General features: G+C 35.1%; 3 protein-coding genes, 1 long non-coding RNA gene and 1 pseudogene across 9 annotated transcripts; 2 read left to right on the top strand and 3 right to left on the bottom strand.

The window, feature by feature from the left end:
• Positions 1-17,496: 17,496 nt before the first annotated feature.
• CDSP32 (chloroplastic drought-induced stress protein of 32 kD) lies at positions 17,497-18,695 on the bottom strand. Its single transcript, XM_085754118.1, has one exon. It carries the CDS (start codon positions 18,625-18,627, stop codon positions 17,713-17,715), a length of 915 nt encoding a protein of 304 aa, XP_085610244.1. The 5' UTR covers positions 18,628-18,695; the 3' UTR covers positions 17,497-17,712.
• A 4,621-nt stretch (positions 18,696-23,316) lies between these two features.
• On the bottom strand, positions 23,317-24,492 carry LOC146951680 (glutathione S-transferase-like). Its single transcript, XM_085754127.1, has 3 exons — positions 24,302-24,492; positions 24,165-24,213; positions 23,317-24,074 (listed from the first exon to the last, which is right to left on the bottom strand). Exons 1-3 carry the CDS (start codon positions 24,452-24,454, stop codon positions 23,608-23,610), a joined length of 669 nt encoding a protein of 222 aa, XP_085610253.1. The 5' UTR covers positions 24,455-24,492; the 3' UTR covers positions 23,317-23,607.
• Positions 24,493-25,404: 912 nt separating this feature from the next.
• LOC146951679 (serine/threonine-protein kinase STY46-like) lies at positions 25,405-31,056 on the bottom strand (annotated as a pseudogene). The gene is made up of 17 exons (XR_015032016.1): positions 30,826-31,056; positions 30,628-30,745; positions 29,966-30,063; positions 29,377-29,431; positions 29,124-29,234; positions 28,830-28,880; positions 28,713-28,748; positions 28,287-28,352; positions 27,780-27,943; positions 27,591-27,698; positions 27,320-27,390; positions 27,033-27,208; positions 26,565-26,660; positions 26,361-26,441; positions 26,173-26,226; positions 25,733-25,867; positions 25,405-25,636 (listed from the first exon to the last, which is right to left on the bottom strand). The product of XR_015032016.1 is annotated as a serine/threonine-protein kinase STY46-like (transcript).
• A 3,884-nt stretch (positions 31,057-34,940) lies between these two features.
• AMY2 (alpha-amylase-like 2) lies at positions 34,941-38,654 on the top strand. 3 transcript variants are annotated; one of them, XM_085754109.1, is made up of 12 exons: positions 34,941-35,005; positions 35,115-35,169; positions 35,394-35,461; positions 35,772-35,898; positions 36,019-36,245; positions 36,338-36,483; positions 36,590-36,702; positions 36,838-36,926; positions 37,101-37,223; positions 37,605-37,640; positions 38,012-38,110; positions 38,220-38,654. In XM_085754109.1, the coding sequence occupies exons 1-12, from the start codon at positions 34,949-34,951 to the stop codon at positions 38,409-38,411; spliced, it is 1,332 nt and encodes a 443-aa protein (XP_085610235.1). In that variant the 5' UTR covers positions 34,941-34,948; the 3' UTR covers positions 38,412-38,654. The 3 variants fall into 3 exon arrangements, with proteins under 3 accessions (XP_085610235.1, XP_085610230.1, XP_085610222.1); XM_085754104.1 differs by having other exon boundaries at positions 34,941-35,028; positions 35,124-35,169; XM_085754096.1 differs by having other exon boundaries at positions 34,941-35,028.
• A 6,333-nt stretch (positions 38,655-44,987) lies between these two features.
• On the top strand, positions 44,988-49,876 carry LOC146951677 (uncharacterized). 3 transcript variants are annotated; one of them, XR_015031993.1, is made up of 4 exons: positions 45,000-45,985; positions 46,181-46,402; positions 46,509-46,536; positions 49,159-49,876. It is a non-coding gene; the product is annotated as an uncharacterized LOC146951677 (long non-coding RNA). The 3 variants fall into 3 exon arrangements; XR_015031992.1 differs by lacking the exon at positions 49,159-49,876 and having other exon boundaries at positions 45,005-45,985; positions 46,509-48,623; XR_015031988.1 differs by lacking the exon at positions 49,159-49,876 and having other exon boundaries at positions 44,988-45,985; positions 46,181-48,623.
• Positions 49,877-59,554: the final 9,678 nt, after the last annotated feature.

Below are 59,554 nucleotides of genomic sequence, written 5' to 3'. Positions count from 1 at the left end.
TATATTAACTAAATTATAAAAAGACATCTAATCTCAACAAATCATATATCCCTCGTATACATCATATAAATATATTCTAAAACTAATTAAATAAAAAGGAGGGCGTTACATTAGCCCCCTAAGAAAAAAAAACTACAAAACTTCCCCCTAAGTTTTGCAACTATGGCAGTTTTGGCCCCCAAGGCCAATTTTGACTCGGTCTACGCTGACGTGGCACCGTAAGTGAGGTGCCACGTGTCTTTTTTTAATTTTTTTTTTTGCCTCGGGGGGCCAAAACTGCTACAGTTGCAAAACTTTGGGGGCGATTTTGTAGTTTTTTGTCTTAGGGGGACAAAATCACAACTTTGGAAAAGTTAAGGGGCCAAAACTGCAATTAAGCTTTTTTTTTACTCGGTCGTCTGATTCAATTCAATTTAATACATATACATTTATTTATAGAAGTTGAGTCATTTAATTCAATCATGAGGTTCAATCGATGATCTAGTTTGTCCTCGTGAGCTTAGCTCAGTTGGTATGGACAATGCATAAAATATGCAAGGTCCGGGGTTCAAACCCCGGCCACCACCAAAAAAATCGATGATCTAGTTTTTCGATCAATGATCTTGTACTTTGTTCGAGTTGATAATCGGTTCAGATTTAAAAATACTGGTTTGAACTATATTCAACAAATAACAAGCCTATAGTCATTCGAACTAACCAATGATAAAATATACAGATAAGAAAATATATATTTTCATACACTAATCAAATCGACCGTCCACAAAAAACTTCCATCACTATTAATGGCCCACCCAAGATTTATTTCCTGGCTCCGCCACTGATTAGATTTGTATCGGGAATACCACAGAAAATATTCGGTCTCCGCCCATTTGTTGGGGGCCCCGTTCTAAGCCAGAGCTTTTGGACTTGCCCACCAAAATTGACACCGGAGGGAATTGAACCTAAGAACTTGAGAGGAGCTGTAACATCCCAGACTGCTTACAGGATTGCCGACTAACCCCACAAACCAACACGAGTCTTTTCAGCATGCTTTGTCCTCACTCACATGCTTACCGGGAAACTTCCCGGTAGGTCACCCATCCTAGCACTACTCCAAGCCAAGCACGTTTAACTGTGGAGTTCCTATGGATTGAGCTCCCGAAAAGAAGATGCATCTTGTTGATATGAGTAGTACCTAACAATTCTTATAAGCCTTCCTTCAACCATGTAGTCCCATACCTACACGGCCTCCGGATCCCTCTCATTCCGATGTGATTCGGTTCCTCATATCAACGTGGGGTCATCCTGTAACAGCCCGACTTCCCTGGGCTACCCGGCCTTGGCCTACTTCCACTATGGGCTACCCGGCACTGTTACTGGGCCATGTTGTGGGTGTTACATGCCCACCAGCTTCCGCCTGGTTCGTCCCCGAACCACACCGTACTAGGAGAGGTCTGCTCTGATACCAAGTGTAACATCCCAGACTGCTTACAGGATTGCCGACTAACCCCACAAACCAACACGAGTCTTTTCAACTCACTCACATGCTTACCGGGAAACTTCCCGGTAGGTCACCCATCCTAGCACTACTCCAAGCCAAGCACGTTTAACTGTGGAGTTCCTATGGATTGAGCTCCCGAAAAGAAGATGCATCTTGTTGATATGAGTAGTACCTAACAATTCTTATAAGCCTTCCTTCAACCATGTAGTCCCATACCTACACGGCCTCCGGATCCCTCTCATTCCGATGTGATTCGGTTCCTCATATCAACGTGGGGTCATCCTGTAACAGCCCGACTTCCCTGGGCTACCCGGCCTTGGCCTACTTCCACTATGGGCTACCCGGCACTGTTACTGGGCCATGTTGTGGGTGTTACATGCCCACCAGCTTCCGCCTGGTTCGTCCCCGAACCACACCGTACTAGGAGAGGTCTGCTCTGATACCAAGTGTAACATCCCAGACTGCTTACAGGATTGCCGACTAACCCCACAAACCAACACGAGTCTTTTCAACTCACTCACATGCTTACCGGGAAACTTCCCGGTAGGTCACCCATCCTAGCACTACTCCAAGCCAAGCACGTTTAACTGTGGAGTTCCTATGGATTGAGCTCCCGAAAAGAAGATGCATCTTGTTGATATGAGTAGTACCTAACAATTCTTATAAGCCTTCCTTCAACCATGTAGTCCCATACCTACACGGCCTCCGGATCCCTCTCATTCCGATGTGATTCGGTTCCTCATATCAACGTGGGGTCATCCTGTAACAGCCCGACTTCCCTGGGCTACCCGGCCTTGGCCTACTTCCACTATGGGCTACCCGGCACTGTTACTGGGCCATGTTGTGGGTGTTACATGCCCACCAGCTTCCGCCTGGTTCGTCCCCGAACCACACCGTACTAGGAGAGGTCTGCTCTGATACCAAGTGTAACATCCCAGACTGCTTACAGGATTGCCGACTAACCCCACAAACCAACACGAGTCTTTTCAACTCACTCACATGCTTACCGGGAAACTTCCCGGTAGGTCACCCATCCTAGCACTACTCCAAGCCAAGCACGTTTAACTGTGGAGTTCCTATGGATTGAGCTCCCGAAAAGAAGATGCATCTTGTTGATATGAGTAGTACCTAACAATTCTTATAAGCCTTCCTTCAACCATGTAGTCCCATACCTACACGGCCTCCGGATCCCTCTCATTCCGATGTGATTCGGTTCCTCATATCAACGTGGGGTCATCCTGTAACAGCCCGACTTCCCTGGGCTACCCGGCCTTGGCCTACTTCCACTATGGGCTACCCGGCACTGTTACTGGGCCATGTTGTGGGTGTTACATGCCCACCAGCTTCCGCCTGGTTCGTCCCCGAACCACACCGTACTAGGAGAGGTCTGCTCTGATACCAAGTGTAACATCCCAGACTGCTTACAGGATTGCCGACTAACCCCACAAACCAACACGAGTCTTTTCAACATGCTTTGTCCTCACTCACATGCTTACCGGGAAACTTCCCGGTAGGTCACCCATCCTAGTACTACTCCAAGCCAAGCACGCTTAACTGTGGAGTTCCTATGGATTGAGCTCCCGAAAAGAAGATGCATCTTGTTGATATGGGTAGTACCTAACAATTCTTATAAGCCTTCCTTCAACCATGTAGTCCCATACCTACACGGCCTCCGGATCCCTCTCATTCCGATGTGATTCGGTTCCTCATATCAACGTGGGGTCATCCTGTAACAGTCCGACTTCCCTGGGCTACCCGGCCTTGGCCGACTTCCACTATGGGCTACCCGGCACTGTTACTGGGCCACGTTGTGGGTGTTACAGGAGCACACTCCAGGATCCCAAGTCAACCACTAGACCAACCCCAAATGAGTTAATATTGTTGGAACACATGGAGTGTTATGGTGTGAATTTTTTTTTTAAAAAAATCTCATGTGGACTTTCTCAATTAGTGCTCATTTATGAGGTGAGATATGTCATTGATTTTCTAACGGTCAACTAATTCTAGCCATTGAATTTGTAACTTATCTTTGGCACTTCACCTATAAATTGAGCTCCTCTCCCTCACTTCTACTCACCCCAAAAGTTCTCTTGAGTTGTCAAAGAACTTTTATCTCTTCTTCCTCCTTTAGCTCGTGTTGACGAGCTATTCTTTTCTTCTCCCTCTTTTTCTGTCCCTTCGGATTTAAAGAATGTTCTTAAGGCCATAGTCCCTTCGGTTTAAAATGTCCCTTCGGAATTAAGAATGGTCTTAAGAACATAGTCCCTTCGGTAAAATTCGTCCCTTAAAAAATAAGAGTATTCGCAAGATCATAGTCCCTTTCGAGATAAAGTGTCCATTTGAAAAGTAAGAATGATCTTAAGAATCGTTCATCTTTTTATGTTTTATGCCCTTGGAGAAGTTAGAGGTTAGAGTGGTGGAAACAACATATTAGAGTGGTCCTAGTACCATATAAGAGTGGTATTAATGCCACATTAGAGTGGTCTTAGCACCATATTTGAAGGTGTATTTCTAGAACGGATCCTACAGTGCAGTAGGACTCCGAAACAATTATAGCTGGGCTGTTTTATTCTGGGGGCGTCGTGGTTGATAGTCTGCTTACACAATCTTGAGCAGTGCCACGAAACGTCTTAAAGAGAGCGACCTAGTCCGCGACTCAGTCTAGTAATCTCTTCGGTGATAATTTTTTTTTAAACTAATTTTGCTATTGTTCCAACAAATATTGACATTTATTTTGAACTATAATATTAACATTATTAGTTACGCTATAGACAATATTTGTATTTCTAATTTAATAGAAGTAAAAAACAATCAAATTGGTCTTTCACTTTCCGAGATATGTTTAAAGAGTTTCTTGAGATTATGAATATATTTAAAAGGTCTCCGATTCTATTATATTGTCTAATTGATCTTCCAATTTAATCATTTACTATTAGCTAGATCTTTATATTTTAAAAACTTACTATCAATTGGTCTATGTCTTTAACAGTTTACTATCAATTTATCAAAAAGTTTAATGAGTAAATTTTGACGGAGTTAGAGACTAAATGTAACAGTTTGATCAAGTTTGGACTAAACTATCCATAATCTAATGACCTTATTTAAGTGTGTCTTGCTTGACAATTTACGCCTTAGATGTATGGACAAATTAAGATGAGAGAAGTGCAACATATATATATATATATATATATATATATATATATATATATATATATATATATATATGGGTCATGTTAACTTGTGCCCTTAGGGCACAAGTTAAGGATCTAAAAAAAGAAATAAAACATAAGTTTTGTATTGAAAAAATAAGTTTTTAAACTTTCAAAGCATTGAATGTACAATTTCCAAAAATTCTTTTCTACAATTGGCTTTTAAACTTGTGCCTTAAGGGCACAAGTTAACATTTCCCTATATATATATATGGGTTTTGCTAGAAAACACCTTTTATAAAGGTGTCTTTTAGCAATCTACATCTCAATTAAAAAAAAGTAAGGCCGATAATAAAATATAACTAAATGATAGTATAAAATAGTTTTGTAGTCATCGTAGAATAAAATAAAAATCTTAAGAAAAGACATTGTCACTTAGCCATTGACCAACTTCACACCCCGTTTACAATCCACATATCTACCGAAGAGGGTTTGAGTCTTAGCTTTTTGCATTATACTACTAACAAAATTAATTCTGAAATAAATACATAAACAACCTTTAATAGATTTGAATCCTTGATATGTCACTCGCAAACTTCTGCAGTTGGACAACTATGCAGAACAATGAATACTTGGTTGCAAAACATAGATATATATATTCGTATTTGATGCTAGAATATGTGTATTTACCAAGAAAAATGATATTTGTACAACTTTTTTTGACAACTTTTAGATAACTTTCTCTCTCATATTCACATTATATTCTTACTCTCTTTTTCTTTTTCTTTTTCTCTCTCCATTGATTTTGACCAATGAGAAGAGAAAATTATGAGGTTGTCATAAAAGTTTTTAGCAAATGATTGTTCAAAAATATCATTGCTCATTTACCAATTATATTCGGAACATGTGTAGGGGCCATGTCCACCCAATGTACCTTAAGGCTTTGTTTGAGAGTTTGGAGAGGAGGGGAGGGTTTTGGAAAAAAGGAAGGAGCAAGTGGAAGAAATAGAAGACATTTGGGAGGAGAGGACTTTAGAGGTTAATTTTTTACTCATAATAAAAAATCCCCCTCATTTGAGGAACTCAAAAATTGTATTGGGGGAGGGTTTTGGGGGGTTATGGAGGGTTTATATAAATTTTTCAAATCCAATCTATGTTGTTATTATATTCTTAAAATTAAAAGTATATTAATCATAAGTATTAGTTTATCATTCTCTAAAAAACTGTTCTTTCAAAAAATATGAATTTTTTATCCACTTTTTTTATATATTTCCAACCTCCCAAAACCCTCCCCTCCCTTCCCCTCCAAACTCCCAAACAAAGCCTAAAAGCTCTCTTCAACTTCCGGTGGGACATAGTGAGGAGGGATTATATAAAGGATTGCTGCAATCACGCTTATTTTCTTTAGGGAAAATGATTCGTAAACACCCCTTTTCATACCACTTCTCCATACACCTCCTAGCTGGCAGGTATTTTTGTAATTTCGAAAGAAAGAATTTTTTGTAAATCTGTTCTTACAAAAACTGGCTTAAAAAGTCCAAAATAATTAAATGCAAAAACATTGGTATCTTCGGAACCCAAAAGGAAAAATTATCCTTCAACCTTGGTATTTATGTCCAAATTACCAAGATATCCCAATAGTAAAGGCACAAATTAGATGGTGTCATGAAACTGTTAGATATTATCATAAAGAAAATTTTAATTATTTTCTTTTTAAATATTATGTAGAGATGTATTGTGAATTAGAAAAAGAACTCAAAAGAATAGCTAGATAAAATGGATGGTCTTATAAATCCATTTGGAAAAATAATACCACAACCATTTATATTAGAACCTAATTATAATAATATAATTAGAATGAAAAATCAAATTAGATGGTTAAGAGAAACGACATTCTGGTTCCTTATAATGGAAAATAATTATTCTCTATACTGGGAGTATGAAAATTTTGCAAATCTTTTAAGTATAAAGATACAAGAATTTCTACATGGCTAATAAAGGACTTGGAGAAAAAATACAAGATATTTATGAAAAAATAGTTGTTTTACAAGAACGACTGGAGAAAATAGTTTCTTTTATAGAAACTTCAACAGAGTACTGGATAGATAAAGAGTTCAAAGAAAAACTCGATGAAAGACTATTTAATATAGAAAATATTCAAAAAGGGTTAGATGAAAAACTCTGCATAAAAATAGACGATCTAATTGATCTAATAAGCCTTTTACCTAAGAAAGATAAAAGTTTAACTTTAGAGGATCTCCAACTTCTTTTTAAGGAGGGGGAAGATGAGGTAAAAGAAAAACCCTCGCAACAAATACAATTCTTTGCCCCTAAATACTAAAATGGACGAAACAGAGGAAGAGATAGCTAACCAGCTACAAGAATTACAAACCCTAATGGCTACTTTAGACATTAGTGAAAAGAATAAAAATATTGAAGAACTAGAAGATGAAAATAAATTCGTCTATGATTTTGATTCGGATAGTTCAGTGGAAAGTTTTGATGAAAATCCACAAGTAGGACTTGTTAAAGCTAATGACGCAGAATCATCAGAACAAGGACGAAAAAGAGGACGTCGTGAAGGTAGAGAAGAATTTATTGACCAACAAATAATACAGGAAAAAATAAATGAAAGAAAATATAAAAGTATACCACCAAAATATATTCCAATTGTAAATTCACAAAAAGAGGATTAGGAATAAAAATGCAAGAAATTTTTGATGAAAAAACAAATAACGAAATGGGGGTAGAAAATACCCTAGGAGCTAGAATAACTACATTAAAACAATGGGTATCTGAACAATGTATGAATAAAATTGCTAAAAGAGATGCAAAAATAAATCTTTGTTGTGATAAACTACGAAATAAAGTAGGAAATTATGGTTGTAAAAAACCTAGAAAAAGAAAAAGAAAGGTCTTTAGAAAGATTGACCGATCAGAATATAGAAGGAAAAAGAAATTTCCTAAGAAATTTAATAAACAAAAATATTTTAGGAGAAAAAAGAAATATCCTAAAAAGACTTCATGCCCCAAAGGCAAGAAAACATGTACATGTTGGTTATGCCATGAAGAAGGACATTATGCAAATGAATGTCCCAAGAAGAAAGAATCTAAAAAAGAAACCTTAAAATTAATCTGGCATGTAGGTTTCGAACCAATAGAGTCAGACATAGATTCTGATGAAAGTAGTATTTTTGAATATACTACTGAAGAAGAGTTTGAAGAATGAGTAGGAAGATCCTAAAAGACGGGAATCCGAATTCAACATTTATTCAAATTATCTTGAATAAGAAGAAAATCATGGGTTACATTGACACGGGTGCAACTCTATGTTTTGGAAGAAAATCCATATCCAAGGACTGGTTTGAATTAAAAAAACCAAAAGAAATAATTATTGCTGATAAAACAAAACATAAGATATGGTTTGTTTTGAAAGATACTTTCATAAAAATTGAAGATAAATATTTTTATATAAGATCAATTTATGAACATGATTCTGGAATAGGCTTGATAATAGGAAATAACTTTTTAAAGTTATATAGTCCTTTTATTCAAGAGCTTGATACTATATTAAAATGGTTTAATGTAAATAACCCAGAAGAAAGTGAACTTGTTACGACAAACATTATAACAAAAAACGAAATTTTAAGGGCAATAAAAGAAAATCTCAATGTACTTAGATGTATGTGGGATAAAAGAAAGTTTTACTTAACAACTGAACAAAATCTAGGATATCATCTAGATCAAGTTTGTTCTGAAAATCCATTAGACTCTATAGTAAATAAAATACAGGATTTAGTTGTTATAAAACTTAAAGATCCTAAAAAGGAAGTCAAGGTTCTATACAAAATTCCTTACTCAACAGAAGATAAGGAAGAATTTAAAAAAGAAATAGCAGAATTATTAGAAAAAGGTCTGATAAGTGCTTCTATCAGTCCACATTCAGCACCAGCTTTTTATGTCAGAAAACACAATGAGATAAAAAGAGGAAAAGCTCGGATGGTAATCAATTATAAAAAAACTTAATGAGGCAACGATAAGTGACTCCTATAAGTTACCAAGAAAAGATTACATTTTTGAAAAAATAAGAGGATGTAATTGGTTTTCATCTTTAGATGCAAAATCTGGATACTGGCAGTTAAGGTTATCGGAAGAAACAAAACCATTAACAACTTTTAGTTGTCCGGAAGGACATTTTGAATGGAAAGTTTTACCATTTGGTTTAAAACAAGCACCGTCAATATATCAAAGATTTATGGACAATACTCTTAAAGGTCTTGACCATATTTGCTTTGTATATATCGATGATATTTTAATTTTTACTAAAGGAAGTAAAGAACAACATGTTAAAGATGTTATGACTGTCTTAAACAGAATAAAAAATAGAGGAATTGTTCTATCTAGAAAAAAGTCAATACTTTTGAAACAAGAAATTGAATTCCTTGGTCTTATTATAAGAGAAGGAGGAAAACTCGATTTATCACCGCATGTTCAAGAATTTTTTTTACTTTTTCCTGATCAATTAGTGGATAGAAAACAAATCCAAAGATTTTTGGGATGTTTAAATTATATTGCTAATGAAGGATTTCTTCAAGATTTAGCAAATAATAGAAATTTTTTACAGAAGAAGATATCTGAAAAAGTGCCATGGTCATGGACACAAAAAGATACTGAGGCTGTAAAATCATTAAAAGAAAAATGAAAAGTTTTACCACAACTATACAACCCAACAGAAAATGATTTTTTGGTTGTAAACGTTGATGCAAATCAGTTTACTTGGGCTGGAGTTATGAGAGCTCTACCTAATGGTAAACAAAAATTGGGATTAAATCTCAATGGATATGTTGAGGATGAAACCCCACAACAATCCTATACCATTGTGGGCGCAACCCCACAGTTAAAATCAGATATCCCTAATGGGCGATCAGATAAAACATCAGTTTCAACTGATACAAAACTTGATTATTCAAGTAATAACATCTGAATCAAGGATAAAGATCTCGTTTTATGCAAATATGTTTCAGGTTCTTTTAAAGATGCTGAAACAAGATATCATATCAATGAGAAAGAAACTCTTTCTTGTTTAAATGTTTTAGAAAAATGGAGAATAGATTTAATTCCATCAAGTTTTTTACTAAGAACTGATTCAACTTATGCTAGCAGATTTTGGCGCTACAATTTAAAAGTTGATCATAAACAAGGAAGACTTGTCAGATGGCAAATGCGCATCCAACAATTCTATCCTTATATTCAACTAATAAAATCAGAAAACAATTGTTTTGCAGATACTCTAACAAGAGAATGGAGCAAGCTCTAAAAGTTCTCCACAATAGCTTAAAGCAAAAGGATGAACAGATTGAAATCCATAGCCAAAAGCTAAAACAGCTCTCTTCAGAGAGGGGGGAGATGATTAAAATGATTGAAAGTCTAACCAAGATCATAAATGTTGAAACTCCAACAACAACAAAAGAAGAATCAACAAAAAAGACTTTAAATGAACAACAAAGTTTTTCATCAATATCTTCAGCAGGTTCTATGCCAGAGGAAGATACGAAAAAGTCATGGGCTGACAAAGTTGAACAAGAGGATGAAGAGCCAAAAAATGGTTTAGACCAAACAAGCGATGCTGTAGATCCACAACCAGCAAAGAAGGTATATGTCATCTTTGATGGTCCAATGAAAGGCATCTACAATAATTGGGCAATTGCAAGCCTCCACATCAATGGCAAAAATGTCAGCCATAAATCCTATCCAACAATGGAGGAAGCAAAAGAGGCTTACAAAGCCTCCTATAAAGAAATGACCATTGCTAAAGAAATTGGCCAACCATCAAAAATGGAGTCAAAGAAAAAGATCTCAGTAGGATCTATAATAAGTCTCCAAAAAGAAAAAAGTAACCCAAAAACCCTTGATGATTTCATGGGAAAGTGGAGATGGCTAGCAGACTTCAAAGAAGAGTTAGCACTTGAATGTTTTTACCCAGTTAACACCATATATGGGGTAAAAGCTAATACAGTTCCAGGAATATCCAAGGAATTGCTCAAAGAATTCTATGATTATGGAATGCTTAAGACCGTGTATCTTGAAGAAGGAGAAGGTCGTAGATTCCAAGAATTGGCTGATCTTCCAAAAGAAATTCGTGATACAACAAAGAGATTTAATGATTTCCTTGCTAAAGGAAGAGAAATATATCTCCAGTTTGAACAAACCTATCCATGGTTTTTTGAAGAAAATAATTTTATGGCTGTAAGACCAAGAACAGTCATCAAAATAGGAATTTCAAATAAAACTTATCTACCTCCAAATTCAGAAAGCATTGGATGGACAGTAGATTCGTTCATTTATCAAATGAAATGTTTTTATGATAACCTTATTAGATATGGTTCTACCATTATTAATTATAAGGTCCTCTACACCACAGAAACCTGTCTTATGGTCTGTGATTCGAAGAAGAAGGTTTCAGACGAACACCTCAAGCAGACACTTCATTATGAAGAACTATTCTCAAGATTTGAGAATTCTCTTTACCAAATTCCAGATGAAGTGCAACAGGAGTGTTGCCAATACTTTTCGAAATACAAAGGGCACTCATGTAAATGGTGTGCAAAGAAGAAAGTGTCGGTAGAAGAAGACAAAATACCGACAATCACAGTACCTGAAAATAAGGCAAAAGGAAAAGTCTAAACACGCGTCATGTAGATGACCGTAGAAATAAAGTTGTAATAATGGAACCTTATCATCTGAGTCAGATGGGGTCCATCTAGATAAGAATCTTATCACCTTATGTGATAATGCTTTTACTTTTTCCTTTGCGTGTTTTGTTTGTTTTTCTTTTTAGCTGGAAGGAAAGTGACATGTGACCTACTCTGTAAGTCATTTCCTTCTATAAATAAGAGCCTCGATGCTCACTTGTAAATTACAACTAAAATCAATGAAGTAAGTACCTTTAGTTTAAAACATTGTGGGAAAGGACTTCGCAGGATTTGAGGTTGTCATAACCAAATCGAAAGATTTTAAAGTCTTCAATATCAATAATCGAAAGATTATTTCAAATCTAAATGATCGAAAGATCAGAATTATCAAAAATCCAAGACAAAGTCAGGTATGCTTTTAAATATTTTAAATAATTTAAATAATTTAAATATTTTATAATTTTTACATTTCATAATGGAATTTAGCATGAAGAAAGAAGATTCATATGGTTTTATGGCAGATGTATTAATAGATCATATAGAAAAGGTAGATTTTACCTTAAAACCAGAAGAAAATTTCAGACAGAAAAATATTTTTTCTTTAATAAAAGAAAAACTATCTAGAGAAAATATTCTAAAATATGGAATGATGATAGGAGAAGTCCCTGTACCAATGGAATCAACAGATGGATCTGTTGTAATATCTATAATAGACGAAGAACAAATTAATAATAGATTAAAACATCTATCGTTAGAAAAAAGACAGAAGATATGATATATTCATGTATCAACTATCCTGATAATCATAAAGAGTACTTTTATGAAAGGAGTAAATTCAGAACTAGAACTTCTCATAGAAGATGCTAGAATGAATGAAAAACATTCACTAATAGCCAAAGGTGAAGGAAATTTAATAGGTGGAAAAATAAAATTTGATATAAATCTACAAATAGGTTTGAGTCTAAATGATATAGATCTAGATAGATCTTTAGTAATTCATTATAAACTCAAAGATCAAGATCTCATGAGACCAGGAAACCATCCTTTTAGTATAAGTTATAAGATGAATTATGCACTAAGTAACTCTCATTATAGTGTAGAATTTAGTGGAAAAGAAAAAATACAAATAGATGAACTATTTGCACCATTAGTAAAATTAGAATCACCAATTCTAAAACCACTAAAAAGATCAAAATCTATTATGACCATAGAAAGAACACCTCTTCTAAAACAAGAAGAAAGTACTAGTGAACCAAAGTTTCTACCAGCAAGAACTTCATTAGATAGTAATGAAAAAAGAAAGCTTAACAGAGCCCTGTCAGAAATAAAAACTGAACTCTTAGGCATTAATAAAAAATTATAATGCCAGGAATCACAATAAAAAATGAATTAAAGTTATTCAGAATAAAACTAGATAGCCTAGTTAACAGAATAGAAGAAAATTTCTTAAGAATAGAAATGAAGAACACACTTTGGGGAATTCATGATTTAATGATTTTACAGATTTCATATATAGATGAAATGATAGAAGAATTAGAAGAAACAGAAAATATTTCTGTTACACAAAAAGAAAGAGCCACAACCCTGTTATGGCCATCTCAAAAATTAATTAAATTTGAACAGTCATTAGAAAAAATTCAAGAAAGTTCCTCAAATATATAATGCCTGGTTTAGACCTAATAACAGAATTAAAACTTTTTAAAAAAAGATTAGAGAACATAGTCTCTGATATAAAATTTTATCACATAAGAGTTGTCTTAAGACAAATTCTATTTCATTCTAAAGAATTTGTAATTTATCATATAGAATATATTGACGATTTCCTAAGAGAAATAGAAGATTTAGAAAATCTTACAAATACACAAAGAGAAAGAGCAAAAATGCTCTTAAAACCATTTCAAGGATTAATTAAAATCGAACAAATGCTAGATCAGGTTCGAGAAAATTCCGCTGGCGATTCTGCCACAACCAACCTGGTATCAGAGCCAATATTACAATCTTAAGGGATGAAAATAAAAATAAAAGTAAAAATCTTTTATTTTCAAAAAAGACAAAAGTCTTTTAAAATCGCTTTTTTAATCAACCGACTTAAAAAGCTAAGAGGTGTACAAGGTGGTATGCCACCTAAGGTGGTTCACCACCTAAGGTGGTTCACCTATCACCACTCTTTCTTTAGTAAGTTCCATAAGCCATTGTCACGTCTTTTGCGAAGAATTTTGCCATTGTCACGTCTTTTGCGAAGAACTTCGTATCTATGAAGTTTGGGTATGAGATTTGGACTAGGTTCCTGAGGCAATGTTTTGCGATATAATTAGTAAGATTGAAATGATCTGTTTAAACAGGATCCTTTATCAAATGCAGAACGGATAAGTCCAATAAGTTTGTCGGCATGATCAGTTTTAGTTGATGGAGATGAACCTTGTTTTGAACCTGCATGAATGACAATCCTTCTGTTGTCACGTTTTGAACTCTTCCGTTTAGTACACTTACCTTTTGAAAACCACTTAAAATGACCAGAGTTTACGGTGGGAATTAAGATGAATAGAGAGACAAATATGAACAAAATAGATCTTATCCCATTTATTCTCAAGCCAAACCAAACCATGGTAACTTCAATGACTTGTTAGCAACAACTGGCCCCTTCAAGTTCAAGATGAATACTGCACATAATCAATATCTCAAAAAAATGTATAATGCAAATAACAACATCTATTATACGTACAAAGTAAATATTAAAATCTTCCAATTTGATTTATCAGAAATATTAATACACAGTAAAAAAAAAATGCTCTTGTCTTTATTATGAGAGCAAAGCAACAAAGTCATGCTAATGTATGTCGCGTTGCCAAAATAATCAAATTAAAAGCCGACTCAAATTCAAAAGACAAAAATGTGATTAAGAAAAGAGAAATGATATTTTGACAATCACTTTTTGACAACTTTTGGACAACTTTCTCTCTCATACTCACATGATGTTGTTATCCTCTCTCTTCCTTTTTCTCTCTCCATTGTTTTTGACCAATAAGAAGTGAGAAAAACAAGGTTGTCAACAAAGTTGTCATCAAATGGATGTCAAAATATCATTACTATTAAGAAAAATATGAAGGCGGCTCTTGTCCATTTTTTTCTTATTATATTCTAATGCTTACTTTTAAGAACTAACAAGTGTATAATTGAGAGCCGAAATAAAGGTTACCCATCAAAACAAAGTTCACAATTGTTATTAACTTATAGCGAGCAACTAAATAAGGACTCATCTAGACGGGAAAAAAAAAAAGATTCTTGTTAACATGAAAAGGACAACGGTGGTAGGAGAGTGAGACCCCGTGAATGGTGCGATGACGGAGCAAACATGAAAAGGAAGCACTTGGTGGTAACACGACGCTATATGTTACTTGGCCTAGAAGTTTGACCCGGTTTGCAACCAAAATTGGAAACCCTAATAAATCCACATTTATCTTGTTTTTGGAATATAAATAAATATAAATTAAACACTATTTGATCGACATGCCCTACATTATTTACATTAAAAAACACACTATAAGAATGAATTTGGGTCATTGAATCAAATATAAAAGGATTATGTCCATTAACCCACTATTCAAATTTGTTGAATTTCATAATTTAAAACATATATGAATGAAAACCAATAAATTTTCAATAGTGAGACGATCAACATGAACCCTTATGTTAAACATAAATCCATGAAGATAGACAAAATTACACGAGAAAGCAACAAAGACTAACGATAAATAGCTAGACAGATAAGTAACACACTTTTTTTTAGTAAAGGCAAACTTAGGCCATTTCATTAATGATTAAAGAGTACAAGTAATCGGGTACATCATATAAAAAATTGGGGCTAGGATGAGATAAGGAAGCTCTTGCAAATGAATGAGCAACCTTATTTCCTTGCCGCCTTACATGATTCACAACAAAACCAGTGTGAGATGATAATAAATTCTTACAATTAGAAATAATGTCTCCAATCTCATTTTGAGGCACTTGATGGGAGTTCACTAAGTCAACAATAACTTTGCAGTCGGACTCAAAAATGACAGAGGACATGTCGTTAGCTAAGGCAAATTTCATGGCCTCAAATAAGCCCCAAGCTTCGGCTTCAGCAGGGAGTAAAGTGCAGTGAGAAAAATTCGACATACCGGACACAAAATGGCCAGCTGAATTGCGGAAGCAAAAGCTGTAACCTGCTACTGAGTTGTTGTTGAACAGCGCACAATCCACATTGCATTTCAAGTGCGAGGGTGGAGGCTTGGACCATAAAATCGTGTGCTGCAAAATCTGAACACGGTGCTTGTGTTGTTGCATATACCGCCATTCGTTGAGGGAGTCTTTCGCTCTTTGAACAATGGTTGAGGGGGCGAGTCAGAATTCTCCCATAGCTTAGAGTTACGATTCTTCCACAAACTCCAAAGAATCATTGACGCCATAGAACGTTGGGCGGTGGACAGCCTGTCAAAGAAATGGAATAGGATTTCCATATCTCGAAATCCAAGACCACCACGACTTTTATGTAATGATAATTTATCCCACCTCATCCAATTTATACCCCGGCTGCCATTCCTTTTTGAACCCCAGTAAAAGGAATTCATGGTTCTTTCTATTTCTTCACATAAAGAGGTGGGAATGAGAAAGACTCCCATACAATAAGAAGGAATTTCTTGAGCAACAGATTTGATGAGCACCTCTTTACCTGCTCTAGAAAGATATTTTGCACTCCAAGATTGACATTTTTTCCATATTCGATCTTTGAGATAATTAAAAATGGCTTTCTTGTTTCAACCGACCATTGAGGGGAGTCCCAAATAATTTCCACTCCCTATGTTCTTCGTCACACCAAGGTACACAGAGATGCTATTAATAATATCAGGTGGTGTGTTTTGGCTGAAGGCTATGGCAGATAAGTAACACACTTAGTAAGATATTTAAACAATTATGGACTGTATTTGCCATGGATCAAGCTGCCAACGCGTGACGGTAAGTGGGTATGGTTTCGAGATGAAGGCAAGTTGAGTTACGGTTCTTCTAGGCCTACCTAGTGTCCGCGGCGAGCAAGTTAACGAGGAGGTTAGACACGCCATTTTAAGCTATCTAATACAATCTTGAGTTGATAAAATTTAGAATTGGAAAATCTAAGATTTAACTAAAGGTTTCTAGATTGGTTGCAATCTCAGATACACTGGAGGAAGGATTCATCTTCAGAAATGCAATGTGTCCACAAAGCAGATATATGCATACGGAGATGGTGAAGCATGGATAGAGGGGGACTGAGTTATGACAAACAAGTCAAAACATAAACATATTTTTTTCCCTGGAATATAGAGGTTCCAAATCCAAGAAAATATTGGATATTAGTTGAGTGAGAGTCTATTTCATCATCATTTTTATTTTTTAGGATCCACAAGCAACCACTTCTGGCTGTGTAATTATAATTAGTATGATCAGACTAACTATAAACGTCTTTGATGCTAGCATTGAAGTAAAGATGATTATGGTAAGAAGGGTTGGATGAACATACAACTTTAATAGTTAAATTGAGGTCATTGATTTGCACATAAGGAATAAGAGCGACGGGGGAGCCAAGAGAATTCCAATGGCTAACCAGAAGGATGAAGAACCAGATCGTGCACGATAATCAAAACCATCTCTGAAAATGTTCTCAGCTTTTATTTATAATGGAATTTCAAGTTGGATAACCTATAGTGGCAGAATGAGACAGAATGCGGGCACCAAACACATTTGTTAGAAGGGATGTTAACCCATAGCTTATCGAGACTTGGATAATGTCCCAAACATTACGAAGAAGAGAGATATTGGAATCTCTATTGGCAGGGAGGTGTGGTCTATTATTTGATGTGTATACTTGGATTCCTAACTTGATCCCTATTAAAGAAAGGTGAAGCTCTTAACCTTGTTACAGCTATCAGCTATGTAATGGGTTCACCACAGAGGTTTGTCAAATGCCATAATATAAGATTATATGACAAGTAATATTAAACAATTCTAGTTAAGTTTGATCTTGTGAAAATGAAAATATATTTATAATAAGCAAAAAATCACTTTTTACATTAGTTATAACTTAGTGAAGTGTGTGGAGGGCGTATGCTGAAACGTGTAAGTTAATCCAAAATGATAAATGCTATTTGTAACAGTTTAGTTTAGTTCTCAAGGAAATATATTGCCAAATGACATACAATTAAGGATAAGGATACAATTAAGGATATATCTTTCGAAAAATGAAAGCAGTGAGACAAATCCTTAACTATATAATGCTTATGATCATAACACCATTAACTAGTATTGTTCAATTAACTTGATCAATATGAATACACACATGAACAAGGTAGGTGTATAGAAGAATAATTGATTTGATTTAATAAGTAACACGAACTCCTTGGTACCTGAGAATTTCACCAATGAGTTCACCTTTCCCTGAACCAACATACCTACCACAAATCTTACCATCTCTAATGAACAAAAAAGTAGGAACCTGAACAACTTCCATATCCCTCAAAAACTGCATACAACTATCATTCTCATCACCATTCATCCTTGCAAAAATAACAGTATCATTCATTTGTCTTGACAGCTTAATCACTGTCGGATAAACCTTAACACATGGCCCACAATGTTTAAGACCAACATCAAGAACAATAAGCTTATGATCAATCTTATGATCCTCAATAAGTTTCTCAACATCTTCTCTGTTGTGAAGTTGCACTACACCTGAATGGTTATCACCGTAGTATAACACATCACCAACAAGCATGTCTGGACCAATAGCTTCTTCTTCATGAATCTTCTCTTTGCTCTTGTAGAAAGTGAAGTGTGGTACTTTATCAACCTTTTCTCTTTTGCAGAGTTCTTTTGTTTTCTCTGATTCATCTCCCATAACAAGAAGAAACTCAACGTCGTTACATGTTCGGCTTAGGTCAACCAAGAAAGGGTATATCTCAATGCTTTCTGAGTCGTCGCTTGTAGCGTACTCAACAACAACGAGTTTGTCTTTTGCAGATTGAAGTGCTGCATCGAACTCTTCTATGCTGTGAACTCTTTGAACTCTTTCATCTTTTTTCTTCTTAGCATCTGAAGCTGCTGTGCCTGTTGCTTTGGTGATAACAACACGTCTCTGCAGTCCTACCCGAGAAGTAGAATGAATTTTTGGTAAAGAAGAAGAAGAAGAAGAACGAAGAGAATGAAGGGTAAGGAAGTTAGGATGAGTTGAAATTGAAGGAGGGATTGAGGGTTTGCATATGAAATTGGTGCAGTGAGTGATTGTAGTAGCCATGGGAGAAGAGAAACGAAAGGAAAGAAAACAGAGAACAAGAGTTGGAGATTGAGAAAGAAGAGAGAAGTAAGTAGGAAAGAAGAGAGAATGAGATAATAGAAAATCATATCTTATTTGCTTAATTCATATGTGGTACATATTCACCACACGTGTCTTTTCATTTTTCTTTTTCCACTTCATTTTCATTTATAATCAAGAAAATAGTAAAAGATATATCATGTACAATAATCTGCATCACACAATTCCTTCAAAAATCACTAGTCGCCTTTCACTCTCTTTTATCTTTCTCTGTCTTCTTGTTCATAAACTACTATTGAGTTCCAAATTAAATAAGTGTTTTAACTAAACAATGTTGTTTAAGTGTTAAATGAGTTTCATCAAATAATGAATCATTTGAAGAAGTCCAAATTCAATTTTTATATAGAATATTTTTTTGTTAGATTTTACCTATTTCTTGACCCAACTCCAAATTATCAGGCCTTATTCTACTTTGAGGACTAAAAAGTTACCACCAAAAATTAATTGAATAAGCGTTTTACCAAAAATCAAAGGTGTATAAGTGCATAAAAGGGGGAAGGTCTCATTTAATTTTCTTACATACTTCAATTTTTTTTTGTCTAAAAAAAGATCAATTATGTACACTTATATAGACTACTTACTAGAATACTTTCTTGGTATACTTCCATAAAGAAAGTGCAAGTTGTAATTTTCTATTTTTACAAAAACAGGGCGTTCTTATGTGAAAGTGGCAACTTGGAACAATGATATGTCTTCAAGCCTCGTGCCAGATGAAGGGTGTTAGAATGCTAGACTTTGAACAAAGAAGATGTTGAAGAAAATTGCACTTGAAGAAATTCAAAGTGTGTGAATGATGAGCAAATGGGGTGCACAACGAATTATCTTCATGATACTTTGAATACCTTGATGCATGTATTACCACTAAAAAAAATCTCAATTTCTCCATAGCCGAGTAACAAATAACACATTCTAATTTTGTCAAAATAAAAAAGTAACACATTCTAACCGTCGCACTTCCCATTTCTGGCCTTCCATCTGTACATACATGACTGAAACTCAATTTTACCACTTCTCATTTCCTTCATCTTTCATTATTCTTCTCCCCATTTGACAAATCTCCATCGCTATTGGCATTTCTGTAGTGGGAGAGGCGGATCTCTTGTTGATTTATGGGCTCTAGATCCTTTATTTAGTTGTTCAATCTCTTGCGTTTTATCGTTCTCCTTCCTGAATCTCTCAATTTTTTCTCTCTTTTGAAGACGCTCTAACGCTTCAATGAGGATGTGATCCAGTAAATTATTATGTTTCTTGCAACTTAGATACATAGAACAGGTAAATTGTTCTTAAATTCCCTTATCTTTTGCTTTCTTTAGTAGAGTAATAATAAATAGCAAACTAGATTGTTGACCTGTGCGTCGCTTGTTAATAAAATGCAGCAATAGTAGTTTAATTTGGTATATTTATGGAGACTATTTACTTATTTATCCCTAATATTTATAGATTGAGGTATGCCCTTTTTAAAAAACAATAGAATAAAGTGTGTTTTTTTGGATGATTGGTTTAAAAAACAAAATATTAGGGATATAAACAAAATATTTGGTCTCTACAGTGTGTTTGGTGTAGGTCTCTACACGAGCTGACTTCAGAGAACAGCGCAGGCACAGAAAAAAAAAACTAAATCTTTCAATGCACAGTGTGTCTGGTGTATGCACAGTGTGTCTGGTGTAGGTCTCTACACGAGCTGACTTCAGAGAACAGCGCAAGCACGGAAAAAAAAAACTAAATCTTTCAATGCACAGTGTGTCTGGTGTAGGTCTCTACACGAGCTGACTTCAGAGAATAGCGCAGGCACAATTTTAAGCTTGGGGACCTCACTAGTAGAGGGGCACACCCAATCTCCAACCAACACCTTTTTATTTTATTGCTAAAAAAACTAAACAAAAAGAATACTAAAAAAAATTAAAATAATAAAAAGACCAAAAAAAACTAAATCTTTCGATGCACAGTGTGTCTGGTGTAGGTCTCTACACGATCTGATTTCAGAGAGCAACGCAAACACAGTTTTAAGCTTGGGACCTCAACAGTAGAGGGGAACACACAATCTCCAACCAACACCTTTTTATTTTATTGCTAAAAAAACTAAACAAAAAGAATACTAAAAAAAATTAAAATAATAAAAAGACCAAAAAAAACTAAATCTTTCGATGCACAGTGTGTCTGGTGTAGGTCTCTACACGATCTGATTTCAGAGAGCAACGCAAACACAGTTTTAAGCTTGGGACCTCAACAGTAGAGGGGAACACACAATCTCCAACCAACACCTTTTTATTTTATTTTACTGTAGTCGTGTTTCGACTATAAGTGATCTCAATGATGTCAATTTGGTCAACAAGTTAAAAGACAACCAAAGCATGAAAGGGTTGCAAAAGCTGATTCCAACACCATAAGGACCTAGCCAAACCTTATATTTCCAAATAACCCATCTTTGTTGGCATTCCAACAAAGACATAATGTGCTATTTTAACTTTGACAACTTGGAAGCCGCTAATACACCAAAAAACTAGCAAATAGACAAAGATAGTCCAAACCACAAGAGACACAACATAAAGCTTACCACTTTTATCTGGAGGTTTCCAAAGAGGCCGTACAAGGTTGAGCATCATCGTTAAATTAAAGAAAGTTCGACATCGTTAAATTTAAGGGAAATTGTAGCGTTTATAATATATTGTTGAATTAGAACAATCGTCGAGCTTGGTAATTCATGCTTGTAACTTAAGTGGTGGCATTAAGGTGTTCAAACGTGTATTTGATGTGTGCAAAAAACAAGTATAGAGTGACCCATTTTGGGTTCTGACGAATTCTATAGAGTCCAAATTAGGCTATTGAGTCCCTATTTTTAGTCCTCAACAAATGTAAAGACCCTATTTATAGAGTAAAAACCCATTTTGGATGCTACCTCGTTTACCGTTTTTGGCGTCTTAGACTTAGGGCTCTGATTAGGGGTCAGTGTTTGATGTTATCTTTATCATGTTTGTTAGAGATTTTTGAGACTATGTATTGATGATGATATGTGTTGTATGATGACATGGCTACTTGGAGACTTATTTTATTTATGGATGACTCTTGAGATGTTATCATTATTTTGCTGCGATGTTTGAGAAAATTATTGATGCATGTTTGGTGAATTATTGACGAAGTAACATCTAAATTCTTTATATGATTGTATCATTAGCGTAATTTATCGCTTATAGTGTTAAGGTAATTAGCTTAGTTTTAATTTTAATTAACTGGACTTGTTATTTTATATTAAGTGTGACAACTAGGATGTGTATAAGAGTGGTACTGCCACGTTAGGATGTCTACCTACCGAGGCACTTGAAAAAACCACACTTATATAAACTTTTTATGAATAAACAACCATTTTAATTGTTGAATTTGTGATACCCTGATTAACTTTTTCTTTTTATAATTTTATGGACGAAATTGATTAAGAAAAAGAGAAACTTGAATATATTTTGCCTATGGAATGTCTTTAACCGACCAAATTCAAAGATGTTTACCAATTTAAAAAAAAAAATGCACGACACACCAAAATTTCACTTCCATACAAATCCAAAGATCCACTTCCATAACCTTCTATCTGTACTGTACACGTCTCAAACTCAATTCTACCATCTCCCAGTAATACTCTTATAAACATTACTTTCATATCTAAATATTCATTCATTCATTCATTCTTCTCTTATTACACAAATCAATCTCTTTTTATCTCTCTGCCCATTGGGAGAGGCGGATCTGTGGATTCAACAATTCCTCTATTTCTTCCTAAATGTCTTTGTTTTTACCCTCTTCTGATTCTGAAGATGCTCTAAGGCTTCAACGAGGATGTGAAACAATTTGATTTCGATCTCAGCTTTGGTTGTTTGATGTGAATTCATTTGATTTCGATCTCAGAGAGCAGCACAAACTGAACCTACCTATAATACTAAAGCGCACACAATCCCCAACCAACACCTTTTTTATTTTTAGATTTTGGTATTGTTTTGTGGTTGGTCTTCTAATTATTATCCAAGTTAAGTGATGTCATCTCAAATTTGTTACTAATTTATACTTGTTGCAATCATAATGTTGGCCTAAAACCCTGGAACTTCACTAGTGTATGCTCCCAAGTTTGAATAAGGAGGAACAATCAACTGGTTTCTCAGTTGAATAAGGCCTGGGCAGAGGCGATGTCGCTTTTGAGAGACAGAGTATTCCGAATCCACATTAGAAACAAGATCAAAGAGGGAGACGGGGAAGAAACAACACTATCACCTAACACAAATCACAAGGAGGAAATCCAACACGAAACAATATCAACCACAGAGGAGAAACTACAAGGAACGAGATAAAGAAGAAAACGGTTTAGGGATTATAGAGGGAAAGAGTTAGGGACAAAGATTAGAACAATAGAGCATAGAGGTGAAGATTATTCTTGTATAGAATATTTTCCATTAAGTCTCTGTTTTGGTTCAGTTTTTATATAATTGTTTTTTGCCATTCAAAAAAATTAGATACTTTAGTCTCTTATGTTTTTATGCCAAAGGAATAGCTAGTGTGCCATACATAATTTAGCTTCCTAGATCACTGGAAGTGACATTTTTCAAGATAATAAAAATCTAGAATCGACGCTTAACAAATTTAGCATCCTAGATCACTCGAATCAAAATGTTCATCATACAATACAAATAAAGAAAAGGAGCCGTGTCAACAGTCAGAATAGAAATAGAAAAATATTATAAAAAGTATAGAAAGCATAGTACTAGTAATTATTAATCTGCTGATCTGAAGTATATGAGTGCAGGAGGAAAAGGAAATGGGATTTGCTGAAGTCAGAAAAAATAAATCCCGCATTCATGCATTAGGGACATTGTTGGGCTGTTTGGTCCTGAATATCAAATAGCTACCAATGTGATTAATGAATCAAGGTTTTGGGTACAAATCGATGACCTTTTTCCATGACTCACGTGTGGATATTTCCGTCCACCACCTTGACACATTGTTTCTTGACGAAGAAGTAAACAAATCAGCCGTGTCGGCATCAGCAGCAGCCACCAAGTAATGAATATTGGGAAGATGTGAAAGGTCCGCAAGTGTGAATTCATCACCGGCCAAGTAGCGAGTTTCCCCGAGTCTCTTATCGTACACATCAAGCACTTTCTTCAGCTTTTCTTTACTCTGTCGAATTGCTCCTTCATCTTGTTTGATCTTCATTCGAGGAGCGAATGCAAGCTGAAACACGAGAGTTGAAGAAGGTGGATTGAAGCTTTGTCCTTCAGCTTCTAACCATTGATCTATTGAAGCCTTTGCCAATGGATTTGTACCATACAGTTCTTTGTTCCCTTTCTCTCCATTTTTCTCACATACGTACCGACATATGGCTCTTGACTCTGATGTTATATAATTTTAATTGAAAATACTAATTGATTATTATTAATTAAGTAAGAAGCAATTGATTAATTAAATAATTAATTACTTACCGAAGAGAGAAATGTCGTCATCTTGATATGCAGGTACTTGACCAAATGGCTGAAAATGAAATGAGCAATGTCAAAATTATTATCATGACATGACCAACAACAAGGTAGAACAAGTGAAGTGTATGAATTATTATTACATGGATTTTGAGGAAATCAGGTTTTTTGTGTTCAGCTTTGGACATGTTGAGAGAGATGAGTTGGAATTGGATTTCTTTCTCATTGAGACATGCCAACACTCTTGAGACAGCGGTTGACAAGGCTGGTCCGTACACTTTCACTGCTGTCGCCATTTCTTCTAACTATTGTTGTTTTGTGTAACTCTGCCTGCCCTGCACTTGTGTTAGGTTAGGTTAGGTAAGTAAGCAAGGCTTTATCTTTTGTCTTTGTTGGTCTGTTCTACACCACAAATATGAATGCAATACCGTTGGCTTGCTTTATTGATTCCTATCCATCCCCCTTCTTCAAGGAGGTAAAGTGAAAAGTCATGGTAGATAGATTAGGTTGGCGGGGCCCACTTCCTACATCCATTAAGATGCCACATCACATGGATGCCCCCCACTCTTTTTTCCCAATTCAATGGATTCCTTTTATTTTAACCCAAAATGCTACTCCATTAAATCTTGCCTATAAAAAACAGTTTGATGAATTTGATCTAAATTTTGAATCAGATACATCATCAATTATTTTTTCATATATCCTCGGAGAATAGTATACTACTTGAAAAGAAATTTACAACAAGCACACCCCAACCCAAATTCTAAGAATCTCCTAAAGGACAATGAATCACCCCCAATGCTGCTCTTCACCCAATACATCAGTTGACTAAAATATTCTTAACATACTTACTGCCCTCACTCTTAGAAGTATCAGGATTTCTGAATCATTCATTCCCCTAATGTAAATGAAGACTATGAATCTTATTTTCCTTCCTTCTAGTTACCTTCTGAGGATGACAAGATCAAGTATTCCTTCAAAATGTTTCATTAAAAAAAAAAAATAGCCTTATACTCATTCAAAAGTTCCTTTTGCTAAACCTGTCCTATTTTGTTTGTAATATTAATTAGTTCATGAGTCATGTCATAAAGTAGAAGATAACTATCCATAATCACCAGTTTCCCATCACAGTTTTTTCCAATTTATTTCCTCATTGCATACAATTACTCCTTTTGCTGAAAAATGCACTCACATCAAGCTAGCTTCATTTATTTTTCCTAACAGATATACAAAATACAATTTAAAGTCGTGTCAATGTTAGAGTTTTAATTGACATTTTCTTATTCTAGTGTTCATATCATACAAAACAACTTGAATCCCAATGGAGTTATGAACACAGATTGTGTTCCTTTTTCCACATATTTACATGTGTCTTCAAGCTTTTCATCTTGCCATGGCCTTTGGCCAATGACTATATCTTGTCATGCCCATGCATTCCCTTTGCCTTTAACCTTCACCTTCTTTTTCTTCCCTGCAATCTGTATAAGCACATAAGGGGGAAAACGAAGCATTTTAGAAGCTAAAAGAAGGCAACGGTAACAAGAAGTCTATCTAGTTTATATTCCTCCCCATACCATGTTGTTAATGTGATGTAGAAACTTAATAATTTCTGAGAAGTCAGGCCTTAAAGAGGGATCTTTGTGCCAACAGCGGTGAAGTAATTCGACTAACTTTGGATGAGTATCCCTTGGAATTTCAGGCCTCAAATCCTGCATTTTAAGTGCCTCAAATCTAATTAATTTTCACTGAATTATTTTCATCGAGATTATGAATTAATAACATTTTCTTATCTTGCAAATCCAGTGAGTGACAGCGGTTTGTCATCCTTGAATTCTCTTTTGTGATACGATATGATACCCTTCATTCAAAACATTAGTGTCATTTCATTGACACTGGCAATTTCTTGGTAACAGATAATTCTAAAATACAACTTATAGATTATAAGTTCGACCGATACCACCCGCAATAGGTATAATGATTAATGTACATAGTAATATAATTGTTAAGCGAATACCTTATGTACTACGGCAATCGCTGCTTGTAACGGGGATAAATCTTCATAGGGAAGCTGGGATTCAATCATGAAACATAGATCATAAGTTGAAGTCAAAGAAACCTTAATTAAATGAAACCAACATAAATCAAGTCTTTGAAATTAACCAACTTCTTCAGTTATTTTTAATTGGATGTAGCGATTATTACCTTTCTTGTGAGCAGCTCCCAAATAATAATCCCAAAGCTGAAAACATCAGCTTTCTGGTTATATGGCTTATGCTCAATAACCTTTTCAATTTTAAGGGAATCACAAGTTATAATAAGTTCAATATATGGCAAATTGGGATGTTCATAATGTTAAGTAGCCAATAGCGATCAACGTTTTATACAAATATATCGATATACACATACCTCTGGAGCCATCCACCGGTACGTTCCAGTTTCTGCAGTCATGATACCGGATTGATTTTGCAATCTGGCTACACCAAAATCAGCAACTTTGACTACCTGTTGGATAAGTTTTTGAACGATGTTCACATTGGCATAAGTTCATATGATGTTCACTGTAAATCTTCACAAATCAAGCTGCTTTTAGTTCCTGGTTTTTATTAAGGTGGGCAATTATCGACAAGGCACAAATTCCTAGAAACTAAGAAAAATTTGTTTCATTTTTCGGTTCAATCAATATGAAATTGTTTTGCATTTCTAATGATTTGCCTTCCAGTCAACATGAGCTTTAATGTACAATGAGCTAGCGTGCAATAATATACACAACTAGAGTTTTAGAGTGGTTTATATTGTTATAGTATGATTTGAAAGCATTAACTAAGAACAAAAACCTATAAAATCAAAAGAAATGACAAATTAATAGTCACTTACCCCTTTCTCATCCATCAAAAGATTAGCAGCTTTGAGGTCTCGATGTATAATGTTGTTTTGATGCAAATAAGCCACTCCTTGGGAGACATCAATTGCTACTTTGAGCAAAGAAGGAAGAGTGAGCACGACCTTCTGTATATGCAGAAAGTCATACATATTTCCACCAGGCATGTATTCTGAGAAAAAATATATATGTATTGAAAATGACGATAGAGTTCCCAATACTTTTTGTCTGTCAACAAACAATGAAAACCAAGATTAACTGCACCCAAAATAACCACATTTACCTGTGACAAGATGAAAACTTGGTTTCGTACAGGCACCAATAAATTTGATAACATTCTTGTGCTGAATTTTACTGCAATAGTTCAATTAGAAAAATCCAAGAATTACTAATCAGAGAATCTTTCTCGGAGTGACCATTACATACATAAATAAAAAATAGTAATGCATCCTTTCTACCCTGTCTTTCATCTCATCTGTATCTAATCTTGGATGGAAGCATTTATGTTTTTATATAATAGACCTAGTATGGAGCATGAAGACTATAGAACAAACCTTAGGATAAAGATTTCCTGAGAAAACTCCTTATGCATATTTTCATCAAGACTACCATTCTTAAATACTTTGATAGCCACATCTTGATTAATGTAAGTGCCTTTATACCTGTGTCAATCAAGCAATAACTCAACGTGTTTTGATTCAAAACAATATCAAATAGATTACATGTTAGTAATTAATACTCACAAATCACTGACTGATCCAGAGGCAATTTTCTTCTCATATTTTAAACAACTTGCTTCAATTTCCCATACATCATTTCTACTAATGGGTTTGTTTACATGGTTAAAGATACGGTTCATTTCAATTTTCTCTGGTCTCTCTTTAGGAAGACTGCACCATGGCTGCTTCTTGGTTCCAATAAAAAACACAGAAAGATGAGGGTAAGCCTCGATAGTAATGAGACGTAATTATAACTTAGTATTATTTACAAAAAGATTGTATTGTTCATTTCTGCAACATTGTGAGCTTCTTGTAGATGTGCATTGGTCCATAATCTAAAAATAACTTTCTTTTTCATCGTTTTCTCTATTAATATTAGAAAAGTAATGACATCAAAGGGACATGTTTTATAATTAAAAGTAAAAGCAAACAAAAAGTATTGGTACCAAACGGTATTAATCTTCTTATGTACTAATACATTCAAATTTGATCCTTTTATATTACTAACAAGGGTGACATAAAAATAACTACCTCGAGTTTCTTAATTTTCTTTGTTGGAATATTCTTTGTTGTAATATGTTTAAGTGTCCCAGTCTCCTGTAAAATTCACATATGAACATTAATCATGTTCAAGCAAAGAAAGACTAAAGTAGCGTTAAATAGTACTTATCGATTTCTCCCCCTTTAATTTAACTAAAAAATGAGTGTAAGTACCCTAGTCAATCATATTGAGGTCTACGGCTACTAGGTTGCCAAACATACATGCAATTGATTTGAGAAAAGTTCTTTGGTTGTTGCTATGATAAATACCTTTTTTTTTTACCTCGGTAAGTCAAGTTAATTAACTTATTATTCCAATATATCTTCAAAATTGATGAATTTATTAACAAGAGAATTAAACTATCTACCATGCATGAACTATAGGTGAGATTATCGACGCAATATAACGATGTATACCTTGGGGAAAAGGTGCAGGGGCAACCATTGATCTTCCTGATAAGAAGTAAAAATATTATATCTTATAATATATTCTGTGAGCATAGGTGTAACAAGGGACATACAAATGTAGCATACCTCGAGTTTCTGCATTTTCTTTGTCACTTCATGCTTGAGGCTCTCAATATCCTATAAAAAAGCATGCGTGAAGATTAATCAAGTAACTTATTACGAAGTAATTCAAGAAACAGTAGAGCGAAAAAGAATTTGTATAGTACATTATTTTGAAGTCTAAGAGTAATACAATCAGATTGCCAGACGGTGCACAATTGGTTTCAAAACAAGTTATAAGGTGGATATATAAATGTGAAGAGAATTTTCAATTCAGTTACAACTCCTTCTCACTCAGTTTTCAATTGAAAAGAAAACTACCTGGCCTGCCCAACCATCAACAACAAAAACATCCAATGAATATCCATCCAATGTGGAAAAGGCATGTGCTTCTTGAATGTTCAGCCCAATCTCAGAGAGTAAGGTAGTCAACTGTAATCGCAATACCATTATAAATTTCTGTGATGCCTCGTAATTATTACGAACATTACCATAATATGTAGGAAAAATATTGTAAAAACACTGTTTTTGATCATAGAGAAATGTTTGTACAGCAACTAATATGATTTGATACCTGACTGAAAAGTTTTGGCTTATCGCTGGTTGAAATTGTGATTTCATGCATTGGTCTGCGATTTTATAAGTAGCAGAGTGTGATATATAAACAGAAATAAAAGTGTTAAACAATCATTTTTGTTTTTCAAAAAGATTACTTGAGCAGGAAGTAAAATAAACTAATAGAGATTGAAAATGAGAAGATACAATTTTTTTTCAGTTCAACAATGGATCTATTAACAGGTCTTAGCCGACATGATACCATAGACAAGGATGAAGAGGGGGATATTAAATTATCGGGAAAAAATGTAAACTAAGGAACAATAGGAAATACAACATAATGATCATCAAATTAAATGTAATAAAAATTCAAACCTTTATCCCTATCTTGAACTTGTAACCGGCTTGCACCAAGATCAAGTTCAAGTAAAATAATTAATCAAAGGCCAAGGATGGATGGATATTGGATACTGAGGAGCATGATAAGAGAAAAGGCAACAGTTGGTAAAGTCTGATAAATCCATATTTAAGACATTGTAAGGAGAATGAAGAGCGAATAATATTACTTTATAGAGGAAAAAGACATGTCAATTTTCACGTAATCATGCCTCATGTTGCATGGAATATCAGTGTCTTGGAGATTGGTTTCTTTTTGTAAGTTGGAATGAAGGGATTTGCTAGAATGTACACCAGAAGTAGAACGAACCTGCATGAAAGATATTGATGCCATGATCATTTGGCTGATTGGTAGTAGGCACCATAAAGTTCGCATATCATGTTAAATGAAGAAAACATGTTTCTAGCTAGATACATACAATTGAAATAAAATTATAGGAATTTCCCTAGTGCAGCATGAAATGTCTAATAAACAATAAGTATAACAGACATGATAAATTCAAGGTGTGCCCTTTTGGATCTAAAATCCTAATGAAAGGAAGAAACAACTAGCATAGAGAATTCATCTTTACTAGTCAATGACGACTGATGAAATTGTATATGCATAGAGCTTTTGGCCTAATCAAATACTTGTTGAGTACATGATCCTTTAGGCCATGCCTAAATGTTTGTTGGGTTGTTAAGGGTAATTGTTGTAATATGGACAGTAGCATTTAAATACAAGTTATACATTGCAAATCCTAAGTTACAAATGGAACATGCAACTACTCTGGCTGAAATTCGTTACCAAACATTGAATTATGTGTTTCTCTATTTATGTTTTAGTATATTAATTTATTCTTTTGAACAAGTAGTTGAGGTATATATAAATGACCTGGAGGAGGCGGACATCAATTGCAGGTGTACTAGAAATAGACGTTCGTGCCATATGTTGTAACCTTTTATGCATAAGAACATCTTGGGCCTTCTCAACATTCATTTCCAATGCATACCTTCACACAAATATATAACAAAAATCAAACAACAAGTAAGTCATGTTTTTTTAGTGTGAAAAGCATTGAGATGGAGTTACCTAGTTGGAAGGCTATTGAAGTGCCCCCAAAGCTCATCTTCAAAATAAGGAAGTGTGGCCTCTGAGACATTCAATTCCCTTAGTCTACTAAGAATCTCATTGTATACTTCAATTTTGAGACTCTCAATTCGACCACGACTCCATCCACAATTGATCAAAGCTCTACTGTTGCAACTCTCTCTATCTCCCATCTCTCTAACACTTAGTTACATGAATGAACAATCAAACTATGGGGAACATAGGTAGTGAGCTTAAATGAATGTATAAGGTAGCGCAGTGTGCACCCCTAGTCACACATGTCTAAAAATAAATAAACTAGACAAAGACAATGTATATTTCCTTTACATTTCTTGATTATCACTATCACCATTATATAATAAATATGTGCTAATGATCAACTAACCAAGTTTTAAATTCTTTGATTGAATCACATCATCAACCACCCAACCTTTGTCACCTTTCAAAGGACAGAAAAACAACCCGTGGGCGTCCATTGTTTATGTCGCTTCCTGTGCAAATCTATGCATAATTCTTTTCTTTTTTTACAATAAATCTATGCATAATTATAAATAATATTTTTTTTTTGTTTTGATCAAATGACAAAATGGTTAGAAATCCGAACCTAAGTAACGGAGAATATGGACCCAGCCTCTTCATATATAAAGTGATGTTTATGCTGAACAAATATTATTATTATTATTATTATTATTATTATTATTATTATTATTATTATTATTATTATTATTATTATTATTATTATTCATAGTGGAAATACTTGAAGGTGAGAAAAACACAAGAAGGGGGGTTGAATTGTGTTTTGAAAATTTTTCGTTTCTCCTAAAAACTGAACACACTGGTCAGAAGCTAAGTGAGACAGCTTCTGAAGTGATAAACAAAATCTGAATGCAGCGGAATAAAACAGAGAGAGAGAGAGAGAGAGAGAGAGAGAGAGAGAGAAGAAGAAAGACACAAAGCAATTATACTGGTTCCTTCCACAATCCGGAAGTAGTCCAGTCCCCCTTGCACTTCCAAGGAGATTTCACTAGAATGTAATATCTGATTACAATTGCTCAAGCACACAGCAAGAGACTTCCTATGCTCAAGCACACTTTGCAAGAGTCTTCTTATGCTCAAGAACACAATAAAGAGACTTCTGTGCTCAAGCACAACTGCAAGAGACTTCTAAACAAACAAGATTACAAAGAATAATGTTTGAGATTGAACACTTGATATACAATAAGAGGTGCTCACAAAACAAATCAGATACAGACTCTAAGACTTAAGAATTTCTAAGATAAAACTTGAGAGACAAAAATTCTAAGTGAATGCAGAACAATTTTAGCAGAGGTTTGTCACTTGTAAAAATGTTGAGAGTCTTTCGTTCAGCATCACCAAATCTCTAACTCTTCACTACTTTATATAGAGGTGTGAAAGAGACATTGTGAAATTGCCGGCACATCAAAAGAGTCGTTGTTGAAGCTTGATCTTTCACCAATGATCTTTTGTCTGATTTGGTTGTTGTCCTATGAAGAACCAATTTGAAATCCATTCCCATTGTGAAGGAACATCTTTGCAGGCATAGCTGTTATTCTTGAGCTGTTTTCTTGTCTGTAGCGTGGACACAAAACAGAGTAGTGGTGAAGGTGGTTGTACAGTTCGTACAAAGTACAATGTCAACGCTTTTTGAAGATAAGCTTCCAATGCCTTCAAATCTTCACCAAAATGACCGTTGCAAATTTCCACTAGTCTTCTGCAGTGTTTTCGAATCCAATAGACAGCTTTTGAAGTGTTGATCCTTGAATCTTCAGCTTGTGGTGATAATCAGCTTCTTATGAGCTTCAGCTTCTGATGAAGTCGCTTCTGAACTATCGGCTTCTGATGACTATCAGCTTCTGATGACTTTCAGCTTCTGATGACGTCATCATCCTTCAGGAGCACTTCCCTTCAGATGCACTTCTTCAGATGCTTTCAAGCTTCTTGATTCCTTAGCTCTCTTTTTGTTCTTCAGAACCTTTATATGATGTAAATTTTTAACTATGGTCATGTACACTTGAACAAATATTAGCTAGTCCAATTTACAATTTTTAATACCTTGTTATCATCAAAACTCTTTAAGGTTCATTCTTAAACACATTTTGTTCCAACAATACTCGTACCCATATTTACACATTTTTTACTGCGCTAACGCATGTAGATTATCAACTATATTTTATAGAAATTTTTGCGTATAAATTACAAACAATATTTTATATAAATTTTTTGGTATAGATTAAAATTAAAAGTATCGATATTTGTGACTTTCAAACGTAACAAACTCAACAAACTTTATTTATCTTTTTCAATCACAACAATAATATAACAAATATTACACAAATTCTTATCTTTTTTAATAACATCGACAATATAACATCAGGAAATGTTAACAAGTACCTCTGGAGCACTTTTTAAGACCTTTAAATGGTAACTTTTTATAAAATGTGTGTAATCAATGCGTTGAAAATCAAAATATTTGATTTTTTTATAAAATAGTTTTTCTCTTAGAATCCTTAAAGAGTGTCCCGAGGCATTCGTTGACAAGACTCATACCATTATTATAAAAAAAAATTGTTTAAGTGTATAATTGGAATAACAAAAAGGTGGCCCAAAATCACCAAAACATCTCTTATTCTCTTTATATATAGTATATATTATTACTCCATTTGTTTGACAACCTAATGGACAACGTAATAAGAGTTGTGTTATTTCATCCATTTGTTTGACAACCTAATGGACAACCATATTTTTATAAAGAAAAATATGCATTGACACGAAAACCAAAACAATAGAGAGAGAAAATAAAAATGTAATGTGAGTATGAGAAAGAAAGTTGTCTCAAAAGTTGTTATAAAATAGTTATACAAATATCATTTCTCTTATTATAATTACTATTATTATTGTTGTTATTAAACTCGTGTTAACTAGTGCCCCAGGGACATTAGTTAAAAATAATTTTTTATTAAAAACAAAAAAAAAAAAAAAAAACTTAAATACTTTACTTTTTTTAAGGAAAATACTTAACTTTTTCACAATTCTCAATACAATCTTTTCATATTGATCTTCTTAACTAGTATCATAAAGACACTCGTTATCATTTTTCATAAACATATATTGACTAAAATAGAGAAGTTCTAGCAACAATTCATTTTTCAACACTCACGCTCTTATTTTGTGAAGTTTATGTGAATCTCACCATTTTATATGAGACTTATAAATATGGGAAAAGGAAACTTTTTTCTAAAATTATAAATCAAACACATGTCAAATCAAAATTACATCATTTTTTTATACAAAAGTTTTTTTTTTATCCTTGAAAATATTTTTAAAGTACTTGTTAATATTTTTCTTAAATTTAAACGAAAGACAAATGCAAAATGTTTTTTTTACAAATCTTTCCCTTATTGTGGGAGTTCTTATTTTGAAGCATGACTTAATATGTTACTCTTTTTTATGTTACTTGTTGATCTAATTTTACCGAGATTTAATTGAGTGAAAATTTAAGAAAAATATTAAAGAGTGTTCTAGAGAATTGGTGAAGAAACTAACATAGACTTTTGAATGAAACAAGCCAGGTGTAATTTGAATGATGATTGAAAATGGACACGATTTGAAAAGAGACAAAAATGAGAAGTAATTATCGCGCTTTTTTTAGAATATAAATTAGCCCACCCAAATATAAATTAGCCCACCCAAATTGATATTGAGAATCGAACCTGAGACCTCGAGCGTTTTTTTTTTTTTTTTAAGAATCTAAATAAATTAGCCCACCCAAATTGATATTGAGAAGAATCTAAATAAATTAGCCCACCCAAATTGATATTGAGAATCGAACTTAATACTTTGAGGAGAGGAGCACACTCCCAGGCCTCACGTCGATACCACTATGCCAACCCAATTGGATTTGCAATTACTATCGCGCGCTTACTATTGAAGCTTTGCAATTCTAAGCTAACAGTAAAGAAGAAGAAGAAGAAGAGAATATGAATCAAATGCCTATTCCCTTCTGATCTTTCTGTTATTCCAATTCCCATTCCCCAGATATTTATTATTTTTAATACTCCAGCAGTGGAGCTGTATGTATGTATGTATGCAACAAAACAATTCGGTGATTGCGTTGGAGTTGGAGCTGATCAACACAACATGGGTAACTCCAGCAGTGTAACTACTGTATGTATGCAACAAAACAAAACAACCGAATGAAATGATCTTCGTATGCTTTCGCTATAACCAATTTTATTTATTTTTGTATGCAGACGACCAAGGGACAAAAAACACCTGAAACTCACACACACAATAACGAGGTCTCGGGTGAGTGAGGATGTCCAACTTTATGACGTGAAAATAGATTTTGATTATTGAATTCCTTGTTCTACTTAGGGGACGGACTTGCTTAATTTCCTTTACCCAATTCTTTTTTCAAAACCATGCATCAAGCTTTGACTAGCATCAAGCTTGAATGTTATTGGTTAGATCATATTTCTATTGACCTCATCTTCTCATCAATCCTTTTTTTATTTTATTTTATTTTTAAGTCGTCAATCCTTCTTCACACCAAGGGCCAGATGCAGTTTTGCGAGATGGAAAGGAAATACTTTTTCAGGTAAATTCTCATGTCTCGTCTCTGATGTTGGCATATCTTCTTTGTTACCTCCTTAATATGATAGATAGATAGATAGATAATACAAGAAAAATTTTCAAGACAAGGTTGTTGTTGTTCCATAGTAATCATAATAATACTGTTGCTGTTGCTATTGCTATTACTGCCTCATCTCATTTTTCTGTCTGTTTTGATCCTAAAACTAATAGGATGGATTACTTGTTTGTTTACATGCTTATCATATCACATATTTTGTCTTTGACGTGAACTTCGCATACAATAAATCTCACAATACAAGATAATTGCTTTGCAGGCATTTAACTGGGAGTCTCACAAATACGATTGGTGGCCAAATTTAGAAAGCAAAGTTCCGGACATAGCTAAAGCTGGAATCACTTCAACATGGTTGCCACCGCCAACTCATTCCTTCTCGCCTCAAGGTTAACTGCCTTTGAAGGACTAGGCATACGATTCTAGGGTCTTAAACTGGATAGTTTATCTTTTTCTTCAACTCCCAGGAAGACAGTGCAATAATTTATCGTCTTTCCTCTGTTTTGCAGGTTACACTCCTCAGAACCTGTACTCTCTTAATAGTAAATATGGTTCTGAGCATCAATTAAAAGCTTTACTTCAAAAGTTGAAGCAACACAAAGTCAGAGCAATGGCTGATATAGTTATCAATCATCGTGTTGGTACCACCCAAGGACATGGAGGGATGTATAATCGTTTTGATGGAATTCCATTACCGTGGGATGAACGTGCTGTAACATCATCTACTGGTGGACTGGTAACATACATCACACATCCAAATATATTTTCATTTTATTCGAATTTGAATCCCATGTTCCTCATGTTGTATCTTTGTGTTGTTTATTTCAGGGTAATCGAAACACTGGGGCCATTTTCCACGGGTTTCCCAATATCGACCATACTCAAGATTTTGTGAGAAAGGATATCATAGGATGGCTTCAGTGGCTTCGCCATAATGTAGGCTTTCAGGATTTTCGTTTTGATTATGCAAAAGGGTAAGATGTGCCACACCTTTAGAATATTGAGGGTTTTCCTTTGGCTTCTTTCTTGCTTTATATATTCAGGAGTTATAGTTTTATACCTCAATTCTGTCATTTGTAGCTATTCGCCAAAATATGTGAAAGAATATATTGAAGGAGCAAAGCCACTGTTATCTGTTGGGGAGTATTGGGATACTTGTAACTACAACGGTTCTACTTTGGACTATAACCAAGGTATACTGCTTAAACACACACACTCATTCATCAAATAAATGAATACTTTTTGGTTACTAAGTATATGAATACACTGGCCTTTCAATATTTCTTTTTCATTTTACACTTAGCTCACTTGTTTTTTACTCTTTGCAGATAGCCATAGACAACGAATAATCAATTGGATTGATGGCACTGGACAGCTTTCAACTGCATTTGACTTCACAACAAAGGGAATTCTCCAGGTACCCAGCATTTTGTCCTAAGTATGTTAAATGAAGGTTTGAAAACTAAGCATTGCAGTTGGATCTTACCCTTCTTTGCCAGTCAATTAGTTTATTTCTTTGTACAAACTTTGATACACAGTCTCATGTATATCAGGTATTGAATTCATTTTTTCATGTTACCATTATTTATAGGTAGCTGTCAAGAGAGAATTTTGGCGTCTGCGTGATGCTCAAGGGAAGCCACCTGGTGTGATTGGATGGTGGCCTTCAAGATCAGTCACATTTGTAGATAATCATGATACTGGCTCAACTCAGGTTCTTAGTTCACTATTTCTCAAAATCACACTGAACTACATGCTGAAGTGGGGGTGTGTATGGTCAGCACAAATTTATATGCATTTTTCTTATTTCGTATGGAAACTAGGAGCCTGGTTATGGTATAATAGATTTATGTAAAATTAATTTTGCATTTGGAAATAAATTTTGCTATGTGAATTGAAATATTAAGGAATAGAGGGGATATTTAAGTTTAAAGGTTACTGATTAATAAGGTGCCTTTTAACCACTGTGAATATGACATTTCCTTCTACATCATTTTACTTGTACCTTCTTTTTTTTATAATTGTTTTGGCAATAACACATTGCATTTTCCGATTAAAATCCTACACTCATACTCTTGATTCACTCTCTGTGCAGGCTCACTGGCCCTTCCCCTCCGATCATGTTATGGAGGTACATATTTTTTGGGCATTAGTGTTTTTTTAAATAATAATGCTTTTCAGTCCAGATATAAGTAGTTACATATGATACCAAGAATTTGTATGTGCATAAAAATTTTGATTGCTTGTCAGTCACAATCTTAAATTTAATAATTTTGTCGTTTATGCGTTGTCTTTCCTTTGCCTGTTACCTATTCAATTAACTACACTGCCTCATGTCCATGTTTGTTTTAGTTATAGTGACTTTCGATTGGGATACTTGCAAAAAATTGACAACAGTGTCGACTTTTAGCCCCCATCCTGCTAACTAATTACACTCTTAATCAAACAGAGTTTAATTATGTTTGTAAAATAATGATCTGCATCTACTTTTGGTTACTGCAGGGGTATGCATACATATTGACTCATCCTGGGACACCAACAATTTTCTATGACCACTTTTATGATTGGAATAACTCAGTTCACGAGCAGATTGTGAAGTTGGTACGTAAAATATACTAGTACCATTTGTTCATAAAAAAACATACTAGTATTATGATGCATTTTCTTTTGACAAAAAGAACCTAGTAAACCAATCTGCGTTTAACTGCAGATTGACACTCGCAAGCGTCAAGGTATTCATAGCAGATCACCTATTAGGATTCTGGAGGCCAAGCACAACGTTTACTCTGCAATCATTGGGGAGAAAGTGTGCATGAAGATTGGAGATGGTTCATGGAGCCCATCTGGGAGGGAATGGACACTCTCAACATGTGGCCATAACTATGCTGTATGGCACAAGTAGTGTTCATGTAGCTTGACCATTCCTCTCCACTGGGTGTGTACTGAAATGATGAGGAATTATTTGCTTCTGAATAGTATGCTTTTAATTATAATTCTAACTCTAATACATGATGAAAATGCAGCTCTTTTTGTTTTTGGCAGCTAGTAAGCTTTGTGGAAATAATAGCTGCTTGTTTCTGTAATATGTAACATTAAACTGTTTTTTTGTTTTGGTATCAATGTTTGTATACCTCTTTGCTGGTAACTGTAACTATGTGGTGGCTAGTAGACTAACCTATTTACATTAAAACATAGCCTAGAAAAGTGAGGAGATAAACTCCTCCCTTAAAACGTCTAGTGTTTGCCTTCCTCTTGAACCGCTTCGTTTTGAATGAGAAATTGTGAATGAGGGGAGCGGTAAGTATCTTAAGGCATTTGATAATAAATATCTAGAGGCGAAATTACCATCGTGGACAAATAACGATTTGGTCCTTTTTCTTTTTCATTATATTTGTCATTTTGATTCATTTGCATATAGATTTTCAAACTTTAAATTCATTGCTTTCTTTTCTTATGGACTATCAATCTTCAAATTTATGGTCTTTCATCTATAATTACCTATGAACCTTAGATTAGAATTTCGAAAATTCATATGCAAATAAATCAAAGGGTAAAATTGCAATGAAAAACATAGGACCAAATTATGATTAATTTTTTTTTTTTTTTGTGGTGGCCAGGATTTGAATCTCGGATTTTGCATATATTATGCATTGTTCCTATCAACTGAGTTAAGCTCACAGGACTAACCAAATTATTATATAAAATTAAGTTAAGCGTGTACAAATGTAATTTAGTTTTAGCTAAAAAGATTTTAATTTAACTATGTCGTATATGAGAAAATATTAACGAAAATTGAAGTCCCATGTTCAAGATAAGGTTCAAGATAAATTAACAAAGAGTGATACTATATTAGAAAGAATGTAGTACCATATAGACGAAGATGAAGATGAAGATGAAGAGGCAGAGGAGAGGGTCACGCTGGGATGAGAATGACCCACATCAACATCGAATAAATCATCGTCAATAGACTTCATCATTTAGTTTTTGAAAATCAGCTAGTACGGCTGCATTCTTTGTCATATACTAGATGCCACTATTCTCCATTATTAGAGTCCCATGATTTTATTTTATTTTTGGTGGTCGAGGTTTGAACTCAAATCTTGCATATATTATGTATTGTTTATATCAACTGAGCTAAATTCACGAGAACAGAGTCTCATAAAATAAATAAGGGTTAATACCGCTTTTGGTCCCTGTAATATTAGCGAATTCCGGTTTTAGTCGCTGTAAAAAAAATAATTTAGATTCTGTCCCTGTAATTTCAGATTCTTTCACTTTTGGTCACTCATGTCACCACGTCAAAAGAATCTGCATACATGGCACATGGAATGAGAGATCAAAAGTGGAGGAATCTGAAATTACAGGGACCAAAAGTGGGAGGAATCTGAAATTACAAGGACGTAATTTATGCAGATTCTGCTGACGTGGTTAAATAAGGGATCAAAAGTGGAGGAATCTGAAATTAGAAGGACATAATCTAATTTTTTTTTTACAGGGACTAAAACCAGAATTCGCGAATATTACAGGGACCAAAAGCGGTATTAACCCAATAAATAAACGACGTCCATTTCCAATACATCAATTAACCTAGGCAAATTATTATTTTTATCGATTTCAATATATTCATTCACATTTTTATAAGGGCTTCTTTTTTATTAAAACTAAATATTCATTCAAATCAATATAATACATCAAATACAAATTTCCTATCGCTAAAAAATGATGAATCTTTGCTAAAAAAATGATGAATTTACGAACAAAGTAATAAAATAAAATTGCAAAATATTTACAATAGTGTAAAAATTTAAAGTTATTGGATTATTCATGTCATCTGATATGTAGTGTTGATGGTCAAGTTATCATTGATTGAATATGTAATGATTGAAGCTTATTTGTCATTGTAAACTGAACAACATTAATTGCACAAGTCGACGAACAAAACAACAATGTCGCATTCAGACGACAAAAGCACATAAACAAACCCAAATATATGTGAATAACACTTTTTTTTTGAAACGTCAAATTTTATTAAACAACCAGATCCGTGCTCAAGACGAGCAGAGATCGGTGAAACTGAGAATACAAACTAGAGACGTCGTATATAGGCGGAACACCCGAAAATAAACACCCTAAAAAACATCCTTGAGGACAACACCCACCAAAATACACGTCGTCACCTAAAACAGACTCCTTCACGAAAAACAACCTATGTAAAAACGATATCCAACACCATCCATCGTCACCACTCACCCCCCAAGAAACACCCCTCAAAATTAAACTCCCAGTCCTCAACACCAGAGCAGAGCCACGTTCGAAAAGCTCCTATCCGAAAAGATCATTCAGCTTCCACTACCTCTCAACCTCTGATCCACCGAAAGAAACCATAAAAAAACCCAAAACCAAACTTGAGCTAAAGAACTGACTTCTGATCTCGAATCAAAAGTGATCGGCCCACCAAACTTTAGGATCAAATTATAAGGGCACCACTCACCCCCGATATACCAGAGAAACACCAAATCAAGCCAAATAAGAATGCAGCTAGACATCGACTCCCGATCTCGAAGCAAAAGTAACCGGCCCACCGGAACCTAGCACACAAAAAGTAAGACAAACAATATGATTTGTGGTGGTGCAAAAAACAAACAGATCAAAAGGAAAAGGCTTAGCTCAACGACACCCGCTCCCTCCAAATACCCTAAACACCTTAACAACCCCCAAAAACGCAAACAAGAGCTAGTGACGACGAACAAGGACCCGAGTAACAAAGGCAGCCTCCAAAAGAAATCACCCCCAACAAACAACCGCCTCCTCACCTAAACAACACCAGCCACCAAATCAAGCAAAATCTGAAGCCCACGACCACCAGTGTAAACAACCACAACCACCACGATCCTTACGACGAAAAACGATCTGGGAGTTCGTTGAAGGAGGATTAATAGTAAATGAAAGAGATGTCGTCACACATGCAGCCGCCGGAAACGAACCACTCATATCCTTTCAAAGCAGCAAAACTCCATATGACTTTGTTAATGGTTCTTGAGACCCATAAAAGCTATAGCTGAACCATAAAACTTGCCTTCAAAATTGCCGAAGCACATCCAAAACAACACCAAAAGTAAGTAGCCAAAAGGCTAATCCCCCAATAAATACCTCATGAAAATAGGCGAGGCAAACAGCAACCCAGCCACAACAATTATTGACCAAAACAACACACAGTTGCGCCAACATCCACCCAAACCTGCAGATCTTATTACAGCGGATCAGACACCCGACGAAGATCTGGAACGGGAAAGAGGGTCTCCAAAACCACCAAGAGTGAAACCGAATCAAGCAAAAGAAAACAAAACATGAAACAGAAAAAAAAATAGATTTGGAACTTCTGCAAACTCAAGTTACTAGCACCAGATCGGGAAAGATAGAACGACCACCGTATAAGGAGGTGGCACGGTGGTGCAATCTCGTCGCACCACCACCACTGAGTCTACATGGTGAGAAGAGAAAGTTTGGGTATGGAGGAGATGAAAGTGGAAGAGTTGTGTTTGTTTATGTGAATAACACTTATTTAGATAAAATACGAGAAACATAAAATGTTGTATAGGAATGGTTTCTGATTAAAAAAATTGTCCAAAACCACCCTCTCTTAGATGAATGATGAAGAAAAGAGGTTAGAAAAAAACATGCAGTTTATCCCACTAAAAACATTAGGGTCGAATCTTACGATAGTTTGTTTAATATGAATTTTGCAAAAATGTTCAGAGATGTTCACCTTTATTAATTTTTATAAAAATTAAATTTATAATAATAAAAAAAGAGATATAATACTAGGGATAACAAATTAGACTCGTATCCACCCATCTCAGATCATTCTAGGGATTGCAATTAGATTTAGAAAAATGATTTGTACGAGTTAAGATCATTTTTATTTATGTTCCTCTCCATTTCTTTCACTTGAAGAGATAAAGACACAATTAGATTTTTAAAAATTTAACCACACTTGAACTCCGACCCTCTATGTAATAAAAAAAAAAATGACTACACAATTTCAAAGGTATTATACCATTCTTTTTTTCAAAAAATTATGTGGAGATGCTTAGAGATTGCTTATCGACAAGGATAAAACTTGCAACTACAAATGTATTTTTTTTCTCTCAAAATTGTATTCGTTGTGGGAATTATATATGGCCAAAATGTTTGGCATCTCTATTACTTTGTCACAATCAAATATGTTTGAACCTCATATTTTAACAATTGATGATATCGTTGATCTCTTATTTATAGTTGCCAAACAAAATGTTTCAGGTGAAGTGTAGCATGTGGTGTACGATCCAAGTGAACATTAAGAAAAGTCGTAATTTGAAATTATGATACATCAATGCACTTCTCCATTAATGGCAATGGGTGAATTTGAAAGATACATCACAGTTTGCTCTTATAACTCGGTTAGACATGCGCAAGTGAAGGAAACTCCCACCGAAAGAATTAAATTGTAATGTCAACGCCGCGTTAATGGATAATAAAGTGGAGGTAGGAATGTAATCCAAAAAAAAAAAAAAAAGTGGAGGTAGGAATGTGTTTGAGGGGTCATGCAGAGAAATTTCTGAAAGGAAAAATGGTGATTTATCCCTCCTAATTGTTGGTGTTGGTAAAGGGAAGGTGAAGCTAATACTTGCATGCTTTCAAGTGGGGATAATACTTGTGTGACATTGTGGTTGGTGACATTGGTGACATTAGTCAACCACAATGTTACAATTGTATAAAAAAAACAAAAAAAATATTGTGAAAAAGAAAGAAGAAAGACACTTGTAACATTGTGGTTGGTCAATATCACAATGTCATTAACCACAATATCGCACAAGTGCTACCCAGAGTTACCATCAAGTGGCATGTAGAATTCGGACTTAAACAACATATTCTTTAAGCTTGAGGCCAAAGTGGTTGTTGATAATTTCATTAACCCTTCCACCTATTTATCTTAAATTAACTTTATTATTAGAAATTGTATTTTTAGATTGTTTGTTTTATGTCCAAATTCGTAGGTTGAGTTTTTTAAGAGACAAACTAGTGTAGTGTCTTATGAGTTAGCTAAATTGACTATATTTATAACACATCTTCAAGTGTTAGCGATGAAACTAAGTTGTATTGTTCACGCTATTTAAGTTTGTTTACGCCAAAAGAAAAAATATTATAATAATAATAATAATAATAATAATAATAATAATAATAATAATAATAATAATAATAATAATAATAATAATAATAATAATAATAATAAAAAATAATAATAACAATGATATTATATATTTAGGAATATGTGTATTTTGCGTGCGCGTTTAAGATTTCCTCTATTTCTTTTTAATTGTATTTTTTTTTTAAAAGTTTTTTTTTATTTAATTATTGTTTTCAAAGTTCAATGTAATATTAAATACTCCCTCCGTCCCATATTAGATGACCTAGTTGACTCCGACACACTTACCAATGCATATGTTTTATCTTTGATATCTTCAATTCTCTACTAAAAAAATTATGAAAATTTAATATTTAAAAGGTATTCATCGAGATGAATCCAATAACATCTTACATGATATTATTTATCTTTGTGAATTAGTAGAAAAATATGGTCAAAGTATGTCAAGTCAATAATGTATATTGTCAACTAGGTCATCTATTGAGGGACGGAGGGAACATTGTTTTATTATCAATATTATTTTTAATTATTTATCATAGAGATATATGAAATAAAATATTAAATGAATGGTTAATTGAAAAAAGAAAAATTATTATATGAAAAGTAATAACATTGTTTTGGTTTGTGTAAAATGTTAAAAAATAGTACTCCCTCCGTTCTTTTTCTTTTGATGTTTTTGAGTTTCAATTATATTCCAAAACTTTTGATGTTTTAGTGAATTTATTATTATTTTCTCAAGTTTACCCTTGTTGTAAAACACCATAAACTATTAAAGTAGTTGTGACATTTGGTTTTTCACATGTGAATTTAATGATAAATAAAGACATTTTAGTCAAAAACACATAAATATTTATATACTTTAATTACTCCTTAAAACTTGTGTCAAGAGCTAAAACATCAAAAGAAAAGGAATGGAGGGAGTAACAATTAAAAAGAAACGGCTGGAGTAATGCATTTTGTTTTAGGAGAGTGTTAACCGGTGCCTCAAGGGTATTGATTAAACATCCAAAATAAGTAATTTTTTATAAAAAAAATGTGTAATCATTACTTAATTAAAAATAACATCTTGTATTTTCAAGACAAAATTATTATTTACAGATTCCTTAAGAGGTACTCCCTCCGGTCACATTTATAAACAAAAAACTACTTTCTAGGTATATGGAATAATTAATGTATCTAGTCACATTTATAGACCAAATACATTAGTTATTTAATAAACCTAAAAAGTTGTGTTTTGTTTATAAATGTGACCGGAGGAAATACCAGTTAGCAAGAGGTTTTGTTACATGACACTCCAAAATTTGCTCTAAGAATGAAGCATCTAATCTGAATTAGTTATCAATCTTTTCGCACCTGTACCTACGTTTTCTTCTCTTATTAAATGAATAATTAATCTTGCTCATCATTTCACTTCCTATCTTATTTATTGTGACACACACGCACCCACAATGAAGCTCCATCACATACCCATCTTAAATAAGGGCACCATCAATCTACCTACCTTCTGCTCTTTGGCTGTCATCCATCTTATTACCTTAATGCTTCTTCTTGTTCTTCTTTCATATGTTGGTGATGATTCTACCAGACATATGTGCACACAGATGGATTTAGTTTAACTGGATCTTGTTCATGTGGACTTAGCAAAGGGTTGTTTACAGAGTTTTTTTGGCATTCTGTCCACCTCCACTCTCTCTCTCTCTCTCTCTCTCTCTCAGCAGCTTTGCTGGAGGAGGTGGGCATACTGCCAACAGACCACTGTTAGCTTCTCTTTGTAAAGCCTTCCTGATATATATTTATCTGCTAAGTCTAACTATCGATCAGCACTACCTTTCTTTACTCCTACCACAAGAGCTATCAAGCACAACCGGCTTTCTGCCCTAAATCACAGTTTCGTTTTCTCCCTTTGTTTATTTTTTTCTTGTAATTTCTTTTTCCTATATATATATATAAAATTTGATTTGATCACATACTAGCATGCCTGTGTGCAGTCAGAGCTTAATTTGTGAAAACAGCTTGTTCTATTTTATTAACTTATAATTTCATACCATCACCATTATATGCATTAATCAAAAAGTTAACTACAGAAAGGGGAGAGGACCAGATAAGCACTCATTTATTAATCCATCTTGTTTGATAAAAACCCTAGCTAGCAGCTACTTTCCCACTTTCACATGCCTTTATTTTCTAATTTCTTCGCTTCTTTCTTATTGGATGGATTGGATGCTGTGTATTCAAGGTCCGGTTACATTAGAAGAGGCTCATCTTATATCTATGGTGACCAGATCAGCAAGGTTAGGGAAAATTAAATAGTACTAGCAGTACTAGTTCTCTAAAAAAAATTCTTTACCAAACAAATTACTAGTCAAGTCCGTTTTTTATTTCCTACAAAATGAAGAAAAATGATGATGTCCTTTATTGATAATAGTAGATGAATATCAAGGTAAATATTCCATGATTCTGACATGCTGATATGTTTTTTCATGTAGTTGATCATTTGAATAGATGACAGAAAGTTGGAGAGGAGATACGAAGATCCATAGCTCATGCATTCCTGACACTATATTACTGACATATTTTCATATTCATCATTACATTTACAGTATATCAAAAATTAAATAAAAATAAGCTAGCTAGCCCTAGCCAGCTGCTTTGAAAATAGGGAAGCTGCCGTAGCTAGCAAAAGAAGGCCGGCAGATTTTGGTGTAAATGTAAGCATAAAAATACGGCTAAAACTTTGAGCTAGCTAGCTAAGCCTAATTTAGAGTTTGAGTTGAGATTGAGGTTTCTTTGTTTTTCTGTTTTGTTTGTTTCTAGGCTCCACGAGGTCTCTCTCAACTTCAAGGTACCTAGCTACCCACTCTCATCATTGCATTTTGACATTAATTATAAACCCCTTCTTTACTTTTTTATTCAATTCAATTCGAAAGACACAGCGCGTGAGAGGTAATTATACAGTTGCTTGCTGCATTCCTATGAATCTCGGACACAGATGTGGGTACGATATGGGTACAAGTTAATTAAAAATAGAGAAATGATATTTGTACAACCATTTTTGTATAACTTTTGTACAGTTTTCTCTCTCATACTCACATTATCTTATTGGGTTCCTTTAGCTTGGACCAGTTTATGTTTTGGTCCAACTTGGACCAGTGAAATTACCTGCTATCACAGGTTCTCTTCCAGTTGTCCCATACCATACACCCTATAACTCAACAACAAGATAGTAAACCCTTTTCCTCATTTAATTTATAAAGTTATTATTTTTTTCAGATCTAATTTACAGATTCAATGGTGAATCAAACAAAGATAGTTCAAAGACAATTTTTTTCACTCCATTAACTTACAACCAATTTCCAGAACCAAAGTGAAGTCATGATTCTTTTGTGTCTCTACCCTCACTTAAGAGAAGAAAGGGAGAAAGAAATCCTAGCTTCTACCATCAAAGGCTCTTACCATTTTTAAAACATGAGAGAGAGAGAGAGGGAGAGATGACGCCATTGATACCATCTTCTTCCACTCTTAAGAATCCGTAAGGACCCGTTAACCATTGCCGCATACTCGTTTGCAACGAATTTTCCAAGGTTGCGATTGGCTTCGTGAGGATGGGTTCGTTGGGAAGGAATGGTGCGATTTGGGAAGGAATTGTTTGGGTGCCATATTCCCTCGTCAAATTTATTTAGCTGCAATTTGACAGTAGAATTGCAAGGATTTGGGTGCTTGATTGGTTGACACTTGTGGATGGGTGTTGTTAAGGACCGTTTGATAATTTAGATTTAGATATGTAAAAGCAATTTAGATCTTAATTATCCAAACATCATTTTTTTTATATGAATCACTTTTATAAATCAATTTAGAGCTTGTTTGCAAATCAATTTTTTAAAACTATTTTTAAGAATAAAATAAACTAAAAATTGTTTGGTCACCCTAATTTTGAAAAGTGTTTTAGAGAAAAGGGTTAAATATGTTTTTAGTCCCTATAAATATGTCAACTTTTCGTTTTAGTCCCTCTAAAATTTTCCTTCGACTTTTAGTCCTTATAAAATTTTCAATCACTACTTTTGGTCCCTATTTTTAATTTAATTTTTGTATTTTTTAATGAAATTATGCAGAAATGTGTAAAGTATTCAAAAAAAATTCCTAAAAAAAATTAGAATTTTTTAACAAAACACAAATTAAATATGAATTTTTAACCGTAAAAAATATAAAAATTCATATTAAATTCATGTTTTGCGAAAAGTTGACTAGTTTCAGATGATAGGCATGTTTAGGTCTCTGGAGTAAACTAGTTCCTAAGTTGACTAGTTTCTGAGGGGATAGTTTGTCCGATCGACTTACCTCCGGGAACCCGATCTAAAAAATTCATGTTTTTATATCCTTTCAGGTATAAGAAGGTCCTTTTGAACGGTCTGATTGATTGTACTTGTTGTCGTTCAGATGATAGGCATGTTTAGGTCCCCGAAGTAAACTAGTTCCTAAATTGACTAGTTTCTGAGGGGATAGTTTGTCCGATCGACTTACCTCTGGGAACCCGATCTGAAAAATTCAAGTTTCTATATCCTTTTAGGTATAAGAAAGTCATTTTTAACTGTCGGATTGATTGTACTTGTTGTCGTTCAGATGATAGGCATGTTTAGGTCCTCGGAGTAAACTAGTTCCTAAGTTGACTAGTTTCTGAGGGGACTAGTTTCGAAGACTATTTGAACTACAATATTAAGTTTCTAGTAATGTTTTATTTCTAAAAAAAAAAAAAAGCAAATCACTCATTATACAAAAACTATTGAAATTAATAAACTTGATAAAATTTTCTAAAATAGTTTTTTTTTCCTTCGAAACTCTTTTCACCCATTGTTATTTTCACATTAATATATGTGTGTATATATCACACTAATTAACTAAATATTATCAATTTTTACTCAAAAAAAAAATAAATCTTATCAATTTATTAAAAATAAACTAAATCTTATCAATTATATGCAACTCAAATTTAAAGTTAAATTGTTTATTTATCAAATCCAATAGTTAAACTGCACCAATAATTAAGTTGTTCTAGTCCAATAGTTAAGTTTTCTTCTTTAAGGATGCACAAATTAAGTTTTCTTCTTTAAGGATGCACGAATAGTTAAGTGTTCATTGCAAACATATATTTTGTCGAATCAAATTGTTAGTGATTTAAAAAAAAATTAACTATATTTTGTTTATTTTCTAAAGATAACGTTGTCTATTTATTTCGGTCAACAATAAAAGAACTATCTAGTTGTCAAATTGTAAGGGTGAAAGTAGTATTGAAATAAATAACCTACTTTTTCTCACATAGAAAAAAATTCTATTAACACATTCAAAACCTACTCACTGTAGCGCTGCATTTCTATCATTTTCATTAGCATGATCCTATTACTATTCTAATGAACCGGCCCATAAATTATTTGCCCAAAATTAAAAGGTTTTAACCCGGTCCATCTTGCAGTCCATGACTTGACCCGGCCCAGAATACATGTTCACAAGATGACAAACCTGCTACTCTGCAGTCAGGCATACACTAGGTTTGGATTTTATTCAACTTATACATCAGGTTCCAAACTCTCAATGACAACCGTCCATATTATTTATCATTAAATCTAAGGCCAGTTTTTAACTGGTCCAAGTTGGAGACCAACATAAACTGGTCCAAATTAAAATTCACCTATCTTATTATTCTCTCTTTTCCTTTTTCTCTCTCTATTGTTTTTAACCAATGAGAAAAGAGAATAACAAGGTTGTCCCAAAAGTTGTACCAAAATAGTTGTTCAAATATCATTGCTCTTAAAAATGTGATTATATTTGGTTGGTGTTGGATCTGTTTGGTAAGACACTTCAATGAGCTTATAGCTTATAGCTTATAAATTCGTTTGACAAAAAAAACTCTGTTTGGGTAATGTTTTTTCACCATAAGCTTATAGCTTATTTCACGAGCTTATAAGCTATTTTTCAGAAGCTATTTCAAGTAGCGTTTGAGCTTATAGCTTATTGTTTTTTCTTCCAATTTTACCCTTATTATTTTATTTGAATACCAGTTTTACCCTTATATTAAATGACAATGTAATTATTATTATTTGGCAATGGCACAAGACGTCCCTTTAAATAAAATACTGGGCATAAAGAAAGTTGATACTACGTCTACGTACTTATTTTTTATTTATTATTTTTATTATTATCTAGCAACTGTGCAAATAGGACGTCTCTTACAAAATCACTACCGAATAAAAAATATAGGATTGTTTAATATTTTTGAAAGAAAATAATCACGTCTATGAAAGGTTTTGTTTAATTTTTTTTATGAAGTATAAAAACTGAAATAAAATAAATTTTAATTAAAACATTAGCAAATTTATTAATTTAAAAATAATATATGAAAGAAATATTGTATCAATATATTACAGTATTAAATTTTAAATATTTTTAATATCAATTGATATAAATTTTATTATTAATTAAGAGTACCCTTTTATGTCATTTTACATTTATCAGCTAGTTAAACCGTTAATTTTGCCAAACACTTTAACTAGCTTATCAGCTATAAGCTATCAGCTATCAGCTATAAGCTATCAGCTATCAGCTATAAGCTATCAGCTAGCTTATAAGTTATCCGCTATTTTTACCAAACAGAGCCCAAGTCATAACATTTTGGATAAAATATAGGTATAATTCTTTAAGTGCTTTTCTAATGGTTCTTTACTAAGTGTGTGTTTGGTACGGCGGCGGGGAGAATTAATTTTGATAGAATTGGGTTTGAGAGAATTGATTTTGGTTAAAAGTGAGTTAAATGTGAATTGATTTATGTTTGGTTACGCTTACTTAAAAGTGATTCTTATGAATTGATGATGTTTGGCTAATATGAATCAAAATTGCTTTTAAAGTGTAAAACAACGAAAGATGAGAGAGAAAGATGAGAGAGTAACAGTGGGGGGGATTGGGCCCATCGGGACAAAAGTTAGAGAGGGTAACAAAGGAAAGGCACCGGTCGGTAAGGGGAAGGAGGTGGAAGAACGGAAAGTGAGTTACCACCACCTGGACAGCTCTACTACTTCCTTCTTTTTCACAAAGATCCCTGAGAAGGCTTCGCAGGCAGATCTGAGAAAACTGTTCGAGGGCTTTGGCAGTGTGAGTGAAGTCTTCATTCCTAATAAGCTAGACAAATGGGGAAGGAGGTTTGGATTTGTCAAGTTCTTGGATGTAGCAGACTTGGTGGATTTGGAATCTCAGTTGGAAGAGGTTTGGCTCTGGAACTATAGGTTGAAGGTCAATATAGCAAGGTTTGGGAGGGAGGAGCAGAGGGAGGAGCAGAGGGTGGAGGTTAACACGAGGGTTAGACCGGTTGTGCATAGGGGAGATAGTTCTACTGTTCCAGGAAAGTCCTTCAAAAACACTATTAGTAAGGAGAAGGGTATGGTGTTGACGGCGGAGGAAGAGTTTCCCGGTCTCGAGATCCTTCCTTCGGAGGAGATGATGGAAGTCCTGAAAGCAGGCTTTGTATGAGAATTGCATTACCATATGGAGCCTCTGGCGCTTCAACAAGGGTTACAGATGGAAGGGATACGAAATATTAAGATCACAGGCATGGGGGAAAGAACAATGCTTCTGCTCTTGGAGGGCGCTGGTGATATAGAGGTGGTCAGAAACAGTCACAAACGGTGGTGGAACTCAGTGTTCAAGAGAGTCAGGAGGTGGACTCCTCATTTGGTGGCTGATAGCAGGCTAGTTTGGTTGAACCCTTGTTCAAAAAACTTGGTTCATTGTTTGGTGTTTTTATGGATTTTGACGACGAAACTATTGAAAGAAAGCGTCTGGATGTTGCCCGTATTCAGGTCTCGACAGTCAGAAGAGGTTTAATAGATGAAATGGTCAATTTGAAAGTCATGAGGGCTGCTTTCCAACTTTGGGTGATGGAGGAGTATGGTGGTAGGAGGGGTTCATCGGAGTGGAGGGAGGTGGAGGATGAAGATGCAAGCTCGGTGGGGTCCAGAGAGGGGGACGTGATTGGTGGAGAAGAGGGTCTGTTTTCAGATGCAGAGGAGTGTCCTTTGGTTCAGGAATCCGTACAACCTAGGACCTCTACAGGTCAACCTCATGTGCAGTCAATTTTGGGGACAGGTGAAGAAATGGATGTGCAGAAAGACACTTTAGAGGGTTCTCATTGCCTAGGCTCCTTGAAAGGGGAAGATTTTTTGAATGATCTTATCAGAAATAGATAAGTGGCGGTTGAGGGTATGGGGAGTGAGGATAGGAGAGAGGAGGTTGATAGGTGTCACAGGTTGGAAGGAGTGGTGGGGCCTGGCGTGTCAGCTCCTATGCAGAAGTTGGGGCTGTGTGCTTCAAATGTGCAAGGCTTGGTGGGGCCCGATGTTGGGATCATGCAGGACAAAACAGATCCCCACGCGCCAGTCATGCAGGAGGTGGGGGAGGCAACAGGTCACGTGCTGGAAGAGGGAAGTGAGCCAGCTGGAGGTGGGCCAAAGGAATTGGGTAGTGGTCCAAAAGTGGGTATTGGGCCTTTACTTTGTCAAGGCACTGAGGAGGTGGAGAAACAACATTCTGGGGGTTGAAATATCAAACAGAGAAGCAATTTTCTTCAAATTATGCTAGGGACCAGATTGTAGCGGATAATTTCGATACAAATTTGTCTGTGGAAAGGGAGATAGTAGGTGCGGCCCATCAGATAAGTAAGGTGAACTTGGGTGTGGGTGGATCTTTAAATCAACATATCAGGTTTTTCTCTGAAGAATCGGAGGCTTCGGACTTTAGTGACTCTATAGAAGATTTTGAGGGGGATGAGCAGAGGATTCTGAAGTTGAGACAGAAGAATAGGAAGAAGAAAAAGGTTATATCCTTGGAGAAAAAACATTCAGGCCCAGTTCTAGATCCTTGTTTTGGGGTGAGTCCTAAGGGGTCTAAAAGTGACAAGAAAAAGTATCTTATTTGTTCGACTCATAGAAGAACGACATCTCAACCAATGGGTAGAGAGGAGGGTTGGAGTGATGAGGAGGGTCTTGGTGTTGGGTATGGAAGGGGAGGAGGTCGAGTTCGCTCATTGGATGTCCGCCCCTCTCATGGCTCGGGCATTGAGCTTATCTTCAATGATGAGGTGGAGTCCGTGGCGGATTCTCAACTTAGCAAAGGTGGGGGCAGAGGTAAACAGTTGAAAGTGCATGCGGCAAAGAAAGAATTACGCATCCAAAAGAAAGCGGGTGTTTCCTATCCGGAGGTAGATGGAGGAATTATAGAGAAGCTTGTTGAGTTAGAAGATACGGCAGTGAAGATTAAGGCAAAAAAGGGGGGAACTAGGATGTGTTAATGATTGTGTCTACCTTTAATGTGCGGGGTCTAGGTGGGAGAATTAAGAAGAATAAGATTCGGGAACTCGTGAGGCAACATAATATCGACTTTTTGGCATTACAAGAAACAAAGATAGAAGAGGTAACCCCTTTACTTTGTTATTCCATTTGGGGTAGTGAAGATTGTGATTGGGTGTTTAGAGCTTCGGAAGGCAATAGTGGGGGAATCTTATCTATATGGAGGAAATCTTGCGCTACTTTGTTGTATTCTTTCCAAGGGGAAGGGTATGTGGGGGTTTGTTTAGAGTGGGGGGTGGAGAGAATCAAGTGTTTCCTTATTAATGTTTATTCTAAATGTGACTTGCCGGGTAAGAGACGCCTTTGGGATAATCTTGTTGGTGAGAGGCAAAGTAGAGAAGGCGGAGCATGGTGTGTGCTTGGAGATTTTAATGTGGTTAGAAGAAGAGATGAGAGAAGAGGTGTGAATGCGGAGGCCTCGGCGGTGCAAATATTGGAGATGTTCTTATTTAATTCTTTCCTATGGGAGATGGACATGGAGGATCTAAATGTGTTGGGCCGTCGTTTTACTTGGTACCATCCGAATGGGAGATCAATGAGTCGAATAGATAGAATGCTTAATTCAGAAGAGTGGGCCCGTGTGTGGGGGGAGAATGCTCTTTGGGTGATGCCTAGGGATGTCTCGGATCATTGTCCCTTGGTGTTACAAAATGGAGTATGGAATTGGGGGCCAACACCTTTTCGTTTTAATAATTTTTGGCTTCAAAATAGTGATTTTAAAGGGATAGTGGAAGAGGCTTGGATGGGTCAAAATATATCCGGGTGGATGAGTTTTGTGCTTAAAGTAAAATTAAAAGGTCTCAAATTAGTGTTGAAAGAGTGGAGTAGGGAGGAGTATGGTGGTATAGAAGATAGGGTGGAGAAGTTAGTGTAGGATATTAAAGATCTTGATGAAAAGGGGGAGGAAGGCGGGTTGACGGAGGTAGAGGTGGGGACTAGAAAGGTCAAGTTTGAATAATTGTGGAGCCTCCTTAAAGCGAAGGATGCATTGTTGACACAAAGATCTAGGTCGAAGTGGCTTAAGGAAGGAGATGCTAACTCCAAATTCTTTCACAAATGTATTAAGTTGAGAAAGAGTAGAAATTCTATCAAGGCTCTTAAGGAAGATGGGGGGTGGGTGGTGTCCCCGTTAGAGGTGCGTAGGAAAGTGGTGGATTATTTTACTAACCTTTTTTCTTGTGCTAGGTGGAATCGACCAAAATTGGACTGCGTGGAGTTTAGGAGGCTAAGCGATGGTGATAATGAGTTTTTGGTGGCTCCGTTTTCTCTTATGGAAATCGAGATGGTGGTTAGAGAGAGTGATGGGGGTAAAAGTCCGGGTCCGGATGGCTTTAATTTTTCCTTTGTCAAAGAGTTTTGGCACTTGATCAAGGATGAGGTGCGCATAATGTTTGACCAATTTCATGCTAATGAAGTGTTACCAAAAAGCATGTTGGCTTTTTTTGTGACTTTGATTCCGAAAGTGTCTTCTCCTTTGGAATTAAAGGATTTTAGACCAATATCTTTGCTTGGATGTTTATATAAACTTCTTGCGAAGGTATTGGCTAGGAGGCTTGCGAGTGTTATGAACTCCATCATATCCTCCTCGCAATCGGCATTTCTTAAAGGTAGACATTTGGTGGATGGGGTCTTGGTGGTAAATGAGTTGGTGGATTACGCAAAAAAGGCAAAGCAAGATTGCTTAATATTTAAGGTGGATTTCGAAAAGGCCTACGATTCAGTGGATTGGGGGTTTTTGGAGTATATGATGCGTAGAGTGGGTATGTGTGATAAATGGGTGGCGTGGATGAAGGCTTGTGTCTTTGGTGGAAGTATGTCCATTCTTGTGAATGGTAGCCCTACGGAGGAGATTAGTATTCATAGAGGTCTTAAGCAAGGAGATCCGCTAGCACCTTTCTTGTTTTTACTAGTTGCGGAAGGTTTTAGTGGGTTGATGGCAAATGCGGTGGATCGAAATTTGTTTGAGGGTTTTTCTTTTGGAGGAAGTAATTTGGTCATTTCTCATCTTCAATATGCCGATGACACTCTTTGCATTGGTAAGGCTACGGTGGAAAACATTTGGGCTATGAAGTCTCTCCTAAGAGGGTTCGAATTGGTGTCGGGGTTGAAGATTAACTTTTTTAAGAGTTCTTTGATCGGGATTAATGTTGATGATGGCTTCATGAGTATGGCATGTAATTTTCTTAATTGTAGTGAGGGGAGAGTGCCTTTCAATTATTTGGGCCTTCCGGTGGGGGCAAATCCGAGAAGTTTGTCTACTTGGGAACCTTTGGTAGAGAAGTTGAGTGGAAAGTTGAATTCTTGGGGGCATAAGTACATTAGTTTTGGAGGTAGAATTGTGCTCCTCAATGCGGTCCTTAATGCCATTCCTATTTTTTCTTGTCTTACTTGAAGATGCCGGTGCAAGTGTGGAAGAGGATAGTGAGAATACAAAGAGAATTTTTATGGGGAGGGGTGGGAGGAGGCAAGAAGATTTGTTGGGTTAAATGGGAGTCGGTTTGTCATCAAAAGAGGAATGGAGGAGTGGGGATCAAGGATCTTCGGGTCATGAATGTTAGTCTTTTGGCTAAATGGAGATGGCGGTTGCTAGATGGGGAAACCGCTTTGTGGAAAGATGTGTTGACCGCAAAATATGGTAATTGTGTGGGGAGGTTGTTGGAGGGAAGTATGAATGGTTGGTCGAGACATACATCCGCTTGGTGGAAGGAGCTTGTGAGGTTATGGGAGTTTGGAGGTACTAATTGGTTCAATACGGAAGTGGAAAGGAAAGTAGGAAATGGGTTGTCAACTAGCTTTTGGAATGATACTTGGAGAGGCGAATTAAGCTTTCGGATAAAATATCCAAGGCTTTTCTCGATCTCATTACAACAGGATGCTAAGGTGGGGGAGGTGGGGAGGGTTTCGGAAGAGGGGATGAGGTGGAGTTTTAATTGGAGAAGACATCTTTTCATGTGGGAAGATGAGGTTCTTTTAAGTCTCAAGGAGGATTTGGAGGGTGTGATTTTGTCATCACAAAATGACGAGTGGAGGTGGAGACTAGAAGAGTCCGGGTTGTTTTCGGTTAGCTCGACATATAGGAAATTGGAGGGTCTTGTTTTTAGTGATGTTGGTTGGAGGGAAGACGAAAAGGGAGTTTTTGAGAAGTTGTGGAAGAATCTGGCGCCTTCTAAGGTGGTGGCATTCGCTTGGAGGGCACTCCTTAATCGGATACCGACTAAGGTCAATCTAGCTTTGAGAAATGCCTTAGGTCCGGAATATTCTCATGTGTGCGTGTTGTGTAATAGGTTGGAAGAAACTTCCCTTCACCTTTTTCTTCATTGTGATGTGGCATCCTTGGTTTGGCGTAACTTGATGTGGTGGATAGATCGTTTTTTCATTATTCCTCCTAACCTTTTTGTTCATTGGGAATGTTGGTGTGGGGGGAGGTGAATAAAACCGTTATCAAAGGGTTGGGTTTGATTTGGCTTGCAACGATTTGGGTGTTGTGGAAAGTTCGAAATGACAAGATTTTCAAAGGTGCCAATTTTGCGGTGGGGGACATTGTGGAAGAGGTGAAAGTCATTTCTTGGAGGTGGACATTGAGTAGAATTTTCATCCCGACTTGTCTCTTTTTCGAGTGGTGTTGGAATCCTCAAGTGTGCCTTGCAAGGAAAGTATTGAGGATTTAAAGGGTGTGTTTTTGGGCTGTTACAGCTTCAAGGGACTTGATTACTAATGCTGTTTGTAGCTTGCTGTTTTGGCCTAGTTTTCCTGCTGTTGTGTGGTCCTGTCTGTTTTTCTTGTTGCTGTGCCCAGCTTGCTGTCTGTGGTTTTTGGGCAGTTCGATCCAGCTGGGGTGTGCTGTTGGTGGGTTTTTGTGTCGCTGGTAGGTGTAAGGCAGGGGTATGCGTGCGTTCCTTAGCATGTATATGTCAGCCTCACTACCTAAGTCCGGGTTTTGTGGGGCCTATACGGGGTTGTTAGGTGTTCCGTATATATGCGGCGCCTATTTGTATTTCTTTCTTGTTGCCGCGAGTTTTTTAGTGCTCCTTGCACTAGCTCGTCGAGAATAATATTTGCAATTCAAAAAAAAAAGTGTAAATTACCAAAAAGGTCTTAACACATAAATATACATAAAATAAAATCACACACCCTCTTTTTTGTGTGAGCTAACTTCCATGTGAAACAATTATATTCCAAACCCAACGGTAGAAAGAGAAAAAAAAAACAATCCAAAGTTATAAAATAAAATAAAAAATCATCCCCCTTTACATCTTTGATTTTGCTTCTCTCTCAATGGTACCACTCTCCATTTTCTAGATAGCTCATACCTCAAATTTACATCTTTGATTCTGCTTTTTCTTCTCTCCCTATCTCTCGATGTCATCTCACATCACACAATTCTTCTCCCCCTTGTTTCATAAACATTTATTTTCAATTTCTCATCTCCCTTTTCCCTCTCAGATCATCGTCGACGATTGCATAGATCTGTGTTGCGTGGCTGCGAATTGAATTTCAGAGGGAAAAAACAAGTGGGTGATGTTTTCTATTGTCGTGTTCTGGTAGAAGTAATTGGAGAAGAAGGTATGGGCAGTTTGGTAAATAAACTAGTCACTGAAAAGTTAAATCTTGTACTCCCGTTTTGATTGCCGCTGAAGCTCAGATTTGTAGCTTCTAAGCAACCCGCGTTTGGGCACTTTCCGTACAACCTGGAGACTTGCTTTTGAATTTGTCCAAACATCCTAGAAACAACCAAACTCGCTTTTGGAGGTGAAAACGTGGGTTTGGGAGTGGCAAACGCCAAACCAAACATGCACTAAAGATACACATTTTTTTGATATAACAAACTACGAGAAAATTATGGATTTAAGAAAATTACAGTGAATTTAGTTAACACCATACGAAAATCACCCAAGAAATTGTATCTAAATTTTTTCCTAACTTTTGTATTACAATCTTATTGTGTATATGGAGTGAAGATCCAAAAGGACTCCTCACAATTTTCTCTTGAATCAATTTCGTCTTTGACAAAAAAACAAATTCAAACTAACTCTTTGATATTTTTATACTTAAAATAAATTAGTCAGAATGAATGAGGGACTAATTTGTCCTCCATATAACAACAACATGGACTAATGTGAGTTTATTTTTTTGTCGAGGACTAAATTGACTTGACAGAAAATTGTGAGAGACTAAATTAGGTTTTCACTCTTAATAAAAAAGTACTAACAAAAACAAGTACTCATTCCGTTTCTAAATTATAGTCGTTTAAGGTTTGTGCACGATTATTAAAGAAATGATTAATTGTGTTGATTTCAATGGTAAATTGATTGTAGTTAGTGGAGTAGTAAAGTTGAAAGAAATTCAATAAATAAGGATATAATAATGGAAAAAATAATAAATGCTGCATTGATATTCTAAAGTAACAATTATTTTGAAAAAAATAAAAAATATTAAAGAGACAATTATTCTAAGACGGAGGGGTTAGTAAAGATGTGGAAGAAATATAACTAAACATAGGAAAATGTTACTACATCCGTCTCATAATATGTGAACCATTTGCAAAAAAAGAAATTGTCTCACAATAATTGACCGATTTCACTTTTCAATACAATATTAATTATTTTTTTCCAAATATATCTCTAATTAAACTACTTTCATCACTCTTAATTTAACATATTCTATTTTTTTTTACCAAAGCAAAGTTAACTATTATCATTAATTAACCAATGTTCAATACAAGAAGGATAATAATAAAAAATACGGTGACTAGCCCAAGAATATGCCGCCCTAAGAGGTCACAGTAGAACTGTGACTACGTCTTCGTTCACCGTTCGAATAGGCTAATTTTTGGACAGCATGTTCCTAACATGTGGTTCTTCGTTTTCAACCGTCTGATTGTTAAGATAGTGCCTAGAGCAAGAGAAATCATCTCTGCGTTGTAGCTGCAAGTTTGAGGCGAGAGTTGTGCCTTAGGAAGAGCCGCGTATTAGGAAAGGAAGCACAAAATGTAAGGGCTTTTTCCCATACGTTCTTACTAAGTGCTAGGACTGTGTTATTAAATAATGGTAGCAATTCTTGTCTTTTGAAAAGAAAAACAATTAAAATATATATTTAACTAGTAAAATTTAATTTTTTATAAAAGTAATTATTTTCAATAATGTTTTATATAATAGTTGTGTATGACGATTTGATGTTGAATGATATATTTATTTTATTTTATTTTATTATGTTTTTGTGATGCTGGGAAAAGAAATGTTAGATTTTTATTAATTAATGAAAGGAAAAAGATGAAAATGTGAGTTTTATGAAAATATTTCATTCTGGTTCATGTGGATGATGATGTGTTTTGCCTTTTGCCTTAGTGGCGGGTTAATATTATATTTCTTGGCGGTGTCTAAGTGGCGGGATTTAGTTTGCATTTTCATAATCATGCATGACATATGCATCTCTGTGGTGCCTTAGTGGTTGATTAAACTCTTTTATTGTATAGGA

Source organism: Medicago sativa, chromosome 1 (assembly GCF_051527215.1).
Source record: "Medicago sativa cultivar Bolivia chromosome 1, Bolivia_mono, whole genome shotgun sequence".
Lineage (NCBI taxonomy): Eukaryota > Viridiplantae > Streptophyta > Magnoliopsida > Fabales > Fabaceae > Medicago > Medicago sativa.
Note: the sequence above shows the minus strand (reverse complement) of the source record. Positions and strands in the feature narration are given on the sequence as shown.

Bases quoted from the DNA above. Each gene is read 5' to 3' on its own strand.
- CDSP32 (XM_085754118.1), bottom strand. From the start codon at position 18,627: ATGGCTACTACAATCACTCACTGCACCAATTTCATATGCAAACCCTCA.
- LOC146951680 (XM_085754127.1), bottom strand. From the start codon at position 24,454: ATGGCGACAGCAGTGAAAGTGTACGGACCAGCCTTGTCAACCGCTGTC. The intron at 24,214-24,301 runs GTAATAATAATT...TTTCATTTTCAG, and splicing joins CTGATTTCCTCAAAATCCAT to CCATTTGGTCAAGTACCTGC. The intron at 24,075-24,164 runs GTAAGTAATTAA...ATATAACATCAG, and splicing joins TGACGACATTTCTCTCTTCG to AGTCAAGAGCCATATGTCGG.
- AMY2 (XM_085754096.1), top strand. From the start codon at position 34,945: ATGTATGCAACAAAACAATTCGGTGATTGCGTTGGAGTTGGAGCTGAT. The intron at 35,170-35,393 runs GTGAGTGAGGAT...TTTATTTTTAAG, and splicing joins ACACAATAACGAGGTCTCGG to TCGTCAATCCTTCTTCACAC. The intron at 37,224-37,604 runs GTTCTTAGTTCA...CTCTCTGTGCAG, and splicing joins ATGATACTGGCTCAACTCAG to GCTCACTGGCCCTTCCCCTC.